The sequence below is a fragment of the Lynx rufus genome, unplaced genomic scaffold, assembly GCF_022079265.1.
Source record: "Lynx rufus isolate CCGP_SWC_20201006 ecotype Redwood Valley unplaced genomic scaffold, mLynRuf1.p SCAF_3, whole genome shotgun sequence".
Taxonomy (NCBI): domain Eukaryota; kingdom Metazoa; phylum Chordata; class Mammalia; order Carnivora; family Felidae; genus Lynx; species Lynx rufus.
In genome coordinates, this window is record NW_025814845.1 from 176784153 (window position 1) to 176855267 (window position 71115).

The 71115-nt window shown below is 46.9% G+C and overlaps 1 protein-coding gene across 3 annotated transcripts; it reads left to right on the forward strand.

Moving 5' to 3' along the window:
- Positions 1–7265: 7265 nt before the first annotated feature.
- PRAG1 (PEAK1 related, kinase-activating pseudokinase 1) lies at positions 7266–59067 on the forward strand. Of its 3 annotated transcripts, XM_047092043.1 has the most exons (7): positions 7267–7458; positions 12280–12764; positions 14980–15132; positions 15244–16799; positions 37746–37903; positions 49993–50744; positions 57761–59067. In XM_047092043.1, exons 2-7 carry the CDS (start codon positions 12435–12437, stop codon positions 58889–58891), a joined length of 4080 nt encoding a protein of 1359 aa, XP_046947999.1. In that variant the 5' UTR covers positions 7267–7458; positions 12280–12434; the 3' UTR covers positions 58892–59067. The 3 variants fall into 3 exon arrangements, with proteins under 3 accessions (XP_046947998.1, XP_046947999.1, XP_046948000.1); XM_047092042.1 differs by having other exon boundaries at positions 7266–7458; positions 14980–16799; XM_047092044.1 differs by lacking the exon at positions 14980–15132 and having other exon boundaries at positions 7269–7458.
- The last annotated feature ends 12048 nt before the right edge of the window (positions 59068–71115 follow it).

Consider the following 71115-nt stretch of genomic DNA (forward strand, 5'->3'; position numbering starts at 1 on the left):
GCAGGTGTTAGACTTTCCATCACTTTTAAGGCTCAATGATATTCCATTATTTCTCTTCTCATGAACAGCTTCATTGAGGTATAGTTTACATACCATAAAGTTCAACCATTTTAAGCATGTAATTCAACAATTTTTACTCAGTGTTTCAAGTTGTGCAATCATGATTTACAGTTTAGTTTCAGAACACTTCCGTCATTGGAGTAAGATCCCCCCATACCCATTGACAGTGATCCCTCGCGCCCATACCCCATTCCCACCCCCCACCCCAGGCAGCCGCTAGTCTACTTTGTCTCTATCAAGTTATTTCTTCTGGATATTTCATATAAATGGAATCACACAGTAAGTAATCTTTTGTCTGGCTTCTTTCAGTTAGCATAACCTTTCTGAGGTCCATCCGTGTTGCCACATGTATCAGCATTTAATTTTTTTATTACTGAATAGTATTTCACCATATGGACAGATTGCATATTTATTCATTCACCAGTTGATGGACATCTGGGTTGTTTCTACTCTTTAGCTGTTATGCAGTGTGAACATTTGTGCACCAGTTTTCGTGTGTACTGAGTTCTACTTCGAGGTAGATATCTAAGAGTGGAATTCCTGGGCCACGTGACAAATTTATGGTTAACTTTGTAGGAAACCGTTAACCTGTTTTCCATAGTAGCTGTATCATTAGGAGGTTTTAACTAAGCAGATCTTTCAAATGGGCTTGTTTTTTTCTTCGTGACCCTTCCTAATGTAGAATATTGTGCTTCTTTCTAACCCTGGCTCCAGCTCAGTCAGAAAGCCAAGCACTGGGAGTTATGAATTAGTTCCTCGAATAGTTCTCGTTTTCACACCCTTAACGCACAATCCACATTAAAACCAAACAACCCTGGGGCGCCTGGGTGGCTCAGTCGGTTAAGCATCCGACTTCGGCTCAGGTCATGATCTCGCAGTCTGTGGGTTCGAGCCCCACGTCGGGCTCTGTGCTGACAGCTCAGATCCTGGAGCCTGTTTCGGATTCGGTGTCTCCCTCTTTCTCTGACCCTTCCTGTTCATGTTCTCTCTCTCTCTCTGTCTCAAAGATAAATAAAAGTTAAAAAAAAATTCTTAAAACCAAACAACCTTGAAAGCTCAGAAGAACAGTATTATGAAATGTCTTAGGAGACCTTGGGCAAGTCATGTTAGTCATTTAGGACCTCTGTGCCTCTATTTATCCTTGAAGGATTAGACATGGATTATCTCTCCTGTCCATTAATGACATCTCTGGAAGTGTATGTGGACCCAGAACACCCCCCTGATGGGCTTTGAGGTACATCTTCATTCACACTCCCTGGGTGCAGAGGTAACGAGTTTCTTAACCATGCAAATGCCAGCTCGGGTAAGGAACTAGGACTTTCTCCTAACCATAGAACCTGAAACCGGAGAAAGAGGGAGCCATCAATGAAAGAATGACCATTCTCTTCACAGGGCAGGTTGAACGAAAGGACACTGACCTTAATACAGAGAACTGTCTGGCATTACATATGTAGCGGGCATTAATTACCATGTCTCCTGTGTGTCATGCTCTCTGGAGCTGATTTTTGAAAAATCTTTCTCTTCCGTCTGGAAGCAGTAGTGTCTCTCGTTCGTTCAGGGGAACGTTTTCATTTTGGTAACCGTATTATTTTCCTCAGGCTGTTGTAACAAAGTACCAAAAACCTGGAGGCTTAAAACAACGGAAGTTTATTGCCTAGAGGCTAGAAGTCTGAGATCAAGGTGGAGGCAAGAGCCAGTCTCTCTCTGAGGGCTCTGGGGAAAAACCTTCCCTTGTCTCTTTTAGCTTCTGTTGTATGCTGCCAGTTCTTGGCCTCCCTCAGCTTCCAGATTCATCAACGTGGTCACATGGTCTCTTCTCCCATTGTGTTTTCACACTATCTTCCTTTTTTGGGAGCCTGTCTCTTTCCTCCTTTTTGTAAGGACATCGGTTACTTTGGGTTGGGAACCACCCTAATGACCTCACTTTGACTTGGTTACCTCTTTACGGACCCTACTTCCAAATAAGGTCACATTCTGAGAAACTGGGGTTAGGACTTCAATACATCTTTTTTGGGGGTGTGGGGGAACACCGTTCAATCTGTAAGTGACATTTTGAAAAACTGAGGCTTGCAATAAGGTATCCATCAATGGATGCACATCTAACTGTATTTATGTTAAAAGAGGCAAACAATAAAGTGTTTTCCTACTTCAACACCTGACATCTGAGCTCTGTGGCACTTGGGCACAAAGGAAGATCATAACAATCTTCTTGCACCCTTGGCTCCCAGTCCCATGTGGTTTGAGATTCTGACATCCTGCAGTTATTTAAATAATAGCTTTCAATTTGGGGGGGGGGGAATCTATTCAGTGCTTGGAATATGATACTGTAAATTATTTAGAATGTTTTATCCTGTGGAGAGTTGCCTAGGACATTAGTCGGGGGAGAATGGGATGTTGGAAAAGGTTTTTTGAAAAAGCTGGGACACAAGGATGTGATGCCATAATCACAGGACAGGGGTTAACTGATAAGATTACTTGGATTTCCGCACTTGAGAGAAGAAAGAGGTTAAGTTGGGATGGCAACCCAAAGAGCTAATTGTAAGTCAGGGAGAACCAAGGGGTGGAGTGGGGTTGTGTATGCTTGCTAGACCAACCTTTGACTGGCTTGCTGAGAATATCATTTTCCAGTAGGATGGAGAGAACTCAGATGAGCTCCTCACAGCAAATTTCCAGAAGACCTTTTCCTTGCCTCCTTACCTTCCCAGTCTCCTCCGTGGTGGTTTTGGGACCCCAGATGCCACCGAGGCAGGCCCAGCATGTGCCCATGGTTCCCAGGGATTCCACCCTACCTCATCTGTGGCCACCTTCTTCCCCCCAGTCCAATGCCCTTTCCCTAGTCAACAGCCCTCTCAAGCCCACCTTTCCCATCTCATTTTCCTCCCACCCGATTTTCTCCTTCCATGGGGTCCACTGGAAACTCCTGCTGTTGTGAACAGAGTGACTAAGAGTTTAAGCTGGTCTCAGACACTCTCCAGCTCACACAATTTCCCACAACCTGAATTCCTTTCACGTCATCTCCCTGGCTGTTCTCTCCAGGAGACATCTCTTCACACTGCCCTGGGTTTAAGAAAGTCTCAAAGAGAGGGTCCTTACTCCTTTTCTCCACAGCCTCTTCTAGATTACTGTGTTTGCCCACCCTTCACCTTTTCTTTTCTTTTTTTTTTAACATTTATTCATTTTTTGAGAGACAGAGAGAGACAGAGCACGAGCAGGGGGAGGGGCAGAGAGAGAGGGAGACACAGATTCCGAAGCAGGTGCCAGGCTCCGAGCTGTCAGCACAGAGCCCGACGTGGGGCTCGAACTCACCAACTGAGGGATCGTGACCTGAGCCAAAGTCAGACGCTTAACCGACCGAGCCACCCAGGCGCCCCAGCCCTTCACCTTTTCAGATCATCTCTTCATATTCCTCCAACCTCCTTCAATTTTCCTGTGGCTGCAAACACCACAGCTGGCAGGATACCTTCTTTCACTGGATGGCTGCCACACGTGCCAGGGTCAAGAGACCGCAAACTCAATGTCCTGACTTCCCTAGCTGTCCTAGTGCTACCATTGGTCTACCAGTCTCTGGAGGCTACACTTCTGCTGCTTATCTTTGATTCCTTCCTCTCCCTTATAGCAACTCCTACCTGGGAGTTTCTGTGAGGTTTACACAAGAGAAGGCATGTAAACCATTTAGCACCCAGCGCCTGACATAGAATGAGTACTCCACAGCGTAAGCTATTATTATCAGTTAATATCTTATTATTCACAGTGAATCAATAAGTAACCCGCTCCTGTATCTCCCTCTTCATGTCTTTCAGAACTGTCCACCCCACATCCCTGCTTTCCATTCTCACTGCTGCCTCCCTTATCCAGGCCCCTTACCTCCCATCTGGACCAGAGATGGAAACTCCAAGCCAGTCTCCTCATCTCCAGCCTCTAGTCCCACTTCCTAATTTATCTGGGATAGAAGATCCAGGTAGAGCTAATGAAAAGCTAACTTGGATGATATCATTTGGTTCCTCAGAAAAGTCAGTGCTCTCCTCCTGGCTGGCTTGCAGGCCAAGCCTTCCTGCCAGCCCCACCCTGCATTTCCAGCCTTGTCTCCCATAACCGTAACCGTGCTCCAGCCAGACTGGATAGGAGATCTCTGCAAAGTCTCCCGCCTCTCCCATGACCATTCCTTGGTGGATACTATTCTCTCAGTCTGGGAAGTCCCCACTGGCCACACATGGAAATCCTGCTCATCCTCCTAAGCCCCCTTCTTCCCTGAAGCCACTTTTTTTGTTTCTGTCTTTTCCTTCTTTGAGCCCCCACCGCCCCTGCATTATCTCCCTCTCATAGACCTTGTATTTTCCTCATAGGACCTCATCCGGTGCTAAGTAGAGGGCACTCAATAAAGGTTTGTTGAACACCTTTCTCCCGTTAAGGGGAGAGACACCTCTCTGTTGTGTGGGGCCTATTCTCTGGGAGGAGAGAGATCAGGCACAGGATTACTTTGGTCCAATCTTCACACTGTCTCACCCCTTAAATTCCCCAGCTAGCATCTTCTCAGTATAATTTGACGGTGTGCACTTCCTCATTCTGCCTTTTTCCTTCTCTAATTCCAAGCGACTTTCACTTACCTACCCCAAAGCACTACCTGTCCCCGCCTTTGTCATTTCCCCAAATTTAACTGCTCTCTTGTACAGAACGGTGCTCCTGGACTAAAACCTTGAAGGGAATTGCTCTTCTTCAAGGTCTGATGTGTCTCAGGGCACACAAGCAAGCCCTGCAGTTAAAAGTGTCATGAAATGGACTGATAAGTAGCCAGAAGCAGAATGCTGTGTATACACAAATGGCCCTGCATTGCAGGATGCAGTTTGGAAGTTCGAGCAAGAATTGTTTATTAAAATGCATGAGCTTACCGCAGCTTTACCGAGGAGATAACATACTTAACAGTCACTGGTAGAGCACTGCATCAGAGAATAGGAATTTTATGTGGATCTAAGTGAGTCTTTTGAAGTATTTTTTGATTCTTTTCATTAGGCAGGATGAAGCCATCTTTAAGGCCGTGTCGCTGGCATTAAAAGATGCACATTATATGTCAGCAACTACAGTGTAATGCATTCATTTTGTGTGAGCACAGCAAAAACACTTTGGAACACAGTTTATTTTGCAGAAAGACTGAATTAACCCTTCAACTGCTGTCCCATGCCACAGAACCGCCAATCCCGTCTCACGCCGTTGCGTTTGCTTATCATTATGTTCTTCTGCCTGTTTATGTACTAAGGATAAATTAAGTAAACAGAAGAAAATAAAGTGGGAAAGTGAGTGGCTTCTATGTGCACTCAAGCCTGTGAGGTGGGTGTCCCCACCCAGGCCTTACAGAGGAAGAAGGGAAATATCTAGCCTGAATCATGGGATCCAGAAGCTTCTCAAACCCCAGGGGTGTGCCATCTCCCTCTGTAACTGAATTGCTTGGCCGGCCTTGTGCTATTTTTGTATTTCTCCAGTGCAGACCACTTTGTACCTGTCTGCTTATCAACACCCCGCCCACGTCTTAGTCAAGAGAGGCCTGGACCCTTCAGTTTTGTTGACTGCTGCTGGAGGCTAACCAGAGTTTTCCTTCCCTGTCTGTTCCAGTGGTTTCCCCTCACTTTGGGAAGAAAGAAAAATAGGGCTGGACTACCTGTACTTGGGGACAAGGAGGTAGCATGGCAGCATGGAATCGTCCATCAGCGGGGCCAGACAGCCTTTGCTTCGGCTCCCAGCATTACCACTTTTCAGCAAATGGGCCCGGGCAAGTTATGTGGTACTTCGTGGGTCGGTTTTCTTCTCTATGAAATAGCGGTGATGTCCCCGTCCTGGGGTGGCATGGTGCAGGGTAGGTACTTAACCAGTGTTGGTTCCATCCCACTACACCTTCCCCCAAATGCTATTCACACTCAGGAGAAATCCAGACATTTGAGCACGAGGAAGCGTTCCCTATATCCCTCTACCTTTCTCCTTTCCTCACCCCCGAGCCAAGCCTCACAAACGTGTCTTCTCCCTCTCTCCTCTCTGCCAACCTCCTCACCCTCTCAGGGCTAGATCTCAAGAAAGCCCAGGAATTTCCAGGGGAACCAGTCTTCCTCCTCTCATCCGGTGGAGGCTCACAGGCTCATCCCTGTGGGCTGAGGGCAGAGGACCCAACTGGAGTTACAATACATTATTACCTCTCTGGAGAGCAGGAGGGGCAGAGAGAGGAGCCCACAGGTGTTTTTCTCGGGTCTTCTCCCTATTCCATTTCACCACATTGCCCCCACCCAGGCATTCTCAAGGTGGTGACCCGGGCGCTAACGTCTTGAGGAACCACCCAGGTCAAGGTGCAGAGCCTGTCAGAGGCAGGTGGGGGAAGGGACTGACTAGGTGTGGGCTGTGTGGTACTCTTTGTTAAAAGATATTTATTTAGCCGGAGGACTATCTCGAACTCGGTCTATCTCAGTGAGTGAGTCACTTACTGGAAACTGTAAACACAGGTGTAATATTGGCCTGCGTAAGACCTGGATGTCCGAGGGAGGTGGAAGACCAGCTCTGTCCAGTTCAACCGTTCATTCTATATCCAGAACACCGAAGTTCCTAGAGGTTAAGCCATTGGCCTGAGTGAGGCTCAGTCCAGGGACCGAGGGGATCTGGAATCCGAGGTCGGGATTCCCAGCCCGGCTCCCTCGCGCCCCACCCTCCTCCCGCCCGCTACAGCGATGGACAATCCCGGTGCCCACGCAGCTTTCGGGACCGGTCTGGGATCCCGACTCATTATTCCCCTCCTGACCCCTGGCTTTCTCGGCTCCCCCTCGCCGGCTCTCGTGCCTTCCCCGCCCCCCGAGTCTCGCAGAGCCGGCTGGATGAAGGGATGCCGGACACCTATGATACCTCTACAGACATTGTAGTAAGAGCCAGGCTGCCGGCACCGAGAGTCGCCGTGGCAGAGGCGCGCACCGCGGTCTCCGGGGAGGGGGCAAGCCGGGGCCCCGCTCGCGGGTCGGACGGCGCCCAGTCCCGGGCCAGGGGCGGGGCCTCGCGGCCCGGAGCGGGCGGGCGGGTGGGCGCGGGTGGGAGGGGCGGGGCGGGGAGAGTTTGGACGACTCGGGGCTGAGAGCCTCAGCCCGCCGGCGGGGAGCCGGAGGCGCGCGGGCCCGGGTAGGGGGTGGGGGCGCGGGGAGGCGGCGGGGACTGCGGAGGTGCGGCGGGAGCCTGGGCGGGCGGCGTAACCGGAGGCGGAGGGGGCGGAGCCGCGCTCGCAGCTGCCACCCGGCCTCCGGGCCCAGGCAGAGGACACCCGCCCGCGGCCGGGCACGCACTGCGCGCGCTCACTCTCCAAACAATGCTCCGAGGAGCCCGGCCGGGCGGCTGGCTTCTCGGCGACCGACGGCGAGGCCGGGGGAGCGCGGCCCCGAGGTGAGCCCGCGACGCTTTCTCCAAATCCGGCCTCTTTTTGTCTGGCAAACGTGGCCGCAGAGGGGAGCTCCGGGGGAGCGCTGCGGTCGCCGAGAGGGCGATCCCCTGTCGGCGTCCCCCGGGGTGACAGGCGGCCGCTCGGGGAGGGTGGAGCGTCCGGACCGCGTGCGCCCGGGCTTGTGCTCCAGGTGCAGGCACGGAGCCCGGAGCACACGGGAGCCGGAGGGCTGTTTTCGATTCATTCGAGCATCGCGCTTTTTAAAACGGGGAAACTTTCCTTCGAGTTCGGGGAGGGGACACCGACTGTTGTGCTGGTCTTGCTGGTCTTGCTGTTCAGTCTGGGGCAGGGGACCCGAGCGCTTTGCGAGTTGCTAGTGGGGACACTTCATTTCCGCGGCAGCCGTATTGTCAAAGGAGCAGAGGGAGAGGCCGTTCAGGGATCCCGGGGGTGATGGTTTGGGGCCGCAGGGTAGCGGCCGCTGGCGCTGCCCCGGGTTAGATGCCAGCCTCCGAGTCTCCGGAGGGAACGAGATGATGCCTCTCTCCCGAGCCTTCTGAAAGAGGGCGTACCGTGGGCACGTTCTTAACCTTTGCGTGTGCCGCTCGTGTTCCCAGCCGGACACGCGCGCACACACACACACACGCACGCAAGCACACCAGGAGAAAATAGAACCTCTCCACCTCTCCGCTTTCAGGTCCTGTAAATGGGAATGGAGGCAGGGCCCGCTGTGTTTATTTTTCTCAGGTAAAGCTCAGCCAGCAAGGACATGGCTTTGCAGAACTGGATAGGAAAGCCCAAAGGTCTAGGGGCCAGGAATTTTGCAATGCCATCAGTGCAGAGTCAGGTTCCACGGACCTTACTGATCACTGGCCTGATCCGTGGTAGCAACCTTTTCCCGTTTTGAGAGGGACATTTGACAGGAAGCCCTGGGGAATTGTGCGGTGACTTTGCCATCCCGTTGTCCTGTGGAATTCGGCCATCCTCCTTACTGGTTTAGACTGTAGTAGGTCTAACCCATGAAAATCACATTGCTACTGCTGAGATGAGATTGCGTACGTAGCATTGGAGACGGAAAAAATAAAATGAGAAGTTGGGCGAATATCATGACTTACCCTCTGAGGGGTGGGGGAAGGAGGGTGTTAAGATTGTCACTTTGTTCTTTCTGCCTGGGCAACCCTTGCCAGTGGAGTATTGAAAACCAGACACTTTCCGTACCTACTTTTCTTTTCCACTGTTGCATTAATTTAACGGTATGTATACATTTATCAGGTGAGTGTTTTTTGGAATTCTGTCACTTTGGGGTGAGGCATGAACAGCCTTTGATGCAAGCATGAAGGGGTATTTAGAGCCAAAAGGTTTAATTTTACAGATCTGGCCGTCATTCTTCAGATTCTTTTGGAAATGGGATGGGAGTGTGTCTGACAACTTCAGTCTTGCAAATTGCAGCCACAAATCTAGTGCAGAAGTTTGCAGAGGCAAAGATGTTTTATCACGACTTGGATCAGAAAGAATGCTGGGATCTTTTTCTAATCTTGCCCTGCTACCTCCCACTGAACTGGGGGAATTTGCATAATTCTGGGGGCCGCCTCCCTTCGGAGGTAAGGAATGTGGGCAGGAAGGTACCATTCCCAGGCTGTGGAGAGTTGGCACTGGGAGGCGAAGCGACGTTCCTGGTTTGTGAGCGCCACTTGAGTTTTTCACCATCTTTCACAGAAAACAAATAGGGGATAATTCCAGGCATGGAGCTCCCCAGACAGAACTGGGAAAGCATCTTTTCTGGCTTGACAGGACGGTAAATTCTGTTTGCTATGACTGAGAAACCAGTTGTAACAGGATGCAGTGAGTCAGTGATGGTGGAAGGCTAGCACTTCATTCTGTTCCCTTCTTCAAAGACTGCCCCTAAAAACCTTTGCATCTCTGAGCAGTCGTGTCGGTGAGAGTTGTGCCCACATCAGAGAATTTCAGAGCTGGGCCTGGGAGCGAAGAGAGGGTGCGCAGGCTGTGGCCAGGGTTCTGAAGGAAGCTTCCCACTCATCAGTAATCCAGAGCCTACCCGAAGTCCCAGGGCGGTGGTGGGCCATCGGCGACAAGGAGTGGGGACCTCTGGCACCAAGCAGACATGACAAGTTTGTGCTCGCAGTTGCCTGTTGGGGAGGAAATGAAATGTGACCTCCCCGGACTGCCTCTTTGTGAATCTGTGGTAGCCCTGAGGAAGTGGTTGGACACCCACCTCCACAGTTAACTCAGCCTTATAAGGAGCTGCAGGAACGCAGAAGGGACCACAGAGAACTGGTCTTTAAGCTTTCTTCCCTACTGTCATCAGGGTGTGGGGGGGGGCGGGGCTCGGGAGCCTCTGACTGTAGTAAACGGGAGACTGTTTTTCTCTGTGGCCAGGAAGCCTGTCGGCTCCCTAAGAAAGGACCAGCTCCTCACCTTGGGGCAGGGATCTGGAGACTTGCTCTCCGAACACCACTGTGCTTCCTCCCCTTTTTCCTCCTTGCAAGATTTAGCAGCTGAGCCTAAAGCTCTCGGTGGCTCAAAATTATGGGAGGAAGAAAAATCCTTGCTATCCTCCTCTGCTTGTTGAAGCTTAGTGACCTCTTCTGGGGAACTTGGTGAGGAATGAACCTGCTACTGGGGTGTATTTAGGGGAGGAGAAGAACCTAACCCACAATCATCTTAAAGAGAGGGATGCATAGGACCCACCAACAGTTGCTGAAAGACAAATACTTGTGTATTTCAGAGTGTTCATTTAGCTTAGTGAGGCAGTGGCTTTGCGGGGAACTTTGGAGGGAAAGGAGGTGAATTTAGCGCCAGTGCTTGCTGAATAAGCACCCCTGTCTGTGAGTGCGTGTGGGACAACAGAAAGAGAGCACTTTCCAAAACGATTCAGGAGTGGGCTCCTGGCTCAGTCTACCTGGTTAGTCCTGTTGATAGTTTAAGTTTGTTTGTTTGTTTGTTTGTTTGTTTATTTATTTATTTATTTTTGAGAGAGAGAGAGAACATGCGAGAGAGCGCACAAGCAGGGGAGAGGCAGATGGAGAGGGAAACAGAATCTGAAGCAGGCTCTAGGCTCTGAGCCATCAGCCCAGAGCCTGACGCAGGGCTCAGACTCACAAAGCATGAGATCATGACCTGAGCCGAAATCAAGAGTCGGATGCTTAATCAACTGAGCCACCCAGGTGCCCCTAAAGCTTTTTTTATTAAAAAGAATTTTTTTTTTGTTTTTAATGTTTATTTATTTTTGAGTAAGAGAGACAGAGGGTGAGCAGGGAAGGGGCAGAGAGAGAGGGAGACACAGAATCCGAAGCAGGCTCCAGGCTCTGAACTGTCAGCACAGAGCCCGACGCGGGGCTTGAACCCACAAACCACGGGATCATGACCTGAGCCGAAGTCGGACACCTAACTGACTGAGCCACTCAGGCACCCCTGTCTTGGTAGTTTAGAAGGTATCAGCCTCAAAGCAAGTTCTCACTGGAGGACAATGGAGAGCAAACCCTAGGGTAAAACTCCCTATTGGATGAGAATCTGTTCACCTTCGATTTATGAGGATTATTTTCTCATGAACACCCTCCTTATGAGGAGCTCAGTTCGTTTAAGTGAGCAGAGAAGAGCAATGAGCAGCAAACAGATAATGGCCAGCAACTGTGTCTGATGAAGGACATGATGAGGTGAGGGGTTGCCCACACAGTTGGCCTCGCTTTCCGAAACCACCAAACCCCCTATGTCTATGGATGAGTCTTAGTTTATGCCATTGCCATTGTTTTTTTCCATCTGTGAGGTTTTTTTAATTAATTTATTTAAGTAATCTCTACACCCAATGTGGGGCTCGAACTCACGACCCTGAGATCAGGAGTCGAATGCTCTTCCGGCTGAGCCAGCCAGGCTCCCCTCTATCCGTAAATAGGGATAACAGCTACCTGCGGGGTGTTATTCAAGCTAATTGGTTAATATCTGCAAACTTCTGAGCTCGTCTTGAATGGGCGAATTTGCTAGGTGCTAGGGGCAAACTCTCTGTGCTCAGTTTGACCGTCAGAGACACCTCTCTCAACAAGCTGACTGCCTTACCTCCTAGGGCTATCATAGGGAAAAATAACTGTGATAATCTCTTCCCTCTGTTCTGTTCTACCAGCGACCCTTAGACCACAGGGCTGTGGTGGTCAGGCATTTCTTTTTCTGTTTTCCCCCCCTTGACCTGCAGCCCCTGCTCTGTTGACCTCACTGAGCACTGGGTTGAATAACTTATATTTAGTAAGGAGAGGAGGGCAGATTCCCCAGATGCCAGACCTCCTGACACAGTTCCCCCGAGGGGCAGGCCGGCACCACACCTCTCCCCTTTCTCCTGCATTTAGTCTCCACCTGCCCAGAAGCACCATTAGAGCACTGGTCTCCGGGCGCAGGCCTGCCTGCTTGCTCAGTCCTTGGTGACAGATTGTGGCCTGTCCTCCGGAAGCCACCGTTTTTACTTGCAGAATTACTTTGTAGTTCTTGTCCCAAGCTCTAGACACCCCAGCAGCAGGGAATGCATGGAAGACAGGGCAGTTCCTCATCTAAAACCCTATGTGATTTCTTCCTGCCACAGTCCCCAAACCTCAGCGCTCGGGACGTCAGGGGACTGAAATGTCCACTATGCTCTGTGCTCCTGTATCAGAGTTGCATTTAGTTTTTACAGCTTCTGATAAGGCCGCACCACTGCAGAGTGACTATGAGCCTTAGGACAAATAGGTGAGGGTCTCAGAAGAAACGGAATGCTAATCTTGACCTTTTCTTCTCCCTTTTTCCTCTTCCCTCCCCTTCCTACTCCCCATTCAAATAATTAGACTCTAGGGTAATGCAGCCATCCTCTGGCCGCGTGGATCTCTGATCAGGCAGATCCCTGCCATTCCCGGGAGCCGCTCTGTGCCCCCCATCTGCCTCCCATAAGACCACGCCAGAGAGCTGGGCACAAGATGAGCCAGCACACTGTCTGCTCAAGATGCACCAGACCGTCCGACTGAGCCCCGCGAGCCCAAAAATGTCTGCGTGCAGTGACTTTGTGGAGCACATCTGGAAGCCCGGGTCCTGCAAGAACTGCTTCTGCCTGAGGAGTGACCACCAGCTGGCACCCGGCCATCCCCAGCCGCGAGCAGGCAGCCTGCCCCCTCCACCTCGCCTGCCCCCCAGGGCGGAGACCTGCCGCCAGGAAGATGACGCTGTGAACAGCTCCCCCTACTCCAAGCCCACCATCGCCGTGAAGCCCACCATGATGAGCTCAGACACCTCTGACGTGTGGACAGAGGCGAACCTGAGCGCCGAAGTCTCGCAGGTGAGGCTGACGAACCCGTGTGGTATTTTTACAGGGGCCGCTCTTGTTGTAACGCTTGGTGACTGGCTGGCAGCCAGGGAGGGCTGTTGGAGCAAGACTTCTGCAGGACAGGATGGCTTCCCGTCAGCTCGCCCCATGACTGCCCTGTCCTGGCTGCTGCCCTCCTTTCCAGCTGTCCCTTTAGGCCAAGACCCATCAATCCAGTCCCTCAAGTTTAAATGCGGACTGGGTTAATTATTTATCTGGGGACACACCAAAATGAAGCTCTTTTTTTTTTTTTAAGTTAAAAAATGTTTTAATTGATAATTAAAAATATATACGCAAGGGGCGCCTGGGTGGCGCAGTCGGTTAAGCGTCCGGCTTCAGCCAGGTCACGATCTCGCGGTCCGTGAGTTCGAGCCCCGCGTCAGGCTCTGGGCTGACGGCTCAGAGCCTGGAGCCTGTTTCCGATTCTGTGTCTCCCTCTCTCTCTGCCCCTCGCCCGTTCATGCTCTGTCTCTCTCTGTCCCAAAAATAAATAAACGTTGAAAAAAAAAATATATACGCAAATAGCGGTAATTGTATAACAAACGCCCTGCATCCCACTGTCCTTCACCATGAGTGTCAACAGACCAACTCATGACCCGGTCTGGTCTTGCTTCCTCTCCACCCCCACCTCCACCCTGCCTTCCCTGTGATTTTGAAGCACATCCCAGATATCACATCATTTCCGTACATGTCTTAAAAGATAAAGTCTTCTTAAAAAATAGAACTGCAATACCAAGATCGCCCTTAAAATATTAGCAGCAGTTCCTTCATATCCAGTTCCCAGCCGGCGTTCAAATTTCCAGCTGCAAACATTGGATTTTAGCAGCTTTGACCTGGGATAACTAAAGACGGTCACATCCCTAGAGATTAGACTGTTCTGCTCATCCCACAGGTCACCCTTACAAAGGTGTAGTTATTTAGAGGCCGTGCAGAGCCCGCTGCCTCTAGACGTGTCTAAGATGCTGTCAGTCAGTCTAGGACATTCTCAAACTGCTTGGGACTTGTTTGACCTTTCTGTCTAGTCTAGTTTTCCTAAACCATCATGGTGGGTGGATCAGGAAGGGTGCGCGAGCCTATGTAAAATCAGAGGTCAGTTTTATATCGGAGGTGGCTTAACTGAAGAGAGGCACTTCTGTGGTTGCACGTAGCTCCATGTCCCTGCTCTATTTGTCGTAAGCCAGTCACACCCACTCGCCAGGCTACGTTCACTACCTTCAGCCTTCACAGACGTAAGCCAAGGACTCTTTCAGTTCAGAATCATCTGGGAAAGGAAGCAAATGCAAGCCCTACTTTGAGGCTGCTTCTAAAAGTTTGGGGGCAGGGGGAGACTTTTTTTTTTAAGTTTATTTTTATTTATTTTTTTTTTGAGAAACAGGTAGAAAGCAAGCAGGGGAGGGGCAGAGAGAGAAGGAGACAGGATCCCAAGCAGGCTCCACACTGTCAGCACAGAGTCCGATGTGGGGCTTGAACTCACGAACGTGAGATCATGACCTGAGCCTTAACCGACCGAGCCACCCAGGCACCCCGGGGCAGGGGGAGACTTTAGAAGGGAAGGACAAGGGGACCGTGACTTCAGGGATGGGAATGAGCAGTCCACATCTCTGTCTCCTAGTTCAACTAGTCCGGCCACTTACGTAGGCTTGGGCCGAGGTCACTGGCAGAGCCCAGAGAGCAGCGAGGGGGCTGGGACCCAGCTCAGAAACCACCCCTCACTCTCTTGCCCCACCGCCCAGCCAAGGTATTTTAAAAAGCCTTAAGACTTCGGTTTCTTCGGGAATGTACTGTGGCATGGTTATCAAAAAACTAACAAACACGGAGCGAAAATTAAACTCAAAACTCTCTTTTCAAAGCTCTTAGGAGAACTTACCTCATCAGGCAATTGTGAAGGAGAAGGCAGAATGTTCCTTTTCAGGGTTTTTCCTTCCCCTACCTCACAGACTTAAGCCAAAAGAATGACAGCCCCCGGGGAGGGAAGCACGGCTGGGTGTCTGGGAAGGCCAGTGGCTTCGTGGGTGTGACAAGGAGGAGAGGCTGGGGGGCGATCAGAGGGGGAGGCGTGCTGGAGAGCTTCCTCGCTGCAGCACAGAAGACCGTTCACAATGTCATGGCACTTCCCTCTCACTTTTTCTCTCTTCCTTTTTTCTCTGACAAGGTCTAATGTAAGTCTTTTAACCTTGGGGCTGTGTAGGTCATCTGGAGACGAGCCCCCGGCAAGCTCCCCCTCCCGAAGCAGGACGACGTGCCGATAGTTTACCTGGGCAGCTTCCGTGGTGTCCAGAAGCCTGCCGGGCCCTCCGTCTCCGCAGATGGCCACTCTCGCTGCCCCCCTGCGTATGCCATGGTTGGTCTGCACAGCCTCGAGGCCCGGGGGGAGCGGAGCACTGCCTTCCACCCAGTGAGTTTCCCCAATGAGAAGGGGGGGCGAGAAGATAAACCCGTGTTTCCCTACCAGGAGCTGACCTCCACTCAGGAGAGCTTCCGCCAGAAAGTGGCTGCCTTTGCCGGGATGACATCTGGCTGTCACAAGGGCGCCGGGCCCTGCCCCTCTCCACAGCCGCTGCGGGAGTCCCTGGCCTCGGAGGATGACAGCGATCAAAGGTGCTCGCCTTCAGGGGACAGCGAGGGGGGGGAATACTGCTCCATCCTGGATTGTTGCCCCGGGAGCCCCACGGCCACGGCCACCTCACAGGCTGCGAGTTCTCGGTGCAGGCCTGGCGGAGGGGACTGCCCAGCAGTGTGCTGGGGGCAGGCAGTGTGTGCGGGGTCCACTGAGGAGCAGAAGCGGGTTGTGAGCTTCCCAAGGGAGTGCTGTAGCCAGGGCCCCGCGGAGAACCCTCCCCGCCTGGGTCCCAAGAAGCTGTCCCTGCCCTCAGAGGCGGCCGGTTCTTCAGACGGCCTCTCCTGTGGGAGTCCCAGCAGCGGGGCCAGCAGCCCCTTCGCCCCCCATCTTGAGAGTGATTACTGCTCCCTCATGAAGGAACCTGTGCCAGGGAAGCAGCAGGACGCTGGCTCGAACAGGTGCCTTGGACTGACTGGGGAGCCGCAGCCCCCAGCCCACCCCAGGGAGGCTGTACAGCCTGAACCCATCTATGCTGAGAGCACCAAGAGGAAGAAGGCGGTTCCAGCGCCTTCTAAGCCACAGGCCACAGCGGAACATGCAGCAGCAGCTGCTCGGGGCCAGGGCCAGGTACGGACAGCTAATGCCTGGGCTCCGAAAGCGCCATCTGGCTGGGGCCGGGACAGGGAAGGCCCAGATAAGGTTCCCCAGGTGGCAGCCACCATCACGGTGATGGCAGCCCATCCGGAAGAGGACCGCCGGACGATCTACCTGAGCAGCCCCGACTCTGCAGTGGGGGTGCAGTGGCCACGCGGGCCCCTGAGCCAGGACTCAGAGGCAGGTGAAGAGGAGACTTCAGCTGGCCAGGGGCTGAGCTCCAGAGAAAGCCACCGCCCCGACGCGAGTGAGAACACACCCAAGGGGAAGCCTGCCATTCCCCCCAAGCTGTCCAAGAGTAGCCCCGGAGGGTCCCCAGTGTCACCATCTGCCTCCCCACTCTCTGACCTCAGCGAGGGGAGCACTGGGGGTGGTCCTGGACCCCAGGCTTTAGCCGGGGGCCCCACTGACTCTGCCTCCTCCTGCCGGGCCAATGGTGTCGCCACCAATGACTCTGTCTGGTGCCACCCACCTGCCGCCACTGCCTCAGCCTTGGACCAGCGGCGGCCCCGGTACCAGACTGGGGCCTGGAGTCGTCAGTGCCGGATAGAGGAAGAGGAGGAGGTGGAGCAGGAGTTGTTGAGTCAAAGCTGGGGACGAGAGATGGAAAACGGTGCCACAGACCCCTCAAACTCCTCTGCCTGGCGCCGTCTCCGCCCCACAGACGGCTCCTCTGGGCAGAGCAGCAAAGTCGGGACCGGGATGAGCAAATCGGCCTCTTTTGCCTTTGAGTTCCCCAAGGACAGAAGTGGGATTGAAGTGTTCTCACCTCCTCCACCGCCTCCAAAGTCGAGGTGAGTATGACTGTCTGTGTGTAAGTCGGGCTCGTTCCAGAGGACTGGGGGAGGCCTCTTCTAGAAACCTGTGCTGTTGCCCCCCTACCGAAGCCCTTGGGCCCAAGCTCTGGGTCTGGCACTCTGGGCACCAAGTATCTGCCCAAAGGCCTTGTGCCTTTATGTAAATTTCTAAGTTGATGTTTGTGCTCAGCAAACAGACCTACAGGCTGTACCCTGCCTGGGACTGGCTATTTGAAATAAATCTTTGCAAGAAGCACCGCTAAGCTGTCCCTCTTTTCTGATGCTTGTAGTTTTATAAGCTGGTACTCTTTTCCTCCCCATCTCTCTGGAGTGTCTTTAGCAGACTTTTCTAGGGAAAACCCTGAGATTCTCCGTTTATTTAAACATTCAGAAGAATGCCAAAGGAGGCTATGCTGCAGAATTTGGAGAGGCAAAGAGATGGGGAGGCCCATGGGCAATGCCAAATGTGTGCTCCAGAAACAGGCCTTGGAGCCAAGAGCCAAATAGTAGGAGGCTCTGCGCGCAGTTGGTAACCTTTAGATGTGGGCTTTTATGGGGGGAAAAAAGTAGTTTCATTTTAGCGTGCTGAAACTCACAGCTTTGTCCACCGCTTTGCTGCTGTCTCCTGCCAGTTTAAAGTACCTTTCAAAGGCCTAAGGTAAATAAATGCCTTTTTAAAGGTATTGAGTTGTGCACGGAATTTAAATTCTGGAAGAAAAAAAAAAATGTCCTTCTTCGAGCAAAACTGATTCCTATCAGGGAAGGGAGAAGCCTGCTGTTTTTTAAAAAATGACAGCCTTTCCAAACAGACTTTCTCTAGCGGTGTCATTTCCAGTGATTCTGTTTCAGCTTACGTGCCTCCGGGTTGATGTCAGAAGCAGGGAAACTGACCACAGAGAGATACAGCTGTGAATACTTGACTTTGAACATCAAGGCGTCTCAGGCTATGATGCTCTCCAACATGGGCTTTTTCAATGACCACTACTTTGTTCTGGTATTGCGCTGGTCACCTGCCAGTGGTGTAGACATCCTCAGGTGATTGCAGACTCTCTTTGGCTGTAGTTTTAACTTCCTGAGTGAATAAGGGATCCAGCAGCTAAGAATAGCTCCCATTTATATGGTACTTACTATGGGCCAGGCCTGGATGTAAGGGAATTAGACATATTAACTCATTTGATCCTCAGAACAGCCCTAGGAGATAGGAATTACCATCCCCAATTTACAGATGACAAAACAGAGATAGAAGGAGCTGTAGTCACCTGCCAAAATTACACAGCTGTACCTGCTCCTAAATACATAGGGCGCTTCAGCAGGTGTAGGAAGTGAACAAGACATCTGTCTGCCTCCGGCCTGGGTTGGTTAGTGAGAAGCATGGGCTTTGAACTTGATCAGAAAATCAAGTTTATAATGCATCTGTCTCATCTATGGGCTGAGTGATCTTGAGCAAGCCACTTGCCATGACTGAGCCTCCCTAAAATTGGATGGTAATAACAATACTTTTATAACACCCTGTTGCTGAAAGACTCAAATGAGATGAACAGAATCCAGTAGAGGGTATAGTTATGTGGGCAAAAGCCACCTGGAGCTCTTGACTGTGGCAGGGACACCCACACCCTATAGGAAACTTCTGGCCCAATCCCAGGCACCCACCTGAACACCCCCTCATTCCTCAGAGAAGAAAGTAAACCTTTCTCATGTAAGAATTAAGGGCTTGGAGGAATCCAGTCACCATAGCAACATAACTCAGGGTTTGCATTAGCATCTGGGTTGAGATCTGAGGTTTTTGGCCCAGTTTATAGGATAAAACCATTGGATTATACATAGCTCAAACCAGGTGGGAATCTCAGAGGTCCTGGGTTCCAGCTCTTAAAAACAAAACAAAAAAAAAAAAAAAAAAAAAAGTTGTTAGTTTAAGGGCTTTTAGGAAAAAAAAGTCTGGGAAATAAATTTGGCTTAAGGGAGCCCAGAAAAGAGAAAAGAGCATCTGGTACTATTTAAAATAAAACAAACTCGTATATATTTTCATTTGGGGAAGATTGTTTAATCATTACTGACATGTCTTGAGTCATCACGTCTCCCTCATGAGGAGATAAGAGGACAGGCTTGGGACCATAAGCTGATTTTTAATTCTGGAACTCAGTACTTCTGAATCCTTCTGAGGAGGGTGCCAGAAACCCCCAGTCTTCAAATCTGGCAGGTCAGGGTGATGGCAAATGGGACCATTAATGAGAATACAGCCCACAGTTGATGCAGGACCAATACCAGTAGCACAGTGGTAACTATGTTAGGCTGATGTCAGTTTCCAAGATGGAAGATGTTAGAAGGTCTTTGAATGACATTCAAGGTTAACTTTCTTTCCATGGGCCATTTGCTAATAGGTCCTATTTGTAAGAATCAGCCTCACTTTCAAGCAAAGAGAACGAATCTCATGAGGTGTATTAAATACATTCGACCCTCTGGAGAAAGGGGTTGTTTCATGGAGGACAGTGTTACTTTTCACTTACGTTTACTTAGTTCCTTCTGCTTTCTTGGACTATTCTGGAAGAACACAATCATTTTCTGGTTTGCCTGTGGTCCTGTTTTACAAAATTGTGGCTTGGAGGGGAAAAAAAAAAAAAAAAAAAGATGTTGAGAATGACCTGACTTTCCTGTGGTCTTATTTTGGATGTTTGGCCGTAGCTTGTCTGTCTGTCTGAGATATTGTCCTCCGTAAACTCCCATTAGGGTTCTGGAGAAAACTCTTGCTGTAATGTCATGTAGGACTTATTTCCCACAGGTTTGTCTCCTAACCAGAAGTACCTGTCAATCTTCACCTTTGAACTCTGCCCTAAACTGGGGCACTAAATCATTCCAGAGACTCAGTGAGGTCTGTCAGTCTAAGTAGGTGAGCCTGGATGTGCATGTGGTTGCCTTGGCAACAGCAGGTACCTACGGACCCAGACTGTACCTCAACTACTGGGAGGAAAACTAGGTGCACTTCAACACCTCTAAAGGGCTCCCAGCATAGGACATGGGCATTGAGAACCTTTGTCCTACATGACATTACAGCTATTCTCATTAAACTTCTTAGTTTAAATGTCATGTTCAACACTTAAGGCAGTTTAATGAGAATAGCAGTGCCTGGGGGAAATAATTAAGATGCAGAAGAATCAAATTTATTTCTGCCTTTTATTTCTTCGCAGTTGCAAACCTGGTTTTAAATGACAAATGGCTTTTGAGTGACAAGGTCAGTTGAGGGAGGATCATCTGATTAGGGCAGACGGGAATTTCATGGAGAAACCCCAAATTAGGATGAGAGGCCTGAACTGAGAGGAGGAGTTGGAGCCCAGCAAGGGAATAAGAACTCAGACAAGGTTTATATGGTTTTAGTGTCCAAAGGTCTGGCCCTAGGTGAGACTAATTGAAAGTAAAAAATTTCTCCGAAAAAGTGAGAGACGTTTACTTTTGAAGTTGTCACTCATGCTGATTGTAATTTTAACCCACTACTTAACTGCATTCTCCCCCTCCTGTGGGGGGGTGGGTTCCAGAGAGCAGAGACGGAGTCTGTCCTCGGGCCTTTGCTCACGCTTGACTCCCCCCTCTCCCTCCCACATTCTTCTCGTCAGACAGGTGATGACAGGGTCATGGATGGAGCACTTTTCTGTCCACAGAAGTGGCCACTTGGCTAACCAGAGGGATCAAAATGACTTCATTGTGTGGTCTCTTGGTAACATGGACTCTCAGTATATGAGTACCATGGCCGGATTGGTATTTATCTCCAGACTCCATCTACAATCTGCGTAAAGCTCCAGATGCTTTATTCCTGCAATACTTTCTGCTATAGTGGATTACGGTGGGATGGCAACTATTTACTAGGAAATCCCATAGTCCTGATGGCTTTTCTGTGTGGCATTTTGAAAATCACAGTTTGTATTAGAAAACACTGTATGTGCCTTGAGAATCTTCTCTGTGTTTAGCCTTTTTGACAAAGCTGAGATAAGTCGGCTGGAGGCCAATGTGGACCAGGGAAGAATGAATACTGGGGATACTTCAGGGAGAGAAACTGCCTGCACATATACTCACCAAGTTTGGCAAACAGAACAAAGCACATCCACAATGCAAGGTTAAGGTTAGATTCTGCTCCCGACCAGGGGCAAATTAATAGTCGGCTTCTTCCCGTGAGTTTGTGGATAGAACCTAAAATCACTGGATATCTAATGATGCTGTCTGGACCGGGGACCATTAACATTGATTCCTAGATTTCTCTTCTGTAATTTAAAAAAATTACTGAGTTGAGCAGTAGTCTATATCAAATATTTTGGAGGTTTTCTCCAGTTTTAAGCATACATTCATGGCTAAGACTAGGGATTAGCGATTCTTTAATTCATCAGATATCTACTAACTGCCTACTTTCTATTATGTTCTAAGGTGCTAAAAGTCAGTCACTGGTGTTCTGCTCTTTAAGGCCCCTAAGGGTTGAGTTGGTATACATCGAATCAGTAGGTGTGTAACATGACCACCAAGGGTTCTCCCTCTTCTTTGGTTTCCTTTGATGAGACTGGTCATCATAGCAACTGGATTCTCAGCACATTCTCATTCTGTTGAGTAACACAGAGGTAAGCTCAGCTTGGCGTCCAAGAGGAATGAAAGAATAGTCCTTTCTTTAAATGTCTTTTGACTCGATCCAAGACCAAGCTTAGTACAGGTATATAGACAACCACTTATTTTTGAAAAGTCAGGGTTGGGGAAGATGCTCCTTGAAGGTCATGAGCATGCTTAGCCATCTGTAATAACACAGTATCCTGTGTGGTGCCTGGCACATAATAGATGCTCAAGAAATACTGGTTAAATTGGAGGCAGAGACCGTGCCCTGTTTATTTCAGTTTCTCCAAAAGCACTGTGCTTGAGAAAGAAGCAAGTAGCTTCAAACACTTGTATCAGTATCTTTCTGAAACCCAGGTTTCTGGATTGCCCCAGTACTCTGTTCATGCCTCTGTTTTGGTAATTAACACAGTATTGTCTTGCACTGCATTACATTGGATCCATATTTGTATCTCCTCAAGAAATTGTAAACTCCTAGGAGTGCAAACACCATGTTTCATACATTTTTCTTTGACTTTCCCATAGGCTACCTTGTAGCATAGTGCCTGGGACATAGTAGGTATTCAATAAAGGATTATCGAATTGGGGGAAAAAAGCCAGAGCGAACTACAGATCTTAGCCCGATTTTTCACTGGACAGCCCACTAGAATTCTGTGCCTAGCCTTGCTCAGTAGAACATTGTAACCTTGAGTAAAAGAAGCTGAAGTTAATAATTATTAATGCTTCAAGGTGGGCAAACACCATATAGGCACAATGCATCCTTTCATGGATTAATTTCCCTCTAATGATTATACATTTCAGTTTTGCAACTGGACTCATACTCTGCTGCCCTTTTTTTTTTTTTTTTTTTTTTTTAAAGCTGAGCAGGTGTGTGGAACCAGCCCTCTCCTCTTTCCACAAAAATATTCCTTTCAGGTAGTAATCACCTAAGGACTTTTTTCCCCAGCAGTGAGTCTCAAGAAATTCTAAGTGTGGCTTCACTTCTCTTGGGAATATATTTTTTATGCTTTCTGAGGTGGGTTGGAAAACACAAGTGTGGGGCATATGATCGAGCCCCCTTTGTCCATCAAGTGATCAGAGGGACTTTTTTGTAAATTTGCCTGCCTACTTTTTGGGTGTAGAACTCACCAGTTGGTGAGAAATGATCACGATTTGTGGTGCGAGTAATTTGTTGTTATTTTGAGATCGTTGGTCTGCTCACGAAAGGACTTCCTTTTATCAGGGTTGATAAACCAACTGCAAAGAATACTGAGTGGCCCTTTCTGCAGCTGATAACTTTCAGAGTTTAAGATCAGGCTTCATCCTCTGTACTAGAATTGCTCATTCTTGCTTTATATTGACTTTGGGACACATCCCTAAAGATGCTGGCTGTTAAGGTGCTCATGCTGTTTCCATACAACTTTGTAAAGCTGCCTGCTTTGTGTAGCTGTTGTCTAATGCCTTGGATGGCTTATTCTCTGTGCTTCTCGAACAGGCTGACTCACAGACACAGCTGTTCTCCATGGGGGCAGGGGGCAGAAGGGGAACCTCCAGATTCTAGAGTGCTTTGAAAACTCCTTCCCTTTTTACTCATCTTACTCTCCGGTGTCCATCGCTGTCAGATGATCCGCTGACTTCCTTGTTTGCTGTTTTTCAGCCACTTCATGCCCATTTATGCATCTGCTATAAAAACTTATCTGAAGTCTACAACCTAGGAGGTTAATTGGCATTGTTACCATGTATGTTTCTGGGTTGCAGAAAGCCCTTCAGAATGGGTCTTGCTCTTCAGGGAGCTCCAAATGGCAGTCAAAATGAATGACAAAATACAGCTGCCTTGGATAAATGCAAGAACAGTTGGGATAAATTGACATATCAGTAAGCAAAAGGACCTTGAAGATCTGGACAAAAGGGAGGAAGTCTTTGGAATTTTAAAACGAGTCACAGTGGGGATGCACTTAAAGATAATTCTTATTAATATGTGCAGATCAAAAGGAAGGTTTTACGAAGGAATGTTTTTGAACCATGAGGGCCATTAGGTTGCATCCTCCACACCAGTTCCAATCAATTGGAGTAGCAGCCTGGGAGCTCCACGTGGAAAACAGGGTGACCTGCGGGAAGGCTCCCCTTGATCAGTTAGTACTGTCTGCAGGTGATGCCAGTGGGGGTGTAGATGCCTGTGCTGGATATTTATCAATCCAGGTTTGGAATCTAAGATTGAGAATCTAAAATCTATAATGTAAAATCATTGGTGGTCAATAACTACTCCCTACACTAATTTAAGAGTTCCATACCTGGGAGACCATCTGTGTTCTGTACAACCCAAGCTGTCCTAAGCAGACTTTGGCAGACGGTGGCCGTCTCTTTGATTACAGCCTCAAAGTTCAGACTGTTAGTGTCAAAATGTTTTGTAGTCTCTTGATGAGCGGTTATGAATATTCCATGAATGTTAACCTTTTTGGAGATCTGTATTTGAGTAAATAAGAGTTAGCGTTATGTCTTTTACCCATTAAATAATGTGTGTTCACTTAGCCATACCCTCTTTTGTTTGTAGCAATGGTTTTCTTTTCTATGCCCTCAACAGGTGAGTGAGGGAGTAGGGGCAGGAAGTATGTCAAATCTTTTAGAGGGATAGTTTGAAAATGAAAATTTAGTGCTATAATATAAATTTAAATTTGGGAGATAAAAAACAAAACCATCGCTTTCATACACATAGAACATATAATTTTCTGAGTCTTCTTGGCTGGTGATGAGTTAGATTATCTGTTTCATAGAGATGTTCAATGTGGGGACAGAGCATGTCTCTTGAGGAGGAAGTACAAGAAAACAAGAGAACTGGGACAAGAATATTCACTGATCTGTTACGTTTACTTGGTGACCTCCCATCAAATCTCTCAAAGTGTCTTTTGTATATTCACGTCCTCTCCAAAACCTGAAACAGAAATCGCCTCTACCGGTGAATCCTAAATCCAGCCCCTTGACCCTACTTCTTTTCTACTTTCAGTGCTGGTCCAAATTTCTTATAAAAGCAGAGAAACGTAATGAAAGAGACTCCTCACCGTTCAGAGTCTGAAGTTTTCTTGGTCTTGACAGTCATTTAGTCACTAAATATTGAGGACTTGGTATAGGTGGACCTAAAATGAATTATTGAGTCAAATTAACTATACATTCCGCCCCTACAATCTTCATTCCTCAGTGTTAGGCCTCAGAGAAACGCATAGGTCAATAAGGGAACGTATATGATGAAGGTCATTACAACATCCTTCACAGTGGCAGGTGGTTGGTACAAGCCCACATATTCCTTTCTAGGAAAACAGAAGAGTAAAATGTCATGATTGTGAAATGAAATACTTAACAGCAGTCAGAAGCTGTGGGCTGGATGTATAATCAGAAACATGGATGAACCTTGAACTAGTATCGAGTGAAATAACAGAGAGGCAGAACAAGATCTGTAACACAATGTAATGAATATAAATTGAAAACATGTAAAGTAACCCCATATCTTTTTAAAACATAAATCCAAGGGTATATATCCAAGGAAACCCAGTGAGTACCTGGAAGTGGGAAATTGGGAAAGTGGAGAATTAGTGTAGAGATGGGGATGAAGGGAAAAACTAAAATAACACAGATCAATGTGAAGGTGTTTCATTAATCGAAGCATACGATGATCTCACCTCTCTACACTTGAAGTAAACAGGAACATAAGAAAGACTGAATCATGAGCGAGAGCGAGAGCGAGAGAGAGAGAGAGAGAGAGAGGACTTATTTGCCAGAGATAAGGATGGCAACAAAGAATATAAAGAAAAATGAATGTTTGGAAGAGCTTTCATAGCTGCTTTGGAGAATGGGAGGTCAAGTGCAAGGATTCCCAGGAAGCCCCCAGAGCTAGCTGAAGGCAGGGAACGTGAATCAATTGTGGCCCCAGGCTGCCCAGTTATGCGCTTTCCTGGAGAAGCAACCGACTGGTGCAGGAGTGAAGATGGCGGATGATTGTCGTTACCCAGTGTGATGTCCTGATTTGTAATAAGAAATAAGTCTTTGGTCTTCGTTCCTGTTTCTACTACAGAGCTCCTAAAACTCGCCGGACTCCGCGAGTTTCCTAGGAGCCATAAAGGTGTGTTTTATTATGTTAATGAGGTGACTTTTGGACCCACCTAAGGATGGGGGCTGGTTGCCAGGAAATCAGCCGGGTGATTACAGGGTTAGAACTTTCAGTCCCACCCCCTAGCCCCTGGGGAGGCATGAGGGGCTGGAGGTTGACTCCGTCTTCAGTGGCCAGTGATTTGATCCACCGTGCCAATGTAACGAGGCTTCCATTAGACCCCGAAAGGATGGCGTTTGGAGAGTTACAAGGTTGGTGAACCTGTGGAGATGTGGGCAGAGCAGTGCACCGGCAGAGGTCACGGAGGCTCCGCGCCCGTTTTCGATACCTTATCCTATGCGTCTCTTCTGTCTGGCTGCTCCCGGGTTACTTTCTGTTAGTGAAATGTTCCTCTGAGTTCTGTGATCTGCTCTAGCAAATGAATCGGACCCACGGAAGAGATTGTTGGAACCTCCGATCTATAGTCTGTTGGTCAGGAGCACAGGTGGCGTCATGAACCTGTGATTTTCCTGGGCGGTTTAGCGGGGCTGAGCCCTTAACCTGCAGAATCTGATGCTGTCTCCGGGTTAGCTCGTGTCAGAATTGAGTTGAATGGTAGGACACCCACCTGGTGAGAATCAGTGGGGTAGGGAAACCCAACCACCATGGTGGAATTGGGTGACCACAACCCTTACTTAGGTTGGGGAGGTGACAGCCAGGACGGAGGCCAGGGTGATGGAGCTGTTGAGAAGCAGCTAACGGGGCTGAAGAAGTGACCTGTGAGTGGGAAAGGAACCTCATCCTTTTTGGGCAACAGACTGGGCTGGAGTGGGGCGTGGAGAAGCAGATCATGTAGGGGCTTTGTTGCAAATAGTCTGACTCTCCCAAGCCAGCAGGGTAGGACCAAAGTCTAATTTAAATACACACAGAGGTCTTAAGCCAATAGTTGGGCTCAGAAACTGGGTCGACCAAGTGGATCTGGAGCATTTGCTGAGTCAAGAGAAAGAGGGAAAGAGAATTCTGAAAGCGTGGTTGCCAAAACCAGTCATCTACAAACAGGAAGATTCTGGTCAGGCACAGATCATATTGGTGGCTGGATTCCAACAGGAATAGGTCAGGAGTAGAACAGTAATTCCCAAGTGGGTGAGTAAGAATTTGCTACTACTATGGTTTACTCAACCACCAGAGTCCGCCAGTGGGGGCGGAGAGGGGCTGTGAACAAGGAAGGAATCCTGGGAGGTTCTGTTTTGCAGGTGGGAGGCAGGCTAATGTAACAAAAGAGGTTCTTGCATTGCTAAATTTGTGTATAATGGAGCTCAGCAACCTGGTCAGATGTGGGCTTTGCCAGCCCCTGAGCCTGGGGCTACACTACAAATTACCAAGGTCTTGAATACGAACATTCAGACTGAGGTCTGGTTGATAGAAAGAGAAGTTCTTCCTACTTATTTTAGAATAATGCATGCCTTCGGAGCCTCATCCTGATGGAACCACAACGAAAGTAGAGGTAACGAGAGTGACGTCCGCAACCCATCGCTGTTTTCCGCATCTCTCCAGTTAGAAACCCCCAGTTTACTGGAGACGGCGGAGTCTCCCTGTGTGTCTGTCTCTGTCTGTCTCCCCATCCCATCCATTCATCTTTCTGTATAAGTAACACCCTCTGTGTATCTGGTGCTGTTTTTACCACTTAGTAAGTATTAACTCATTGACACTTCCTAACAGCCCCATGAGATAAGTATTATTGTTACCCCCTTTGGGGTGGATGGGATAGATGAGAGGCTGAAGCACAGAGAGATCAGATGCCCTTTCCAAGGCACCCAGCCCGGAAGCAGTGGAGCCGGGATCCAAACCGGGCAGCAGAGCCCGTGTGTTCACGGTCTTAACCACCACATCGGAGGCCTTCCTAGGTGACTCTGAAACCCATCGGGGACGTTATGCAAATGCCTGTGTGGCTGCTCTTCCCAATGGCTCCTGAGGGTCCTCCCACGCTGCGCTGGCCTGTACGTGGGGCGGGCAGCGGGCGGTGCCCCTCTGTGGATTGCAGCTGCTTGGTGGTCCACTCGTTACTCATCTTTTCCTCTCTTCCTTTCTGCCCCTGTGTGAACGGATGGAAGACCGTCCTGCTTGACTTTCCAGGCCAGGACGTGAGGCCTCTGTTCTTAGATGATCATATTGGAGATGAAAGTGTAGCGCACTGGTGACGGGGTCTCTCCTAGTCTGCCCCTTAGCGGCTCCTCCTCTGCCCTTAGCCTCAGCTTCCCACGCCAGGTACCTCCAAACCTCTGCCTTCTTCACTCCTTCACCTGGCAGCCCAGAGCTTCTCTAGGAAAGTACACAAAAATTACCCCGCAGACGGGGGCTGCAGATTAAGGAAATTTTTTTTTTCCTGAGACCTGAAAGGTCATCTTTTAAAAATATTTGTATCTCTCAATGCCAAAGTATGTCTGCATATAGTCAGGGCAAATGCCTGCAAATAACCGTTTGACCAATTTAAGCATTTTTATCCTTCCCTAAAACCAACTACTGACCTAAATGTGTGTGTTCCTGTGTGTATACGTCCCTATCTTTAAAAATAAATATGGCTTTATTCCTATTTTTAAATGGTTTTTTACTGAACCAAAGGGTGTTTCAGCTTGTGGACTGTGGAAGTCACTAGTGCATTAACTGTAGATGCAAATGAACAGGCCTGCACCATGGGGAACATTGAGGTCACCTGACCGAAAATGAAACTGATTTCCTATCTTTATACACGCTAATAAATCTGTGGGGAAACATGCCCCAGAGGAGACTGGACTTATTAGCCCTTGCAGGTGGCTCATAGATACTTGGAAAATAACCCCCTTCACATCTTCATCAAAGAGAATCAATGATAAAAACAATACAAACTTTCTGGCATACTTATCTGCCTTTCTCATCCCATCGCTTGGAGAAAAAAAATTTTTTAACCACAAGATTTGTGAAAATTCAGGATATTTGGGGACTGTTGTATTTTGTAAATATGAGAAAGTTTCAGCTGTCAAATCCAGCTTTATGGAGGGGTGCTCGCACAGTGTTCCTGCCTTTTGCAAGTTTTGCTGGACAAGTGCAATTCTTTTCTAAAAGGAAACTTTTTTCCTCCCAGATGCTACCGAGTTACTGAAACAGAGGCAGATAAACTTAATCAAGAACTATTTAATAATTCCTCTGGGTTCCAGTATATTCTGACTATGATACAACTCCTCAAACAGTTTATAATTTGGGTGTGGTAACAAGCCCATTTCACATGAAACAATTAGAATAACCTAACCAGGATTATAACCTGATGCCCAGTGATGTGAATCAGATTCAGTTGGGTGTGAGGTCCAGCAGAAGCAGAAGAGCCAGAAAAGACTGCAGTGGTTTGGGAGGGATTTGTAGGTAAGTGATACTGATGCTGGGTCTTGAGGAATGTAAAGGTTTGAAAGGGAGAGACAGAGCCAGGGTGGGGAGGGGACAGTTAATGTAGAGTGCTTTGGGGACAATGGGAGACTAGCCCAATCAGAGCAAAGGATTTAGGAGGGAAAGTAGTAGTATATTAATCAAAATGGTATTTTTTTTTTCAAACAAGGAGTCCAGTCAGATGTTCTAATATATAAACAGTGTGTGTGTATGTGTGGGGGGGGGGGGAGGAATATTTGAAATTGAGATTGGCAAAGAATATCCGGGGTGTGTGTTTCAGTTACCACAGAGGACCCAAGGTCTAATGGGGTGTCCCGGGTTACGAATACTTACAAGAGCTCTGTGTAGGGCTCATCAGGGTCAGCCATCATTATGGGAGCAGTATTTTAGAAAGATTTTGAGTCAGGATGCTCAGCCCCAAGGCTGCAGATCTATTCTGAAGGTTTGGATTGAACCCCCTATATACTGTCTTAGAGGAGCTTGGTAAATATTTATCTCCCGGTTGTAGGTTTGTTGAAGCAGGGATGGCATCACCTCTACTCACTGTTGTATCTCTAACACCTAACACAGTGCTCACCATGAGTAGGCAGTCAAAATTTATTTCTTGAAAACCTTGGGAATGGTATTCAGGATAGACAGGACAGGGGGCACCCTGCGGATGATACAGGCATAAGAGAAGTAAATTCAGGTGCTCTTATTTACTGAGCAAACCCAGTGTTTCAGCTTGAATCATTCAATGATTTTGACCTTAGGATGTGGCTAAATAGTAGAGAATAAGTGGGGTGAAGCTTGCCGTGTTTCAGAGTGCATTTGAATTGCCTCAAACTTGGAGCCCAACAAGACAATTGGAGATTGAAAGCCTCAGGTCAGAGGCAGCGCCGTCCCCACTTTCCTGTGCTTTAGCAGGAAGTGCATTTTATAGAAAAGTCAGAGAGGAACTGAGGGGAAAGGAGAGCTCTGAGCGGTGAATTCACAGCAGGCTGACGAGGCGTTCTGCCACCCGCTGCCGAAGCTGGCCCTCCTCCTCAGGGCTGCTCCATGGGACCCCGCAGTCACTGGCCCAGCCTGTCCCCGGGCTCTGGGAGGCCATGCCGATGAGGACGGCACCACAGGCCAGAGTCTAGGATGGTAAGAGGTTCTCATTCTTTTATCTGGGCATGACTTGACTTATTTGCATCTAAAACTCGTCTGTTTTCACTTCTTCTTGGCAATTTAAAAAAAAATGTGTATCGAATCTTCTACCCTGTTCGTGCTTTCAGAGCTAGCTCACGGGTCTTCCCCGAGTCATCACCAGACTTAGCAGTGAATGTGACCCATCCGAGGACTTGGTGCTTGTGTACCAGGGTCTGGAGACCCGGTCTAAAACTGCACGCTGGTGTTACTTGGGTTTTCCCAGCTCCTGCCCCAGAGGTAGAGAACTCTTCCCCCAAATGCAGGTGAACTGAACACAAGTGAGGGCAGTGACAGCGAGCCTTTGCCGCAGTCACACTTTGAACTGTGCTGTCCTATGAGGAGCCTAGCGGCCATGCAGAGTTGGGGATGCAGTCTCTACTACGTTGTAAAGGGCCCGGCATCCGTTAAGGATTTCGGACGTCCTAAAAGCTCGGGGGTATTTTTAGATGAGACTGGTTCCTATGAATGAGGAAGTCTGGCAGATGGCTCTTCCGCCCGGATGATTTTTTTTTTCCAGCTTTCTACCAATACGGTACGGAGAAAACCCTGGCAGGGCTGGATTCTCTGAGGACAATGGGGGGAAAAGCCATTCTGAAAACACCGGGCAGCAGCTGCAGGGCTCATTCTCTAAGGACACTGTGCCACTGGCCGTGTATTTCATCCGACTCTCCTGTGACTGTGTCTAATCAACGGGAGGCAGGAAAGGAAGTCTGAGCAAGAACAAATCGTTTATCACACTGCGCGAGCAAAGACATCTGTGCGGACCGCGCTCGCCCTGCAGCTGATAAGAATGTTATTTACCACCCAGAGAGGAAAGACTGGAGTGTGTGGTTTCGGCCCGTTGAAGCCACTTCCTTAAATCACATGACATCAGATTTCATCTTATAGGTGGTTTGCACCCGTTTTCTGAAAGACAAACTATCATTAACGAGGGGAAAGTGCCTTTAAAAACAATCAGTAGAGTCTTGCTGTGCGTTGTTGACTGTGGTCATTTGGCCTTATGTCTGATAGACCAATCCAGTAGGGCTCAGAATAGTCACCTTCAGAATATTAAGCCTTTTCCAGGGATCCTTGAGAAATCTGTTGCATACATAGGACACACAGAAACAACTTGATTGCCAGTCTCCTCTTTGATGGCAAGCCTCCCTTTCATTTTGAAATCTGATGTAGTTTTGCTTATTCCCTCACTGAAGTGGCAATTCTTTTAAGAAGGCAGATGACACAGGCTTCCAGGATGTTTTGATGCAATTCATAGAAATGAGTCATCAGTCCCAAGATTTCGCTAGTAAGAGAAAGGGTTACCCCTTTCCTTCCCCATTTACACCAGAGCATTTCAAATGCCTGCTGAGTGTTTGTGACCTGGAGGGAGCCTGTGCTTCTTAAGCCTTTTTAGTAGAGAAACAGTAGTAATATTCCCAGAAGCCATTCCCAGAAACCTGAAAATTCCACTTGTGCTTAGATATTTAGATTTACCGAGGTCTACTTTTGGAAGCTCCCACTTCTCTACACACACACACACACACACGTGCACACTGCAGAAGGTTTACCCTGCAACCAAAGAATAATCTTATTTCGTCTGCCTTTACTTGGTGAGTTCAAGACTGTGACTTCCCCCTCACTGTGACTAGATTTGGAAGTACTAATTTCTGAAGTCTCAGAAGAATGGTTCAGTCTGAGAAGTAACTTTTTCCACCTGTAAGGCTATTCTGGGGTACAACTAACCTTCACTGAATCTGCCTGTCCCGCTGTGGGGCCTGCTGGGTCATCCTTCCTGTTCCTTGCCTTTTCAGACAGTCAGCAACAGGTGAACAAGAAAGCTGACCTGGGCTCATGCAGGTCCTAGGGACTTCCTTTCCTCCTAGAAATGCTCATTTTCAATTTATCGAATATTTCAAGCACACAGTGAAGTTCAAACAAGAACTTTCCTATGTGTCCTCCAAAGATTTTTCAAGCATTATTAACATTTTGCCATTTTAGAAAAATAAAACATCACAGGCACAGCGGAAGATCACTTTGTATCCAGTTTTTGTTTCAGTCTCCCGTTGTTACCCAGAGTGTTCACTTTCTTGAACTCTACATTTTACTCTCTATATATGATTAAAAAAAATTATAGTATCATTATGTACTTTTAAAATGTATTTAAATGGCATCACGTTGTACCCGAGGCCTTTTGCAAGCTACTTTTGTTTTTTGTTTTTTGCAGAAATTTCTTTCATTGAAGCATAATTGACATACAATATTACATTAGTTTTAGGTTTATAAACATAGCGATTCAACAATTACGTACATTATGAAATGCTCACCATGTGTAGTTACCGTCTGTCACCATACAAAGTTATTACAATATGATCAACCATATTCCCTATGCTGTACTTTTCATCCCTGTGACGTATTTATTTTATAACTGGAAGTTTGAACCTCTTGATCCCCTTCACCTCTTTCAACTGTCTACCCCCCACCCCCTCACTACTTCCTTCCCTTCTGGCAATCACTTTTTTTGTTCCCTGCATTTATGAGTCTATTTCTTTTGTTTGTTTGTTTACGTTGCTCTTTAGATCCCACATATAAGTGGACTCATATGGTATTTGTCTTTCTCTGTCTAATTTCACTTAGCATAATACCCCCCTGGGTACATCCATGTTGTTACAGAAGGCAAGTTATCATTCTTTTTTATGACAGAGTAATATTCTATGGTGTGTATATACACCTGTTCCTTATTCCTTTATCTGCTCATCTATCGGTGGACGCTTGGATTGCTTCCATATGTTGGCTATTGTAAATATGCTGCAGTAAACATAGGGGTGCTTGTATCTTTTCAAATTAGTATTCTTTTTTTAGGTAGATACCCAGAAATTGCTGGGTCATATGGTTTTCCTATTTTTAATTTTTTGAGGAACCTCCATACTGGTTTCCACAGTGGCTACACCAGTTAGCATTCCTACCAACAGTGCAAGATGGTTCCTTTCTCTACACAGCCTTGCTGACAGTTGTTATTTCTTGTCTTTTTGATGCTGGCCATTCTGACTGGTGTGAGATGACCATCTCATTGTGGTTTTGCTTTGCAGCAAGCTACTTTTAACATTAACATTTAAGGATCACTTCAATATCAGTACCTCAAAATCAAGTTCATTTATTTTTGAATGCTTTCTCATCTTCCATCTTAAGACTGTACCACAATGTATCCATTCCTTTATTGATGGACACCCAACGGTTTATGATTCTGTTCTTGCTGTTAGGAACACTGAGGATAACCTTGTCCGTGTGTGAGAATTTCTCTAGATCAGCAATGTACAGTACAGTAGCCAATAGCTTAAAAAGCAGCTAGTCTAAATTGCACTGTGCTGTAAGTGTAAAATACACACCAGATTTTGAAGACTTAGACTGAAAAAAAAAGAGTAAAATATCTCATTAATGATTTTTATCCTCATTGCATATTAAGATGACAATATTTTTTACATATCTTGTTAAATAAATATATCGTTAAGATAATTTCACCTATAATTTGGCTACTGAAAAGTTTAAAATTATATATATGACTTGCGTTATAATTTCATTGGACAAGACTGGTCTAGATCAGGAGTTAGGAATCTACCATCCATAGTGTGGTCATCTGTGTCTGTGAATAAATTTTATTGGAAAGCATGCCCATTTACTTACACGAAGTCTATGACTGCTTTCCTGCTTCAACAGCAGAGTTGAGTAGTTGTAACAGAGATCGTATGATCTATAAGCCTAAAATATCTACCATCTGGCCCTTTAAGGAAATGTTTGTTGACTCCTTTTCTAGAGCAATGGTTTTTAGCCTTTATCATGATCCAACAAGCACACACCTGAAACAAAAGTTTCACAAAACATTTCAAAAATCCTTACTATAACATGTTCATATTTTCTGGTCACATAGCATATTTCGTTAAAATAAACTGCTGGTAAGGTGCCGTGACTCACTAAATTGACTTAGCCATTCATTCACTACTAGTGATTTAAATAACATTGTTCAAAGATATATATCCAAAGTGTGTGTGTGTGTGTGTGTGTGTGTGTGTGTGTACACACCAATCTACAGTCCCACACAGTGCGAGAAAGTTCTCATTTTCCCACATCCTTGACAAAACCTGATATTGCCAGACTGATCAGATAGATGTGAAATAGAATCTCATTTTATGTATTTATAATCTGATTACAGTTGATCATCTTTTCATATGTCAATTGATCTTTCATATTTTTTCTTTTGTGAATTACCTGTTCATACCCATTGCCCTTTTTTTAATAGCATCATTTGTCTGTTGATTTTTTTCTAACATTCTGAATACCAATACTTTATTAGTTATATGGATTGCAAATGTGTGTACATTTGGTTACAAATGGGTACCAGTCCCAGGTTTGGCTTTTTTCCTTTTATGGTGTCTTTATTTTATCAGAGAGGATTAATTATTTCTCTTGAGAGAGGGGGAGAGGGGCCGAGAGAGGGAGAGAGAATCGCAAGCAGCCTCCATGCTCAGCACAAAGCCCTATCTGGGGCTTGATCCCACAACTATGAGATTATGACCTGAGCCAAAATCAAGATTAGGATGCTTACCCTACTGAGCCACCCAGGCTCTCCAGGAGCTGTACATTTTTTTTTTTAATCTTTAAAAAAAATTTTTTTTAATGTTTATTTATTTTTGAGAGAGACAGAGAGCGTGAGAGGCAGAGGGGCAGAGAGAGAAGGAGACACAGAATCTGAAGCAGGCTCCAGGCTCCGAGCTGTCACCACAGAATCTGACGTGGGGCTTGAACTCACAGTGCAAGATCTTGACCTGAGCCGAAGTCAGCGGCTTAACCAACTGAGCCACCCAGGAGCCCCAGGAGCTTTACATTTTAAAGAATCAAGTTGATCTATCTTTTCCTTTATGGTTTCTACTTTTTAAAAAGTTTCATTTAACAGATCCTTCCTATCCCAAGGTCATAAACTTTTTCTTCTAACAGATTTTAAATCGTGGGTTTTGGCCTGTTACAAATAGCTAGTGTGTAAGTACCATGAACTGACATGTTTGTTCTTCAATCACTGATACAACACTACATTTGCACACAGCAAGTTCCTGTACATGGATCTGCTTCTTGGATCTCTGTCCTCAAAACATAATTGCAAGTTTATCAGAAACACATATGTACTGACCCACTTAGAGTGCAACCAGGTCTAGATGGTTTTACAGGCAAGTTTCAGTAATCTTTCAAGGAGCACACAATCCCTGTCTTCTATAAACTAAGCAAGGTGATTGAGAAAAAGAAACAGTTACCCAATTCATGTTATGATTCTAAGCTAACCTTTATACTTTTGTACTAGTTATGAACAGTATAGGAAAGAAAAATTATGAGCTAACCTCACATTTGAATGTAAGTGTAAAAATCCTAAGTGAAATATTTGTAAAAAGAATCCAGCAATGTGTACTAAAATAAGTTTATACAAAGTGTGCAAGCGTGGGTTCATTTAAGAAGAGCTGTTAATGTAAATCATCACATTAACAGAATAAAGGAGGAAACAGTTTGCCTTTTTTATACATGTAGAAAAAGCATTTGCTAAAATCTGATAACTGTAAATGATTTAGAATATAAAACTTTAGATAACTTGGAAGAGAAATACACTTCCTTAACCTCATAAAGAGCATCTTCCAGAACCTACAGCAAACGCACTTTGTTGAAGTATCCCTTGCACTGTTCTGGTATTGAGTTCCCTCTTTGATCTGGCACCCCAGCATTTTTCTTCCTCTCGGTGCTTTGCTATAAATAACTGTGTGTGTGTGTGTGTGTGTGTGTGTGTGTGTGTGTGTGTACTCACACATTTATGTATTTTTTAGTTTTATCTCTTTATATACATTTCATTCAGTGTTTTTCTAAGTTTGTAGAATGGGGAGCTTTGCCAGCTCAGCAGCTCTGGTGCTGGAATTTCTCCCTTGGCAATTCTCTGGGCCTGAGAACCGAGGGACTCCAGAGGCCATTTTGGAGGGGGGCAGGGTAGTTGTGTTGCCGCCTACTTGGCTTCACTCTTAGACCGAGGAGTTGTCATTACTCACAACTTTGTATCTAGGCATCATCTGCAAAAGTCATTACTGAGATTTGATGAGAATAGAAATAATTTACAAAACTTTTCTATGATTTTATTTTGCCAGAGGGTAAAATAAAGATAATCTACTGGCACAGCACTTCCTAAAGATCTGATATTTCCCAGATCCCTACAGTGACATTAAAATGTAAACAATATTATTAGTTGCAACCTTTGCCATCACTGTCACAGCTACACTTGACAGGGGCGCCTGGGTGACTCAGTTGGTTAAGCGTCTGACTTCGGCCCAGGTCATGATCTCGTGGTTTGTGGGTTTGAGCTCCACGTCAGGCTTTGTGCTGACAGCTCGGAGCCTGGAGCCTGCTTCCGATTCTGGGTCTCCCTCTCTCTCTTCTCCTCCCCAGCTCATGCTCTGTTTCTCTGTCTCTCTGTATCTCAAAAATAAACACTAAAAAAACCCACAAAAGCAAAACAACTACACTTGACAGCTTTAAAAAGGTTTTTACTGTGGCTCTAAGAATTGGAGGTGTGGAGAAGGACATGTTCCTGGCGAGTATTTTCATGGTGGCTAACAGACTTTCTCTAAACTTTCTGGTAATAAGCAAGGGATCCCAGTGACTGTGAAGACTAATTCAGGGCCTGGAGATGTTGAGCACAAAGAACAATCAATAAATTCTTGACTGTAAGGTCATGTGCATGAAATAAGGCAGTTCTGATGCCAAATCAATACTGCATTGTATATTTCCTGCAGCAGATATCGAGATATAGATCTGCCGGAGTGGGAACAGGAATGTCATCAGGAAATACCAGTTCAGACAAATCTGGGTTACCACCTACAGGGAAAGAGCCGGATTGATTGTGGCCTGCCTCACTTTGTGGCGAAAATGTCAGGTCAGAGTGAATATTCATGTAGTCCTTGGAAAAGGGGGAAGGAGAAATCAATAAGGTACACCGCTCTATCTGATAATGGCAGTGTTTTCTCCGAGGCAAGTAATTTTTTTCTTGGACTTGGTGTTCCTGTCCCTGATTTGTTGGTCACGGTGTCTTTAGAGATGCAACAAAAGATTTCATAGAAAGCCTAAGGGCAGATTCTGTACTTCAGGAAGAAAGGTTATGTTAACATATTTCTGAGGATCGCACTAGAGGTCTGGTTACATTGATATAAAGTTTTCCTTGATTCCAAGGAACAAACTAGACCCTTTGAAGCTATGTCAGGAGAGCACCAGGCAGAAAGAAATCCCACGTCATTAATCCCAATTTGCAATTCGCTTATCCTGTGATCTTGCACAAACTATCCAATCTCAGTATATCTCCAGACATTGATTTGTGTGATCGTGTTCGGTTTTTTCTCTGTAGAGATGTTATACACCGTACAGTAGGTGACATAAATGTTTTGGTAGACGGGGTCAAGAATACGATGGCAGTTCCTCCCAAATCATGATTTTGGCATTTGTCTCAATTTCATAGACTCACTCCTCTAACTACACTGGAGAAATCTCCTACCATTCATGCACATAAAGTTCCAAAAGGGTCCGTGTTCTCCCTTCCCAGAATCATTTTTTCAAAGCTTGCTGGTATTATCAGGCTTCAGGAACATAGTAGGCTCATGATCCATCGGCCTGGTTTTTGAACAGAAACCAAACTAATTGCTTTTACTGTGTGTTCTTGCCTCTTCCAGGCATCTTTTAAAGATGAACAAGAGTAGCTCTGATTTGGAAAAAGTGAGCCAGGGCTCCGCAGAGAGCCTCAGCCCTCCCTGCAGAGGCGTCCACGTCGGCTTCACCACGGGTTCCACGGACAGCCTGGCCTCAGACTCCAGGACCTGCAGCGATGGAGGTAACAGACTCGACCTTGCTGGGGAGGCTTAGATTCTCCCAAGTCTGGAAGGCTAGCCCTCAGCTTGCTGCCAGGATTTGGAATGGCTGAACTAGACCCACTGTCTCGGTCCTGTTTTCCCCACGAGGTAGACTCCACCGAGGAGCAGTGGGCATTAATTCTCTCTTGAATACAGGACAAGGTGCCTCGTCCCGTGCTGCCCTTTCTACTTACATACATTGCGTCCCTGTGGAACGAGGCGGAGGAAGCTCAAGGTGAAAGCATATTGAAAGACTCCTGATTCCTTGGGTGATAAGCCATTTATATATAGTTCTGCTCTCCATTTCTGTCCTCGGGATTGCTTCTCAGGGGATTAGGTACATGCCAACCGCAAGTTTTCACCCTCTGTGCTTCTCTCTCTCTCTGTCCTTCTTTCTCCCCCTCCCGCAGCTCGTTTGCCCTTTTACGTGCATGATTGCACACACACATGCACACGCTTACTTGGACACAGCAGGTGCTTGCATAAATGTTTGTTGTATTAAAGCACGGAGGCTTCATTAGTCTACTGTCCATCCCACTCCCTGGATAAAGCTCTTAGGCATAGTAATGTGGGTATGTCCCGATTGGGCATATTCCTCAGAAGGAAGTCTTGTGTTTCTGTAGTTGGGACAGGTAATAGTAAAACCTCTCATTATTTCGACATTGTGTGTGTGTGTGTGTGTGTGTGTGTGTGTGTGTCCCCGTCCTCTGCTTCATTTCTCTTAAACTCCCTTTAGCGTGTGACGTTTCGACATGTGCTAACACGACGGCCTTTCTCGCTCCTGTGGACACATTTCTTCCCAGTAGGCAATTTTGGAGTCGAGGTTTCCGTCATGAATTCACGATCACTAACAATTTTCCGTCTGAGAGATGAGTACTGCTAACACTGAAGCATGTGTCATAAGTCAGCCTGTGGTGTGTTCTTATGGGAAACTTCTGAAAGCTCAGACTTAAAAACAGGAAATATCTTAATCTTGATTAGGTGGGACATAGCAAAAGAGGCTTTCCTTTTTCTGCAGATTTTCCTGGGATTTCATCTTTTCCCTTTTCCCATCCCATTGTGCAAAAATTCTACGAGGTGGATTATTCCACAGAGGGCTGGGTGGGGCACGTGAACCATTGGACCCTGTGCCCTGACGTGCTTTCTGGGGGACGATGGGTGATTCTGAGGGAGCAGTGTACGTTGGAGCCCCCCGCTGGCCATCAGCCAGCTCGCCTTGATGTGAACTCTCCCAAACTACCTGGGTATGTGGCTTCTCAGAACCAGCAAATCATGACTCTTGCTCTCAGGACTCTGAAGGTCTAGCTAGGGAGACAAGACTAAAACACATGACACATGGGTGGCTTGTCTAAGCTAGGAGATTGGGCTTCCCAGAACATGAATGCTATCAAGGCTTCCAGAAGAGAAAGGAGTCAGTGAGGGTTGAGGAAGCGTTCAGGGAAGTTGCTTGGAGAAGATGGCACTTGAACTCATGTCTCAAGTGCGATTAGAACTGACGAGGGAGAGGGAGGAAAGAGCTTTGTAGGTTAAGGAAGAAGTGGGAAATACGGAGCCATTGGGGATTAGGAATACAGTGGCAACACCTAACTCGGGCATTTTCTAATCCAAATGAATGTATTTTCTTGGTTCTTCTTTTATCATGAACCTGTTCTGCAATGGAAATGCACTTCAAAACTTGGATTCCTAGATCAACGAAAAGTATATACCTTGTTACCAGACTCTGGGTCCTTAGAGTGAACCATTTCTATTTGCTGCTCCTGCTGATGGCTCTGTACCCCAGACCATGCTTTGCAGCTGGCAAGAGACCAACACCTTCTCTCTCTATTCTTTCTCTCTCTCTCTTCTTTCTGTGTCTCTCTGTCTCTCTGGCCATGAAATGTAAGAAGCTCTCAGTCTGCTTCTCCTCATTAACCAAGGCGGCTTGCTGTAGATCTGTTCCTGGACAGTCATCTTTCAGTCCCATGAATTCTTACTCACTTTTACCTTATAAAACTAATATTGAAATATTTACCCATCACGCCTTTTGTGACTAATATTGCAGCTGAAAGAGGGGAGCTGAATAAGAGAGGTAGAGTTCGTTCAACCTGAAGTTCCTGGAGACCAGAATGTAGTGTCTACTTCTCTAATATTATATATGAAGTCAAAAGATATCATTAGACTATTTGGTTTGTCAGGAAGAATTCGCTAATGAAAAAGATGCATTCCGCAGGCTATTTATATCTGCAGTAAAGTGAGTTGAGGACAAAGTCATTCCAGAGCGTATCCTAACAGTTTATGTAAATTTCTCAGAAGCTTATCAGAGTTAGTGGTTAAAGTTAGTTTTCGACTATTTGGGTTTTGTGGCAAATAATGATAATAGATTTTATAAGAAGAGCAAACATAGCTGGAATCTATAACTTTGTTGCATTTTGGAAACCAGTTTGTCTAAATTGTATATTTTTTTTTTTAAAAAATTTTTTTTTTCAACGTTTATTTATTTTTGGGACAGAGAGAGACAGAGCATGAACGGGGGAGGGGCAGAGAGAGAGGGAGACACAGAATCTGAAACAGGCTCCAGGCTCCGAGCCATCAGCCCAGAGCCTGACGCGGGGCTCGAACTCACAGACCGCGAGATCGTGACCTGGCTGAAGTCGGACGCTTAGCCGACTGCGCCACCCAGGCGCCCCTAAATTGTATATTTTTATATCAAGATTCATTTCACCTCTTTGTGCTTCTGAGGCATCTCATACTCCTCAAAGCACATCTGTTATCCCATTTGTCCATATGGGCAATTCAGTTGAACAGTGAGTCAACTCAGTGGCAGGAAAAATCCATCTAAGCAGTTGTTTGGTTTATGCTCAGTTTGGGAGGGACAAACTGCATGTGTCAGGACAGATCCATGGATGTTGCCAAGAGGTCATCTGTAGTGAATAGATGGGAGGCAAAATGCTCAGCTAGACAGTCATCACAAATGGTCATCAGAAAGTGAAAGAAAGAAAGAAAGAAAGAAAGAAAGAAAGAAAGAAAGAAAGAAAGAAAGATAAAAGAAGAGAGAAAGAAAGAAAGTCATTGGAAGACTCTTGGGCTTTAAATGATTCCTGTTAATTTTTTTTTAATGTTTATTTAGTTTTGAGAGAGACAGACAGAGCACAAATGGGGGGGGGAGTGAGGGGCAGAGAGAGAGGGAGACACAGAATCTGAAGCAGGCTCCAGGCTCCGAGCTGTCAGCACAGAGCCCAACGCAGGGCTCAAACCCCTGAACCATGAGATCATGACCTGAGCTGAAGTCGGACACTTAACCGACTGAGCCACCCAGGTGCCCCCAAATGCTCCCTTTTAAATAGACAAACCCAATGGCACATTAAGATTATTTAACTTTTTGATTTAGGATAACATTATAATTCGGTTGCACAGTTTAAGAGGCATCACGGAGGCCAGGTCCCCACAGTACGGGAGATTAGAGAGTGCTCTCTTGGATTGAAACTGTTGGCACAAGCAATAGATAAGAGGTCTAACTACAGCGAATATAGGTGTAAATTCACATGAAGATATGTGCCAGGTCAGTGTTGGTATTTTTATAACTGGCAAACCAGAGATACAGCCAAGTTAACGAAATACAGGAAAGCCTTGGATTGTGGGTAACTTGTTCTGCAAGACGAGCAAACATTTCGAAAAATTTTTAACTTGATAGACAAGTGATGTCTTGCAATACAAGTAGTACGGGACGCCGAACGTCACATGATCACAAGGGAGCCAGTGGTTCTTGAGATCCGCTTTGATATCCGAGTGCTTTGGATTGTAAGCACGTTTTCCGAACAAATTACGCTTGCAAACCAAGGTTTTACTATAATCTTGACAGTAGTCAGCTTGTTTTTCTTAGTAATGATGCAAGAGGATTTTTTAAATATACCCATTAATCGCGTCCTTGATTTGGTAGATATTTGTCAAATCCAAGGCTTGTGCTGCTGGGCACAGCTTTAGATGTTGAACATACCGCAGTCACCAAACCTGCCCAGTTCTTTCTGTCACATTCCAGTGGGGAGAGATGGACAATGAGGAAGATAAAGGGCTACAGTAGCTGGCGTGTCAGATGGCAGGAAGTGCTGTGCGGAAAAATCAAGCCGGGGAAGTGGGCGGGGAGGGGAGGGCGGATCTGTCAGGAGGAGAGGCAGTAAGTCCACAAAGATCAGACATCAGTCAGAAGGAGTGACAGCCTGACCTTCACCGAGCATTTGCTCCCCTACTCAGGCTGTTACCTGAGTCTCTGTAAGAAGAAAAAAGCAGCCCTGAAAAGGCATCTAAAGCTCCCCAGCTGAAAAGCGTGTCTTCTGGCTATTATTGTTTCTGGCTGCCAGAACACTGGATCCTAAACTGGTGGGTTCGGTCTGATATATTACATTTGGTGTTTTGCCCTCACACGGGTAGGCCCTCCTCATCCCCCACGCCCCTGGAGACAGACTGAGTCACGGGTTCTGTTCAGGGACATTTGTTAGTGAAGGATGAAGAAGCTATCCCAAAGGAAAAGATCCTCCGTTTTTAAGATTGTCTGTGGCCTGAGCCCATACAATCTCACGAAAGTGAAGCTTTGTTTTAGTTTAAACTATTTCTTGTAAACGGAATTAAAAAAAAATTTTTTTTAGTGCTTATTTATTTATTTTGAGAGAGAGCTAGAGAGCCAGTAGAGGAGGGGCTGAGAGAGAGGGAGCGAGAGGGAGAGAGAGAACCCCAAGCAGGCTCTGCGATGTCAGCTCATTGATCCCGTGAATCATGAGATCATGACCTGAGGCAAAATTAAGAGTCGGACTCTTAACCGACTGAGCCACCCAGGTGCCCCAAACTGAATTTTAAAATATATATTATTTTGTCACTAAAGTCAGTATGTGTCTATGATAAAAATTCACACGCCAGGGAAAGATATGACAGGCAAAGTCAAAGTCATCAGATGCCTCCTATCCCAGCTCCCACCTTTGACATGCTTTGAGCATATTTTTCTATGTCCTCTCAGAAATTTTTATCCGTATTTTTAAAATATCATAAACTTCAATTTGACACATTGTTATACTTAATGTATCTTGAAGTCTTTCCAATCAGAACCTCTAAATTTACCTCATTTTTTAAAAATGCTGTATATTTTGTCCTTGTGTGAATTCGTTAAGCCCCTCTCTTAACAATGCATATTTAGGTGATTTTCATTACCAGTCTCCAGTAAGATCCCGTAACATACTTTGGTGAGATAATTTGGTGAACATATCTGAAAGATAAATTCTTAGAAGAAGAAGGGGCATCTGGGTGGCTCAGTTGGTGAAGGGTCTGACTCTTGATTTCAGCTCAGGTCCTGATCTCAGGGTCATGGGATCGAGTCCCACACTGGATTCGGTGCTGAGTGTGGAGTCTCCTTGGGATTCTCTCTCTCCCCGTCTTTATGCCCCTCCCCCACTTGCACATGCATGCACACGCGCACTCTCTCTCACACACAAAATAAATAAATAAGCTTTAAAAAAAAAAGAAGTGGAACTGATAAGTCAAAACCTATATGCATTTTAAATAGATGTTCCCAAATTATCCCGTAAAATGTCAATTTACGCTTCCATCAACAGCATGTGAAAGTGGTTTGAACTAACTTCTAATTTTACTGTTAATTTGGAAGACAACCCCAAATGATTGTGTTCTCACAGGAGACCTGAAGGCAGGGTTCTGGAGCCACGCTTGGGCTGTTGGCACGGAACATTTTCCATGGGCCCGTTTTCCAAGCTGAGAGACAGTGCTTCTCCTGTTTTACGTGTAAATCGCATTCACATCTTGATTATTGTTTCTCGGGATGATCAAGTGTTCCGGAGAGGCTCCTCACCAATGCCACGTTTTCCTTCCAGTTGTGGAATGTTGAGAATCTGTTTCCATTTTCAGGCCACGTTTACCTTCTTGAGAGAGCCAGGGTTCCTTCTGAAGGAATACTTTGCTGCCTTTTTTTTTTTTTTTTTTTTAACATTTAATGTTGAGCCTGTCTGATTATGTGATCAAACAAGAGTTTGCACAGTTTTTCTTTGGAGGAAAAAGCTACATGTGAGGCTAGAACATCCCCTCTGCCACCCACCTCATGTCTCCTGGGGTAAGAAGAGGGGGTTTGGCAGAAACCTGAAAGGGTGCCACTTCCTGGGCACCAGTGGCAAGGTGTCCACATAGATGGCTTTCTTTGAACAAGGCCACGGGCTGTAGGAGAGGTTTTTTCCATCTGCTTTATTCCCTATGCCTTGCAGTTAGTAGGTGCTCAGGAAATATTGACTGACTGAATGGATAACTCTGTACAGCCATTTCCAGCCAATAATCTATATCCTCATTTAAAAAAAAAAAAAAAGAGGGGCGCCTGGGTGGCGCAGTCGGTTAAGCGTCCGACTTCAGCCAGGTCACGATCTCACGGTCCGTGAGTTCGAGCCCCGCGTCAGGCTCTGGGCTGATGGCTCAGAGCCTGGAGCCTGTTTCCGATTCTGTGTCTCCCTCTCTCTCTGCCCCTCCCCCGTTCATGCTCTGTCTCTCTCTGTCCCAAAAATAAATAAATGTTGAAAAAAAAAAAAATTAAAAAAAAAAAAAAAGATCCATAGAACACTCCATGTTTTTCAAACAAAAGAAAATTCCATTTGCTTTACCTTACCCGCAGTGGGAGAAGAGCCAGACCCAAAAGCTAAGAATTTGGAGCTCGGTGGGGTATCTGCCCTCCGCGCCACATTTGCTCTGGCCGGCTGCTGTCAGAAGGCAGAGCTGTGCACTAAGGGAGCCAAACAGCCTCATTCACACAGCTCAAAACTGGACTGACCACTTCCTCCATAAGCTTACCTCTCATTTTGGCCGTGGAGAACAATGAAAGTGCCTATTAAAAGCCAGCAAAAAGAGAGGACTCTATAATAAAGAAAACGTCACAGTGCTACATTTGAACTTCTGGCCTGCGTTTCTGCCTGGGCTGTTTATCCTGACCATTGAAATCCTGATTTCTTCTCTGCTTTCTAAATATAATGGCAGCAAACTAGTATACTTTCTCCTCGGTCTTTTTAAGATCCCACCCAGTGTACCATATGCGATGTGTAGTTTCCCCCAGAAACGCTTTCTCTTCTCTGAAACACACACTGAAGAGAGACAGAGGTGTTCTGCTCTATGATGGGCTCCGGGCTTTATATGCAGAATTGGCAATTGGAAGAAAAACTTAGGAACTGGGGTTTGGAGCTCTCTGGCCCTATTAGCACGAAAAGTCATTTAAAAACCTACCAATGATGTAACTACGATGGAGGCAAACTTCCCAGAAAAGTATTTTCCATTCTCACCCTTTTTTACACTCTTAATTGTAAGCCAGAATTTGGAAACAGGGTGATCTAACACCAGCATAAAACCAGGATATATTTGAATTCTTCTCACTGCTGTTGAATCTAAGTCCTGAGAATATGGGCTGTTGGCCAGAGTTTTTCAGCATTTTCTTTAGGCACATTTTTCTGAACCAGTGGTTTGCCTGTGGATTTTGCAACTATTTTAGGTGTCAAGACATATTTTTTCCCTCTTCTTTCTGGCTCTTCTTCTAAATGCGGAGTGTGGCGGCTGCTACAAATACAGTTGACCCTGGGAAAATCAGAGGGGTTGGGTCACCAGCCCCCTCCGCACAGTCAACAATCCACGGCTTTAGTAGTTTCTATTAGAAACGTAACTGATGGGGCGCCTGGGTGGCTCAGTCGGTTAAGCGTCTGACTTCGGCTCAGGTGGTGATCTCGCGATCCGTGAGTTTGAGCCCCGCGTTCGGCTCTGTGCTGACAGCTCAGAACCGCCTGTTTCAGATTCTGTGTCTCCCTCTCTCTGACCCTCCCCCATTCGTGCTCTGTCTCTCTCTGTCTCAAAAATAAATAAAGGTTAAAAAAAAAATTAAAGAAACGTAACTGCTAATAGTTGACCAGAAGCCTGATAACATAGGCTGATTTTGTACTCTGTGCGTATTATATACTGCGTTCTTACCACAAGGTGAGCTAGAGAAAAGAAAATCATAAGGAAGAGAAAATACACTTACAGTACTGTATTTACCAGAAAAAAAAACAAAACACAAAAACCACCTATAAGCGGACCTACACATTTTGAGCCCATGTTCAAGGGTCAACTGTAGTGAGAATCTGGCTGCTGTGTTACCTCCAGCCATGTTTTGGAGGAAGTGCTCCATGTAAGAGTAAAGAAAACGGTAGAATCAGAGTGGGGCTTTAGGGGTGCCCTCTGGTCCCATAGAAAGGAGGTACCTCTTGTCCCATGGTGGAGAAATCATAGTTTCATTGACAAGGGCCACACGTTGACCCCTTTCAGGGTAGCCCTAAGAATGTGACGGGCTGAGCTGTTACGTGATCCTGAGGTGCCCAGAGGCTATCAGAGTGAAGTATGGTCTCCTCACCAGCTGTGGTTCCGAATTGAAAGAAACATTTTAAGAAACTAAGTTAAAAAGGACGCCTCAGGTCGGAAGGAGGTGTGCCCGTTACAGAACTAGGCATTTTTTTTTTTTTTTAACCTCAGAATCACTATGTGTACATAAGGCCCAATTATATGCGTAAAGTGCACATTTGAGGTGAGCCTCACTTCCCTGGGTGAGGTTTGGGTAACTGTAGCCCTTCCTGCTGGGGACGGGTGGGGTGGGGGAGCCCTCTCAGGCCCTGCTGTCCTCTAATTAGGACGGGCTTTGTGCAGTGATTGTTGGGTGACCAAACACACAGCAGCTAAGAAATAAAGAAGGAACCACACTCCACCTAATACCCAGAACTCCTTGCCAGATTTACCTATAGATCTGATCAAAGCCGCTGACTAACGCAGTTCCCACAAGAAAGCAAGAGAACACCCATTGGATAAAGGAGAAAATCACTTCCTTCCAACTGCCTGAACACACACACAAGTTATTTTTGGTGTGAGAGCAGAACCTCCTGATTCCCTCTGGTGATCTAGGGAATAAGAAGTGTTACAGATTTTTTTTTTTTTTTTAATTCCTGCTACCCTTATAGGTTGGAAAGTTAACCAGGGGCAGCTGAGGGAGCTAGAGCGAGAGAAGCAGGAGAGCTATCTGCCTAGAGGCATTTTTATTTGAGGGGCAGCTTTGAGACAAAATGCCTGCTGGAAGAAGTTGAAAATGGAGAGAGTAGCTGAAATTGTAGACTATTCATGCTGGAAGGGACCTTCACTGTGGTACGATCTGGTCAATTTTTAAATGAGGAAACTCAGCCCAGTGAGGGCAACAGCTAGTTAGGGGTTCATCCCGCTGTCCACCCCTAGGTCACAGGTAGAGGCAGAAAAGGACATGTTGCAGGCGTCATGGAGAGCCATACAGGGAAGGCAGACCAATAAGAATGGGGAAGTAAGCGCAAGGCTTAAAGAGGCGACTAGCCAAAAAACTGATTTGTCAGAAACTACCCGGGGACTGGGGACTGGAAGGAGTCCTCACTGTAGGCAGGCTGTCCCTGTCACTGGAGGCACTGATTAAAGCATTGACCAGAATGGTGCCTGGGTGGCTCAGTCAGCTGAGTGTCCAACTCTTGTTTCGGCTCAGCTCATGATCTCACATTTTATGAGTTCAAGCCCTGCATCGGGCTCTGTGCTGACAGGAGCCTTCTCTCTCTCTCTGCCCCTCCCCTGCGTGTTCTCTCTCTCTCTCTCTCTCTCTCTCTCTCTCTCTCTCTCTCTCATGCAATAAATAAATAAAGTTAGAAATAGAAGGAGCATTGACCAGAGACTCTGATCACACTCCCCTGCCTCCCCTCGTCTTCCATCTTCTGCCTGTTGATAACAAATGGAGAATCAGATTGATGGTCGCAGACTTCTGCCGTCCAAAATGCAGAAAGGTCGGGAAATGGACCTGTTTCCACTCAGTCACCCTCTTGCTCATCCCCTGGGAACTTGGTGGCTGAGGCTTAGTGTCCTTTGAGAGCCCCGTATACAAGGGGTCTTATTCCTCCGTTTTGCAGTCCAGCAGCTGGTCACCGGTGCTCCCCGTTCTCTCAGCCTCTGCTAAAGGGAGGATGGAGACGAAGTGACTGTGCAGCCCTAGCCTTCATCCGCCCCCCCTGCTGACTGCACCCTTGGGAGCAGAAAAGCCTCTTGGGGAGAATGGGGGGGAACCCATAGACCCCAGGAATCCAGAACCTGCTGCGATCAGGGTCTCCCGTCCTCCGGCTGGCTGGCTCTCGCCGGTCCCCTTTCAGACCGTGAGGGGAAAATACACGGGTGTGTAAAGTTGCCTGGCCCGACTGTGCCGCTGCTGCTTGGTTTATAATCAGTCTGGCCTGGAAGGGTATAAATCCCTCATTCAGCCTTGCTGGCAGGCGCCCCGCCCGTCATTAGCAATGCAGGGGTGAGGTGGGAGGGAAAACTTAACTGCGGATCTTGGAAAACCACTGGGAAGCAAGAGAGCTTACCTCCTGCAGATGTGGGAGCGTGAGCAGCATTGTGCTTTCTCCCGGGTCCCATGAGAGCGATAGCGGAGCCAGGGGAGGGAGGTGTCGGTGTGGGGCCCGACCGCCTTGCCATGTACTAGACAGGAGGCCCCTGCGGTCACTCACAGACACTGCTCTCGTCAGTGAGGCTGGGCCTGGATGTCAGTGGGCAAGGTGAGCCCTGATGACGTGGTCTGTCACCTTGCTCGCGAGAGGGAGCCTCCTCCCTAGGGGATACCCCAAAGTAAGGAGACCCCGTATTGATCTGTGGGGCTTGGTGCCCGTGTTTGTTCCTTGGGGGTCCATTCTAGAAGTCCGCACTTTGGTTGGAGAAAGCAGAGGGCAACTCTGTGTGGGCAAAGAAAATCGTTAACTATTCAGGAGCCGCACCAGAAAGATCGTGTGCATCAACACAAAACTAACACTTTGCTTTCCTTTGGGGCCTTTTGCTCTTTGCCTGGGACCTATGTGTTTGTTGTAGCTCTTGCGTTCCAGTCATGCTGCTGAGGTGGGGAGAGGCACAGAGGGACACTGCATGCCCTGCTCTTAGGATGACATAGCTCGATGAACTCAGTGAGCAGCAGGTGTCATTAGTGCCTAGGTCCTCGAATGTCAGACCCGTAGTTCTCTCACATTTTAAGCCTTGGGATACTAGGATGCATTTTAGGACCTGTGAAGACAGTTAATGCTCCTGTTATTTCCCTAGAAGCTTTTATCAAAATAGTGGTGACATCCTCCAGTCAGTTCTCAGAATGAAAGAAATGAGTTCTATTTCAGTTCGCTGTTTTCTGTCCCCAGGGACCATGCCTTCTTCCCTGAATATTTTTACCCAAACTCTTGTTTCATTGGTTTGAAACCTCCATTTCATACGTTGATACGAAGAGTGAAGTCCAGTCATTGCCCTGTCTAGACTGGCCCTCAGCTCGCCGTCTATGACATTTCTGAATGTCCCCATGTTCTGTGCAGTTTGGGGTGGGGGGGCTGAAGCCATCCCCGTCCCTCACCCCCATCAGGTTCAGCATTCACGTGCCCCACTCTGGGAACTGGCGTCTAGGAAAGACTTGCTTTCCCTTAAGATCTGTTTCTTCATTTATAAAATCACATACCAGCCCCCCAAGGCAACCAGGGTGTTTTTATTGTTTTTATTGTGGGTCAGTTGTACTCTCTATAAACCTGACTTTTAAAAAATCCATTCAAAATACGTGTTCAAGTTTGTTGTTGCAGGCATTGTTTGCAAAATATTGGAAGCAAGCTAAGTGTCCATCAGGAGGGGACTGGTTAAATAAATCCTGATACTTGCACATGATGGTATATGATGGGATTGCTATTAAAAAGAATTAGATAGATCTGCACATCTGATGTAAAATATCTCCTTTGTGTAAACGTGTGCATGTGCATTTGTCTGGGTTGTTTGGCAAATCTTCAGAAGGATCCCTGGAAATTGCCAGCGTGGCTTCCTCTGATGAGGGGGACTGGGTGCTAAGGTAGGAGGCTGACTTCAAAGGCGCCGGATACCTTTTTTGTATTTTGAATTGTGTTCATTGTGCATATGTCATCTCTTAGAAATAAACAACAAGTAAAATCAATTTCTGTGACCGCAGGGCCCTGGAACTGAGTGGCATAGGCCTCTTAGCCTGATGGTTGCTGTTTCTCAATTTCAGGCCCTTCCTCTGAGCCAGCGCACTCCCCCACCAGCAGCGGGAAGAAACTCTTTGCTCCTGTTCCATTTCCTTCGGGCTCCACTGAGGATGTGTCCCCCAGCGGCCCCCTACAGCCCCCGCCTCTCCCCCAGAAGAAGTTAGTGAGCCGAGCGGCCTCTTCGCCTGATGGCTTCTTCTGGACCCAAGGCTCCCCCAAGCCAAGAACAGCAAGTCCCAAGCTGAACCTCAGCCACTCGGAAACCAACGTCTGTACCCACGAAGAGTCCCACTTCAGCTACTCCTCGAGCCCCGGGAGCCGCCACCATCATATCTTCTCCTCTTCTGAGCCCCTGGAGAAAACTTTCAAAGGCAACGGCCACTGGGTGCCGGCACCAGGGCTGGCAGGCGGCCAGAGCGGCTTCGGGAGCCCCAGCCTCCAGTGCAAAGGGGTCCCCTCGGCCTCCCAGCTGAGCGTGTCCAGCCAGGCCTCCACCGGCAGCACCCAGCTGCAGCTCCACAGCCTCCTGGGCAGCATCAGCAGTAAGGAAGGCACCTATGCCAAGTTGGGGGGCCTCTATGCCCAGTCCCTGGTGCGCCTCGCAGCCAAGTGTGAGGACCTCTTCATGGGCGGCCAGAAAAAGGAGCTGCACTTCAACGAGAATAACTGGTCACTCTTCAAACTGACCTGTAACAGGCCCTGTTGTGACTCGGGGGACGCCATCTATTATTGCGCCACCTGCTCCGAGGACCCTGGCAGCACCTACGCGGTGAAAGTAGGTACCGCCCCGCCCCCTTGCTGTGAAAGTAGGTACTGCCCCGCCCCCTGCTGTGAAAGTAGGTATCGCCCCGCCTCCTACTGTGAACGTAGGTATCCCCCGCCCCCTGCTGTGAAGGTAGGTATTGCCCCGTCTCCTGCTGTGAACGTAGGTGTCGCCCCACCCCCTGCTCCTAGTCTGCAGTGCAACCAGCTGGTCCTGGTTGTGGCAGGACAGCCTTTGGAGCAAGTCCTTTCACCTGTCCGGGCTTCAGGCGCAGGCTTGGTGCCTGAGTTTACTGTGAGCACCCGTGCTCACCGATTTCACCCTCAGCCTGGCCCGGGACATAAGGTTCCTTATGGAGCTTATGATCCAGTCAGAGGGACGGACAATGAAGATACTGTTCTTCAAATGCTAGATAGCTGGAGAGGGAGGTGGACCTAGGCGTGATCTTGAACACAGAGTAACTGCATCGATGAAGCATTCAGTATGCAACAAGACTCTCGGGTGCGTTAACTACATGACCTCACATCCTCACAGGGCAGATAGGTTTTACAGGTGGGGAATCTGAGGCGCAAAATGATTGAGTTGCCCACAGCTGGCGGTGGCGGGTGGCTGCGATGGATCAGAATGCTGCTTTGGCTTGCCTGCTACACCTCTACTACCATCCTGTCCCTTAAGGGAAATGGAGTTCAGAGAAGTGAAGTGACTAGTTCAAGTAACACAGCTCTTTAATTTTTGCCACCAGCTCGGGGCCGTTGCTACCATCCCCCACCGCTCTCTCAAGGTGCAGCTCCCTGCAAGCTGGTCAAGCCGTCTGCACCCACATTCCGTTCCTTCCATGTGGCCGTTTTTCTCATCTTTTGGTGTCCCCTGAATACCTGGCGGTCCTGTAGCTCTTCTATAAATGCAAGCTTTTGCGGGTAGTGAGGAGGGGAACAATGAGCTCTTTTTTTTTTTTTTTTTTTTGCCATCACCTGTCCCAAGATCTTTTATTTCCAGTCAAAAAAATGCAAATACTGATCTAACATGAAATGGCCTGGGGAGGCAGGGTGGCTTCCTGCTTACCAGTGGAGTTTTTAAAAATATTATGATAATTAGGGACGCCTGGGTGACTCAGTCGGTTAAGCATCCGACTTCAGCTCAGGTCATGATCTCATGGTTTGTGAGTTCGGGCCCCGCATCGGGCTCTGCGCTGACGGCTCAGAGCCTGGAGCCTGCTTCGGGTTCTGTGTCTCCCTCTCTCTCTCTCTGCCCCTCCCCCACTCGCACTCTGTCTCTCTGTCTCTCAAAAATAAATAAAAATTTAAAAAAAAGTTTTTAATATTATGACTATTAACCAAGGAAAATTGCAATGAATTTTGTACTTTGAGATTTTTCTTTTAACAACTTGGTGATAGCACCATAAAAAATAGATTAGTAACCCCTGATTTATAGGTTCAGGGAGCCATATATAATTATTTGCTGCCTTACGATGAAAAAACTGGGGGTGAAGAGGCCAGTACGGCTATAAGAATACAATCAATTATCCAGAATCAAGGTCCCAAAAGACTAGGAGGGGTTGTGGCTAAGATGGCAAGCACCAGATGGAAGAAAATACAAACATGCTGAACTGAGAGTCTGTCGATTTCTTGAACTTCACTGTCTCTATCAAAACCCATCTTAGTAAGTGATCCTGCTCTGCCACTCCCCAAGCACAGTGAAAAACAAAAAAGAAACAATCCCAGTGTTCCCCTTCCTGTTCGGATGGTGCTGTATCCATCCAGTAGAGGGAAAGTGAGTGCACTCTCCAGTGAGCTGAACTTGAGAAGCCAGGCTTTCTGGTCGTCTTTGTTGGCCCAGATCCAGGGTGTGGACCCAAACAATGAAAGGAATGGAAATGTGAGCTCCTCGAAGCCTGAGGGCTGGAGGTGTCTTACAGGAGGTTCTTTGCTTTTGCTAGCCCCAGGGAACCTGAGGAGGTAATCAGTGAGCCAGCCTTCCCTTGCCCTCCCTGAGGTCAAGGGCATCAGCCACTGTCACCTGGCTCCTGGGGCTGGAACTGGGTTCATTCAGTGCCTCTCCATTTTGAGGAAGGAAGGACCTGGTGGAAGCAGCTTGCTCCCTCCTGCCTTGGGGTGGAAAGTGATGTCATCCTGCTCTGGGAACTAAGGAGCTAGGTGGCCACTGATCAGAACCTTGGGGTAAAGGGTTCTGGTTTTCACATATATTTTTTAGTTTATTTATTTATTTTGAGAGAGAGAGAGAGAGAGTGACAGAGCACACACGAGAGACAGAGAGCAGGGGAGGGGCAGAGGGAGAGAGAGTTCTCTGCTGTCAGCACAGAGCCCAATGCAGGGCTCGAACTCTCAAACCGTGAGACCATGACCTGAGCCCAAACCAAGAGTGGATACCTAACTGACTGAGCCACCCAGGCGCCCGTGGTTTTTATATTTTTAAGTGATTGTCATGTGCAGCTTGGATCTAGGACCTCCTGGAACAATGAAGAATTAGCCACATTCTCTGAAGAACAATGCAGAAAATCTGGCTTTCCTGGCAGAGGTTAAAAACAAGCATTGTTCCTCATTTCATTAGAAATGTAAGCTATGAGGAAGTGGGGACACGAGGCCCCAGCCCTCTAAGGAAGAGAGTCCCGGGTGTCCTATTTGACTCTGCCGGAGACATGGCAGCCCAAGGACCATCTCTGTAACATATGAAAAGGAAATCTGGAGAAGAGCATCCAGTGTTCAGAATCTGGGGAACAACAATACCGATTCGCAAGTGTGCCTGGCCCCGGTAATTGTGGGGCGGGGGCTCTCGGAGCATCGTTTCCCACGTGCAGCTGTTGTACTTCATTAGCGCTGCAGTCTAGACGGAATACAGTCATCTGGAATCCGAGGGACGGAGCGGTCTCCCCGCCCACGCCACCGCTCCGGCGCTGAGCTCATGTCATCTGTGCCTGGTAAGCGCGAGCCTTGCTCGCGAGTCCCCATTAACAAAAGCAGGCTCGCACCTGCTCGCACTAAATGCCAGGCCCTCCGTTTATGGGCTCAGAGCCTTGCAGCAGCCAGGAGATTAAAGCCAGCTCTTGTAGCCCTGCTCCGTGACTATGTGGTGGGGGGGAAAAATCATCAGCTGTGTGTGAGTTTTAGAAACTGCTTTATTCCTCGGTCAACTAGGACTCCAGTTCAGTAATTAGGGACTTGTGTTAAGCCAGCTGGGCCTTCTTTATTTAAAGAACGTGACTTAGCCCAGATTTTTAACCACGAACGAGGCTGTGGCTCCAAAGTTGAAAGTGAGACTTGGCTCAGCAAAACGTTTGAAATTTGAGCTGAACCAAAGGTTTGTGTGGTCTTGCACCAGATCCCAAGCTCAGACTCCCTGAAAATGAAATGGAGGGGGTGAGGGTGGAGAAGCCTCCCTGTCCTCCCCCCTTCCTCTACCCGCACCCACCATCCTGCACTGTGAAACGACCGCAGGGGCACCCCTACCTTTGCGCTATACTGACTCTCAGATAGGAGGCAGGGGTTCCTGACAGAGGACTAGCTCGCCGATTTTAAAATGCATCCAGCCCTGTCCCCATTTATTCTGCTCCTTCATTTACATCTCTGTGCAAACTGTCAGTGGTATTTGCTGGGCCTAGGCCTTTGACACCCTTGAGAAAAGGAATCCTTGGAAACCCTTCCCAGGCCCTGGACAGCTGCAGCCCCCAGGTTTGTACAGTAACTGGCAAGCCAGCTCTGGATTGCCTCACCACATGGCTACAGCCAGACCAGCAGAGCGGTCACCATAGCAACCTTCTCCAGCTCACTGTGGGCTAGTCACTGTGTTGAGAGCCACACCTGTGTTGTGTCCCTGGCTGCTCACAGTGGCCCTGGGAGAAAGGACCTATCGCTGCCCGGACTGCAGAGGAGAAAATAGACTGAGATAAATAAGGTGGATCCTTGCTATTTGTGGATTCCATATTTTTGAATTCACTTGTTAACATTCATTTGTAACCCCAAATCATAATTTGTGGCCCTTTTGTGGTCCCTGGAAATGCACAGAGTAGGGGGAGACTTGGGTCACCAGACATGCGAATTCCCAGCCAAGGTAGAACAAGGCAAGGCTCTGGCTTCTTGTTTCGGTTCTCCCCTGTCAACAGGTGTCCTTTTTGTGGTCTCTTCGTTGTCTCGTTCTTCACATTTTTGTGCCTTGTGTTGATGATTTCACTGTTGGAAATGACCGAGCTGAGCGCTGAAGTCCTGCCTAGTGGTCGTGAGCACAAGAAGGCTGTCATGTGCCTTTGGGGGAGTGTTAGGTGAGCTTCGTTTAGGCGTGAGTTCCAGTGCCATCTGCGGGAGTTCTGTGTTCATGAATCCACAGTATCTACTAATAAGGCGTCTTTAAACAGAAACACACACAAAGCAAGGTTATGTCTTGGCCAGTTCGTAAAAAATGTTACTAACAGATGCTTGCAAGAACTTCGCCCTATATTTCCCCTAGGAGCAGTGGTTCAGTATTCGCTCATTCCGTGTTTGTGGCTACTTAACAGAACTACTGCAAATAACAAGAATCGATTGTAACTTGCCAGGGTTTGCCGAGTTTGAGTTCGTATTTAAGCCAGGGTCTTTTTCACTTCCAAGCCCATACTTTTGACTCCTGGAGACTTCTCCCTTGTACAATCTTGGGCAAATAACTTAACCCCTCGAAGCCTCTGTTTCCTCTTCTGTAGAAGCGTCTACCTCATCCTGTCTCATCGGGTTGTCTGAGATTTAATGAGACACTGTGTGAAAAATGCTTAGTAGGCAGCGCCTCACGTGCAAGAGTTTGGTAGGTGTGTGTTGTGGTGGAGAAGCTCTCACGGGGAAGGGAGTGACCCCGACCTCAGCAATGCGTGGCCCACATAGCCACAGAGGGCACAGCAGACAGTGCCATAAACAGTGGCTGGCATCTATACGCGAGACTACATTTTGAAGCCTACACATTCCCTTTCGTTTAATAGTGTTTCAGAAGACTGCTGTGTAAAAAGCAAATACAGTTGGGTGGGCTACAGTGGGGAGTCCACAACAATGCTCTTTAGATGCGTGTTCCAGAATCATTTTTGTTAGTGTATTAGGAAGCAATGTCTGGGGGGAAATGCACTTACGTTTTTCTTCTGTTTTACCTCTGTAATGGAGAGATTACTAATGTGTTGCCTCCCTTCACCCCCTAATTATCATTTTAAAAGTTTCCTCAGAGGCTGGACTCTCTTATTTCAGGTTTCAGGCTGAGAAGAAGGTTTGTATAGCTGCAATCTAAATAAATGCCGGTGAAAAGATGCTTGCAGCAGAACTCCTGAAAACGTCACCTGTTAGCAATGTGGCGCTTTGTAAACGCTGCTGTAATCACTCGCGTGTGGCACCACGGCAGCCAGAAGGGTTATTTTGGATTGCTCGAGGGATGATATGTTCTAGGCAGATGCGAGGTGCCTTTCTTTGCAGGATTACTACACCGATCCTCACCTTCCTATAACGCATGGCTGAGGATGCACTGTATCCTTTTGAGAGGGGAGACCACAGACCATCTTCTGTCCCTTTCCTTGTAATTACGGGGAAAATGAGGCCTGACAGAGGGCCATTACGTCTGGCTTGAGCAGCTGCGTGGCAGCCAGAAGAGGATTACCACGGCTAAAGATCCTCAGTGGCTGGTGCTGTCTTAATACAAGATGTTGAAGAGGCCAGAGAGCGATGGTCGTGGGGATTCCCCAGAGGAGCTCCAACTCACCTGCTTGTTTATTCCTACAATAATAGGGTGTTCAGAGGGTGCCGTGGGTTGGCATCCCTCACCCTGGAGAGCCCTCTGTGCCAGCAACCAACATTGCACCTTTACCTGGATCTGGAAACTAGGGCAGTCTCAGGGAGTTTGGCCACAGCCTAGAAGGACCCGCTTCTGTCCCTGGGATTCCCCAAGAAGGGAGCAAAGCGCCCTAGCGGCCAAACACGTCCGCGGTCAGGTGGCCGCTGTAGGGCGCAAGGAATGCGGATTAAGGTTGACTGCCTGTGTAAACGCTTGTCTGGTTTCCTGAGAATTTCTCTAGCACACACTAGGGGCAGACAGATGTGTTCCTACTGATAGGGTGCCACGTTGTCCTGCGGGAGCCCCACTCCTGCTGGATCATGTTGTCATGTTATGTTTAACTCTTAAAGAAATTGCCAAACTGTGTTCCAAAGTGATGGCACCATTTTATACGCCACCAGCAATGTAGGAGGGCTCCCATTTCTCTGCATCCTCATGGACACTTGTTACTGTCTGTCATTCTTGTTATAGACATTCGAGTGGGCGTCAAGTGATACCTCACTGTGGCTTTGATTTGCATCTCCCCAGTGACTACTTTAAAAAAAAAAATTTTAGTTTTGAGAGAAAGAAAGCACAAGCAGGGGAGGGGCAGAGAGTGGGGGGGGTACAGAGGATCTGAGGCGGGCTCTGTGCTGAGAGCAGCGAGCCCGACTCGGGGCTCGAACTCACAAACTGATGGATCATGACCAGAGCCGAAGTCGGACGCTGAACTGAATGAGCCACCCAGGCACCCCTCCCCAGTGACTACTGTGCTTGTGGCCATTTACGTATTTCTTTGGTAAAATTCCTATTAATATAGTTTGTCCACTTTTGATTGGGTAGTTTATCATTCTCTTACTGCGTTGTAAGAGTTTTTTGTTAAATTTTACTTAAAAATTATTCATCAGATAGGTGTTTTATAAATATTTTCTCCAGCCTATGACTTGTCTTTACCTTTTCTTAATGGTATCTTAGGAATTTTGATAATTACCGACTTTTTTTTCCCCTTATGGACCATGCTTTTGGTGCTTTTGGAAATCTTTGCCCAGCCCAAAGTCTCAAACAGTCTGTCCTGGGTTTTCTTCTAAAATGTATATTCGGGGCTCTTACACCTAAGCGTGATCCACGTTGAGGCAATTTGTGTGTCTGGTGTAAGGGTTTACTTCTCCTTTTTGCAAGCGGCTATCCGAAATGTCCCAACACCGTTTGTTGAGGATGATGGATTCCACCGTTGACCTGACTTTGCCTTTCGCCCGCAGATCTGCAAGACCCCTGAGCCCAAAGCAGCCCCTTACTGCAGCCCTTCTGTGCCCGTGCACTTCAACATCCAGCAGGACTGCGGCCACTTTGTTGCCTCGGTGCCCTCCAGCATGCTCACCTCTCCTGACGCACCCAAGGACCCTCAGCCTGCACCCCCGTCACACCCGCCTGCCCAGGAGCAGGACTGCGTGGTGGTCATCACCCCCGAGGTGCCCCACCAGACGGCCTCTGACTTTGTGCGGGACTCCGCCTCCAGCCATCAGTCCGAGCCTGAGGTTTACGAGCGGCGCGTGTGCTTCCTGCTCCTGCAGCTTTGCAACGGGCTGGAGCATCTGAAGGAGCACGGGATCATCCACCGGGACCTGTGCCTGGAGAACCTGCTGCTGGTGCACTGCTCCCCCCAGGCCTCCCCCGGCGCCTCCCCCGCCGCCCCATCCCCTTCCCCGGCTGGGGCTCCCGCAGCCTGCCCCTCTGCCTCTCTCGCGGCCGCCGCCCCCGCCCCCGCCTGCCAGGGGGTGCCCAGTGAGAAGTACCTGCCGCGGCTCATCATCAGCAACTTCCTGAAGGCCAAGCAGAAGCCAGGCGGCACCACCAACCTGCAGCAGAAGAAGAGCCAGGCCCGGCTGGCCCCCGAGATCGTGTCTGCCTCGCAGTACCGCAAGTTCGATGAGTTCCAGACGGGCATCCTCATTTATGAGCTGCTCCACCAGCCCAACCCGTTCGAGGTGCGGGCGCGGCTGCGGGAACAGGACTACCGGCAGGAGGACCTGCCCCCGCTGCCCGCGCTGTCCCTCTACTCGCCCGGCCTGCAGCAGCTCGCGCACCTGCTGCTGGAGGCCGACCCCATCAAGCGCATCCGCATCGGCGAGGCCAAGCGGGTGCTGCAGTGCCTGCTGTGGGGGCCGCGGCGGGAGCTGGTGGAGCAGCCGGGCACGTCGGAGGAGGTGCTGTGCGGCACGCTGCACAACTGGATCGACATGAAGCGCGCCCTGATGATGATGAAGTTTGCCGAGCGGGCGGCGGACCGCAGGCGCGGGGTGGAGCTGGAGGACTGGCTGTGCTGCCAGTATCTGGCGGCGGCCGAGCCGGGGGCGCTCCTCCAGTCCCTGAAGCTCCTGCAGCTTCTGTGAGCGCGGCCCCCCAGCCCCGCCCTTCAGCCGCCCGCTCCCCTGCCCGCGCCTCCCCCCTCCCCCAACCCGCCCCTTGCACCCTGCCTGGCCTTGGGAACATCTGTCTCCCCTGGGAAATGGTACAAACGACTGTCATACTTGGATGTAATATATATATAAAATATCTAAATAAGAAAGACTGCGGCTGTCATTGCCCACGCCGTCCCCCCGCCCCCCGTCCTCCTCAAGTCCTCCAGGTTTCTTCCTGCAGTCAGTACACTCCTGGCCCCGCGCCCCGGCCTGGGGACAGTTCTGCGGATGCAGTGAAGTCTGGACTCCGACTTCGCTACGTCACCATGGGATCACTTTACCCCTTTGTCAAATGGCTGTTAAAAAAAATCCAGCAGACCTTCACTCAATATTTTTTGGTTTTAAAGTTTATTTTGAAAGAGAGAGCATGAGCGGGGGAGGGGCAGAGAGGAAGAGAGAGAGAGAGAGAGAGAGAGAATGAGAATCTCAAGCAGGCTCCACTCTGTGAACACAGAGCAGATGTGGGGCTTAAACTCAGGAACTGTGAGACCATGACCTGAGGGGAAACCAAGAGTCGAGGCTTTGCCGACCTAGCCACCCAGGTGCCCCAACAGACCTTCATTTTAAAAAAAATGGGGGTTGAGCTCTTTTATCCCCAAGTGTTCACATGTGTTAATATGTTTGGTGGTTAAATTGAATATAAGCCTCTGAGCAGTAGCTCCAAGACCACTTGAGGTGTCCTTGACCTTACTGCTGGTGAGCTAGAGCAGCGAGCCACTAGGCCCCGGGGCCTGTGGGCATCACTTAACCTCCCCACGCAGCAGTGTCTTAGAATCCGGACTCAACTCCGAGGCCAGCAGAGGTTCAGAATTCAACCCCACTGCTCCAAATCCATTTCCAGGTGGCTAAAGCTGGCTGCCATTTGTGTCCGTCAGAGGCCTGGCTGAAATGGAATCCACCCCAGATGGTTCAGACGAAGAAACTGTAAGGGTCCCACTTAGGGGTGGTGGAAAGGGTCAAGAGAAAACAGGAGGGACGATGAGGCAAAAGCAGGAGCTGAGGTGCACGAACTAACCATCCACCTTCCATTTCCCACCTGCCATCCCCAGGCCGAGCCCACGGGGCGGGGGGGGGGGGGGGGGTGGCTTTGGTGATGCAGTTAACGGGTTCGGCCTCCTGGGGCAGGGAATGGGGAAGGGTGGAGGTGGTGGCCGGTGGCCTGCTGTCACCTGCCTCCACTGTGCTAGGGATCGGCAGCGGCAGGAGGAAACAAGGGTGTTCCTGCTCCCAGACCGGCAATCTCCCTGCCGTCCTAAGCTCCTTCCAGTTTCTGTTTGTAAAACTCATTCATTTAACATGTTTGCTGTCACCTGGTACCCACTGCGGTCGATATTTGTCACCATACCTTTCAAGTGCACAGAATTAGGTAGCACCAGACCTTTCCTCCTCAAACTAGACACACCAAATGTTACTAATTACTCATGCGAAAGGAGACAGCCCCAAGACCCTTGTATTTCTACCTAAAGCGTGATCTCCCAACTTGTGACCTAACTTCTATAACCTTGTTAATAGTTCTGGACAGTCGTAAAACAAATGCAGAGATCTTCATGGATGTTCTAGAAATCTGGGAATGTGCTTCGTGACCAGGACGGGGAAATCTCTCAGGTCCCCTTCTGCATATTCATTTCACTGCTTTTGGACTACAGGTGAACACATCCCCATCTCCATGCGTCGGCTGTGAAGACAGTGCCTGAGCAGTGCGTTTGTCGTGTTAACTGTGATTTGAGCACCGAGGAAGGGACAGAATAAACCAGCTTCCAACTTTGTGCAAGAAAAAGAGTCTTTGAACATGGAAATCATCATCTTCCCTAGGACCTATCTGTTTTGGGGGGCAATAGCTTGTCAGTTGTTTATTCCTGGGAATTTTCCAGGCACACCCTCCGCCCTCCATTTGCTGTCTTTTGCTTTCTTTCTCACTTAAGTAAATAAGCAATGGGGAGGGAGGAAGCAGACATTCTGCCAAGGGAATGCAGTGCCACTTGGAAACACGTCTCTGGAGGCACATTTTAAATCTGTGTATTAGTGACACCTTTTATATATGCCACCCACTTTCAGGGAAAAAAAATTGAGATTGTAGAAAAGGTTTTAAAACCAAAATGAACCCCAAAGTAAAGGTGAGAAGAAATTACAGCAGTAAATTCCAATGGAGAGGAATGATAAACATGAAACTTCCTTCTCAGCGGTCCAGCAACCTAGAAAAAGTAGAACGCAGTGGGTTGCAGAATTCTTTGTGTGTAATCTTAGGGGATGGCTCAGTTCATCATGAGGAACAAGCCTTTTCCCAGTGCATGGTTCTGAAGGGAATTTGTCAAGGATTTCCTTGTTTAAAAATATTGGATAATGGCCCCAATAGTGGTGTTATTGTTTTTTGTTGTTTTTTTTTGTTTGTTTGTTTGTTTGTTTTTTTTTTTTTTTTAAGACATTTTCCTAGACAGGGCAGTTTCTTATGTTCACCATGGGTGAAATCCAATTGATAACATTCAAGCCTATTTTCATCAGGGTGGTTTTACAGGGTATTTGCTACCCATTCATCTCGATGGGTTGTTGGCCTTTTCCGTCAATGGTAAGTGACTACATACCATTCCGTAAATGCCCATGACTACATATAGTAGGTTGGGCAAACAACTTTAGCCTCTCTAAATTCAAGGGCTCAATATAACTAGTTGTTTGTTTGTTGCCTCAAAATACACCTGCAATGCACAGCTTTATCTCACAGAAAGCTCAAGCACTAAAAAGATGAAGTCCAGAAACAATAGTTTGGACTGAGGTTCAGAAACAAACCGGGGCTTTTGTAGGATGCCAGGCTCCTAACATTTGTTTATTCAATACAGGTTTATTCAATACTGGTTTATTCAATCCAGGCATCCGTGGATTCATCTTTTTGCTTGGCTTTAGACCCAATTACTGGTATTTACATCTCCAGATCTTTTTTCTCTCCAGCTCTGAGTCAGGTCGCCCCCGTATACTTTTTGCATTGGTAATCTTGGTTATTAATGGGACCTTTCCCTTTTTCATCCCAAGACGTGGAATCTTTTCTTCTCCTAAACTCTTTCCTGTAGGCGTTATGGAGCCGTACATCTAAATTGTCATATCCTTGCCAGAAGCAAGACAACATACTTCAGGGGATTATTTACTTATCATAACACATGGCTCAGATCTCAAAAGACGGGGCCCTGGGGAGCTGTGGTTACCACTCTGTGTAACACTTCCTGGTTTGCAAGAGCTTGGGGCTGGAGAAAGCTCTTTTGTGATGTGCACATGCACACAAACAATTATAAAGATTCTGAAGAGGGAAGACACATGTCACTTTAATGACTTCTCTGAAATCCATTCTTTAAATATATACAGCCAATAAATGAGGCAGGCCTTTCCCACTTTGCTGAATAGCTATAAATCTTTGAAGATCTAAGGATAAGCTTATTAATCTCATTAAAAGTAGGAGATTTGTAACATAAAATCTGCTTGGCATTTAATAGAGGGTGGTGTGAATGGAATGATTCATTAGAAACCAAAATGTAGCCCAACTGATGTCATTGCTAAAAATAGAAGACAAGTATAAAATGTCTGGGGCAAATTCCATGGGGTGAATATCTTAACAAAATACGCTTCTCTTTTCCGATGCTAATTAATGCAGAGTTAAGGGACAGCCAAGGAGACCTTCTCCAGACTTAAAGATGTCCTGGGAGGACTTATGCCCTGGGAGGTTAGTTAGAAGGTAGCCAGAGGGGTTGTAGGGCTCCAAGAAAGGAGTCTAAATTAGCCCAGGAATGGTATCATTTATTTGGAAAGAATTGGGGCTGAACCAGAATTTCCATGATGAATTATAACCTTACTGAGCCCTGGATACTCAGTCTTCTCCGATCCACATCTTTCCTCCTAGGGCTTGACTACATCCATTCCTGGAATGGGGGAAGCAAAGTCAAGTTTACTTAGGAGTCTTCTGCATGCCAACAAGCTAGCTTAGTGTTGAACTATACCAGTGAGAATTTGAACATACACTTTTATCCTATGTTATAAATGCTGGGTTCGAATCTTTATAGATCTTTTACCAGAAGTGAGTACAGCTATTTCAAAAACAAACAAACAACAACAGAAACAATAAAAACCACGGTCCTGAACACTGGATGTGCTGAGACCATGAAAAGTTTGTGTTCTGTATTAGGACTTCCTAAAGGTTATTCTTCAGACTTCTGACTTACTGCCTCATCGGAGATAATCGGGCATGGAGATAGATTGAGAGAACCAAGCATGGAGATCTAAGGAGGGCAGAGAAGAGAGGAAATGAGAAAGCAAGATTCAGAGACAAATCACCTGCTTTACTACCTGCCTGGAACGAGCCCCAATAACTTCCCACAACCCCAGAAGGGCATTCATGAATCTTAGTCTGCTCAGGCTGCTACAAAAAAAAAATGGCATAGACTGGGTAGCTTGTAAATAATGGAAATTTATTTCTCATAGTTCTGGAAGCTAGGAAGAACGAGATCAAGGTGCCAATGGATTTGATTCTGATGAGGATCCACTTCCTAGTCATAGATGGCCATGTTCTTGTGTCCTCACATGGTGAAAAGGGCAAAGGAGCTTCTTGGGATCCCTTTATTAAGGGCACTAGTCCAACTGTGTGAGGCTTCCACACTAATGACATAAGCACCTCCCAAAGACCCCACCACCTAATCCATCACCTTGAGAATTAGACATCAATGTATGAATTTGGGGGGAACAAACTCATTCAGTCTAGGTATCCCTCTTACCAGCCCTTTCCTGGAATCATACAGACATTTGTATGTCTATTCTATTCTTACAGATCTCCAGGGATGTGGAACTTTTATAGAATTCTAGGTGGTATAGAGTTCAATTTCAGAGTTTGTAACAGATTCCATAACAAGTCAGAAAGACTTTAATAATTGTGCCTTTTATATATGCCCTTTCTTTACTGACCATTCCCATAACCATGATGATGGAGACAATTTTCCATTTTCCTAAGGGAGTAACCAATTCCCTCTCCCCCTACCCCTCAATCTTACTGGCTTTATTTATTTTGAGTATGCAAAACTTGACATGGCACTGAAAGCTAAAACTATTCGACAAGATCTGTTCAGAGAAGTGTCCCTCCCCCAACCCTGTCCCCGTCTTTCCATTCTCTCCACCAATCCACCGTAGTAACCAAGCTCGCTAATTTCTTATCTTCTTTGTGGGTTTTTTTGCCCAAATGAGCCGATATAAGACTCTTCTCTTTTACATGCGTGTTAGTATATCAGAACTGCCAGAGCACTTTGCTTTCCTCTCTTAGCAGTGTGTCGGCAAAAACTTTTCTAAAGCAAGGAGGTGACTGGACCTCTCCCTTGATCCAGAGAATTAACCCAGTCCATCATCCTCCACCGAGGTGGTGAAAGAGTCATTTGCACTGCTTGGGGAGCATTAATTCACCAAACTTTGAATGATCCCTCTCTGGTATTGCCCCTTGGTTCTTAGGACAACCCATATTATTTTCTCTGGGGACTATGGACTGCTTTTCCTCTTACACAGAAACCGTGAGACTCACCCCCAACCGCAGTCAGCGTCGACAGCAGATGCCCGAGTTAAATGGTGAGATTTGTTCTCAGGTGCTTCCTCCTCTCTGGAGTGACTCTGCTCTTCCTTGCCCTTGGAACCTAACACTTCTTTGATAAACTTCTCATTGATCCCTTGCAGCAACCCCCACCTGAAGACTATGACCAGGTCTTCGAGGAAAATCCTTCCCAGAAAGAGTGTCTAGGGAAGAAAGAGATTGTGCAACTCTCTGTGGCTCAGCTTTTCTGTGGCTCCAGTGTGGTGTTCACCTCTTTCCCTGAGTCCTGAGCGCTGCAATGGAAGCAACGAGGTTCCGCTCATTGAAGTCCTTTGTGGAACTGAGACTTAACTCTTACACAAAAGAGGCCTGATGATGTTGGTCTTAGCAGAGCCCAACATGAGTCATGCGCTGTTTCAAGTACCTGATTAACGATGGATAGAATGAAGGAGCTTGCTGGGCATTTTGTCCCATGGACCGGTTTCTTGGGAAGGCAGGGGTTGGGGGAGGGTCATTGGGGGGGGGCTGGGTAGGAGCTGTGCTTCTGGTGCAGAAGGCACCCAGGGGCGCAGGGCAGGGAGCGCCTTCTTGGCCAGTGCTCGCTGTACCCCTGTTGCTGGGCTTGGCAGCTTCCTCCAGCCATGAATCACACATTTGACAGCTGCCCTCCTCCTGCAGACAGCCCTGGCCTGTGTCAGCTGCCCGGCCCTGGCTCATCGCTGGACAGCCCCCTTCATTTCAACTCTGAAAGGCAACGGCCCACTGGATAAAGCACCGGAACGAAGAAAACCAAGGGCATTGGGGATTGCCGTTCTGGTAGGATAACCATTTCTAAGCAGCGCCCAGCCCCACGAAGGCTCCTGAAAAGGATTTTCACGAGGGTGCACGAGGGTGTCTGGGAGCTGCTCTCCTGGAGCAGTCAGTTTGCCAGAGGGCTGGGATTATCACCTTCCAAGGGGCAGGCCCTGTAAAAAAGTCTGGAGTTTCTCCTTTGTGGCACCTCTAAAGTTACCCTGAAGGGAAAGAAAGGAGGTAGGAGAGAGACACTTAATATTCCTGGGGTGATGTTATTAAGAGCACACCACAGGCCCCAAGAATGACCACAGCTTGGCTTTGCTGTGTGTCTGTAAATGGACACCACGATGTTTAGCGGACAGAAACTGGCCACGTGATCCACATCCTTTGTCTAGTTGGACTCCCATACCCCTGAGCTCTGAGCACCAAGAAAGGAATGCCTTAATGGGAAACTCTTTCTTTCTTTCTTTCTTTATTTCTTTCTTTCTTTCTTTCTTTCTTTCTTTCTTTTTACTTTCAGGAGTAGAATTTAGTGATTCATCACTTACCTACGACACCCGGGGCTCATCACAGCAAGTTCCCTCCTTGATGTCCATCAGCCATCTAGCCCATCCCCCTGCCTACCTCCCTTCCGGTAACCCTCAGTTTGTTCTCTATAGGTAAGAGTCTGTTTTCTGGCTTGCCTCTTTTTTCCCTGTGTTCACCTGTTTTGTTTCTTAAATTCTACGTATGAGTGAAATCAAATGGTATTTGTCTTTCTCTGACTGATTTCGCTTAGCATGATACTGTGTAGCTCCATCCACGTCATTGCAAATGGCAAGATTTCATTCTTTTTTATGGCTGAGTAACAGTCCAATATATAAATATATAAACCACATCTTTGCTATCCATTCATCAGTTGATAGACACTTGGGCTCTTTCCATAATTTGCCTCTTGTTGATAAAGCTGCTATAAACATTGGGGTGCATGTGCCCCTTTAAATCAGCACTCCTGTATCCTTTGGGTAAATACCTAGTAGTGCATTTGCTGGATCATAGGGTAGTTCTATTTTCAGGTTTTTGAGGAACGTCCATACCGTTTTCCAGAGTGGCTGCACTGGTTTGTGTTCCCACTAGCATCGCAAAAGAAATCCTTTTTCTCTGCATCATTGCCAACATCTGTTGTTGCCTGAGTTGTTCATGTGAACTGTTCGGACAGGTGTGAGGTGGTATCTCATTCTGGTTTTGATTTGTATTTCCCTGATGATGAGTGATGTTGAGCATCTTTTCGTGTATCTGTTAGGCATCTGGATGTTTTCTTTGGAAAAATGTCTATTCATGTCTTCCGCCCAGTAGTTCATTTTTGCTTTTGTTTCCCTTGCCTCCGGAGACATACCTAGAAAGAAGTTGCTGTGGCTGATGTCAGAGGTTAGCGCCTGTGTTCTCCTCTAAGATTTTGATGGTTTCCTTTCTCACATTTAGGTCTTTCATCCATTTTGAATTTATTTTTGTGGATGGTATAAGAAAGGTGGTCCAGTTTCATACTTTTGCAAGTAGCTGTCCAATGTTTCCAACACCATTTGTTGAAAAGACTTTTTTTTCCCCCATTGGAAATATGTTCTTTCCTTCTTTGTTGAAGATTAGTTGACCATATAGTTCTGGATTCGTTTCTGGATTTTCTATTCTGTTCCATTGATCAGGAAATTGACACATAGGTGTCTGTTTTTCTGCCAGTACCATACTGTCTGGATCACTACAGCTTTGTAATATATCTTGAAGTCCAGAATTGTGATGCCTCCAGCTTTGCTTCCCACCCCTGCCCCCAGATTGCTTTGGCTATTTGGAGCCCTTTGTGGTTCCATACAAATTTTAGGATTGTTTATTCTAGTTCTGTGAAAAATACTGGTGGTATTTTGATAGGGATTGCATTAAATGTGTAGATTGCTTTGGGTAGTATCGACATTCTAACCATATTTGTTCTTCCAATCCATGGACATGGAATGTTTTTCCATTTCTTTGTGTCATCTTTGATTTCTTTCATTAATGTTTTATAGTTTTCAGCATACAACTCTTTTACCTCTTTGGTTTATTCCTAGCTATCTTATAGTTTTTGGTGCATTTGTAAATAGGATCAATTCCTTGGTTTCTCTTTCTGCTGCTTCGTTCTTGAGTTATAGAAATGCAACAGATTTCTGTGTGTTGATTTTGTATCCTGTGACTTTATTCGGTATACCAGTTCTAGCAATTTTTTGGTGGAGTCTTTTGGGTTTTCTATATAGACTATCATGTCATCTGCAAATAGTGAAAGTTTGCCTTTTTTCTTGCTTATTTGGATTCCATTTGTTTCTTCTTATTGTCTGATTGCTGAGGCTAGGACTTCCCGTGGTGAGAGTGGACATCCCTGTCTTGTTCCTGACCACAGAGGAAAAGCTCTCAGTATTTCCCTGTTGAAGATTATATTAGCTGTTGGTCTTTTGCATATGGCCTTTACAATGTTGAGGTATGTTCCCTCTATCCCTACTTTGTTGAGGGTTTTTGTCATGAATGGATATTGTACTTTGTTGGATGATTTTTATGCATCTATTAAGAAGATCATATGGTTATTATCCTTTCTCTTATTAGTGTAGTGTATCATGCTGATTTATTTGTGAATATTGAACCACTCTTGCAGCCCAGGAATAATCCCACTTGATCGTGATGAATGATTATTTTAATGTGCTATTAGATTCAGTTTGCTAGTACTTTGTTGAGAATTCTTGCATCTATGTTCATCAGGGATATTGGTCTGTAGTTCTTTTTTTTAGTGGAGTCTTTATCTGGTTTTGGAATCAGGGTAATGCTGGCCTCATAGAATGAGTTTGGAAGTTTTCCTTCCATTTTTATTTTTTGGAATAGTTTGAGAAGAATACATATTAACATTTCTTTAAATGTTTGGTAGAATACCCCTGGGAAGCCATCTGGCTTTTGTTTATTGGAGATTTTTGATTACTGATTCAATTTCTTTGCTGGTTATCAGTCTGTTCAAATTTTCTATTTCTTCCTGTTTTAGTTTTGGTAGCTTATATGTTTCTAGGAAGAAATTTATCCATTTCTTCCAGAATGTCAGATTTGTTGGCATATAATTTTTCATAATATTCTAATTGTTTGTATTTCTGTGGTGTTCACTATTATTTCTCCTCTCTCATTTGTGATTTTATTTATTTGGATCCTTCCTCTTTTCTTTGTTTATCAATTTCATTAATTTTTTCAAAGAACCAGCTCCTGGTTACATTGATCTGTTCTACTGTTTTGTTTTTGTTTTTTTTAGTTTCTATATCATTTACTTGTGCTCTAATCTTTAATATTTCCCTTCTTCTGATGCCTTTAGGCTTCATGTGTTCTTTTTCTAGCTCCTTTAGGTGTAAGGTTAGGTGGCTTATTTGAGATTTTTCCGGCTTCGTGAGGTAGACCTGTATTGCTATAAACTTCCCTCTTAGGACTGCTTTTGCTGCATCCCAAAGGTTTTAGATCGCCATATTTTAGTTTTCATTTGTTTCCATGTATTTTTTTAAATTTCTTCTTTAATTTCCTGGTTGACTCATTCATTCTTTAGTATCATGCATGTTCTCTAGCCACCATTTATTTGGGGTCTTTCCAAATTTTTTCTTGTGGTTGACTTCAAGTTTTATAGCATGTGGTCAGAAAAGATGCATGGTATGATCTCAGTCTTTTTGTACTTGTTGAGGCCTGGTTTGTGACCTAGTGTGTGATCTTATGTGCACTTGAAAAAAAATGTGTACTCTGCTGCTTTAGGAAGGAATGTTTCAAATATATCAGTTAAGTCCATCTGGTCCAACATGTCATTCAAAGTCATTGTTTCCTTGTTGATTTTCTTCTTAGATGATCTGTCCATTGATGCAAGTGGGTTGCTAAAATCCCCTACTATTATTGTTTTATTATGAATGTGTTCCTTTTTGTTTGTTGTTAATTGTTTATATAGTTGGGTGTCTCAAGTTGGGGGCATAAATGTTTACAGTTGTTAGATCTTGTTGCATCGTTCCCCTTATTGTGATATAGCGCCCTTCTTCATCTCTTGTCACATCTTTGGTTTCAAAGTTAGCTTGTCTGATATAAGTATTGCTACTCTGGATTTCTTTTGACATAATGGGCAACCTTTCATTCATAGACCCCTCGGATTGCACAAACAGAAGTTACTGGTTTGGCATCTAATGAAAACATTAGAAAACTATGAATGACATAAGAATAGTCTTTTTGTTTGCCTGACTTCTCTGTTCCAAAAGACTTAAAGTCCTGTTATTTGAAATATTACTTTACCTTCTTACAATATTTCTCTGATATATGTGGGAATCCAGATAGATGACCTACATTTAAAGAGACAATTGAGGTCTGGAAAGATGGAATTAATAAATGAAGTGTTCACCCAGAACTAGTGTCCAGGTTGCATGCCTTCCATTCTCCTCCAAGTACCATGTATCATGTCTGCAGTCCAGTGTCCACTGGGCAGCCATCAACATCCTGGCTGTCCATCAGTATTGAGCCCAAGTCTTACCCTGCCCATGAAAGCTAGTGTCCCTTTCTCCTCTGCATTCACTCACTCCTGGGTCGTTCATGACCCAGTACTCTTGACCCACTACTGACCACTTTTCAGGAGACGGGGAAATGTTGTTGTTGTTTTATCATTAAAATGAGAGTGGCAATGTAGTATATTCTTTCTCACTAAGTAGACCATGAGCTCCTTGAGGGCGGTGACTGTATCTGAAACCACTCTGTTGCACCGTTCCCTGTCTCTTTCTGTTGTACATTAGATGCTTAATAACGTGTCAATGCCATTTATGATTAGACATGGTTTACAGTTGATGACTATGCCCACTGCTGAGGAAAGATGACGCCTCACAAATCACACAGGGCTTTATGGTTGAAAAAGCACTTTCGCACAGCTTACCTCACACCACCTCTCCAGAGTCATACAATGTCCCCAAGCACAGAGCATGACAAAGAGCCTCAGAGAGACTAAAGTGACTCGCCGGAGAGTCCTGATGACTGGCAAGTAATGGGACTCAGGCTGGAACCAGATCATCTGTTTTCAAATTCAGCATTCTTTCCCCCACAACACAGCCACCCCATTGTTTCTGAAGTATGGTGCCCTTGCCTTCACACTGGGACCTCCATGGTCTCCGTCTTTTACACCAAAGCTGCTCTGTTTTTGCTACATTGAGCAGCTTCCACTGCAACAGTGACTGCATAGTTCTCCATTATTAATTTCAAAAGTTAAATTCAAAGGAACATTTTATTTATTTATTTATTTTTTAGGCATGTCATGCAAACACTGTCCATCTCTCTGAAATGCATAGTGTTGAGGTGGGTAGTAATAGATGTGCACAAGTTTTATTAGAACCATTTTCAATTGAATTACCCTAGAATGCACTCCCAAAGTATCAGTGCTCCCTGCAGTACCCCCTGAGGGAGCACATTCTCTCTTCAGTCATCCGCTCTTACCCAGGCCATTAGCTCTGCCATATTGCCAGCCACCACATCACTGAGGCTTCCTGGGGCCTATCAGATGGACACATGGGGATGTCCAAGGTGTCTGCCCAGTTCAGCCCCTGCCGAGCCCTGCACCAGACTCTGCTTCTGGCCCTGGAGGCAGCGTGCCTGCATTGAAATAGCTGTGACTCCATGGTCACCCTCTGAGGCGTCTCTGTCCCTTGGGCTTGTCAGCCTGGTGCCCAACCTCAAGCAGGACAGCTGGACATGGGAAGCATCACAGTTGGTTCGTTTGTTGGTTTTTTGGTTCTTGCCAGACTGCTATAAAACACCAATTCCGTTTTCTGCGTCA

Bases quoted from the DNA above. Each gene is read 5' to 3' on its own strand.
- PRAG1 (XM_047092042.1), top strand. From the start codon at position 12,435: ATGCACCAGACCGTCCGACTGAGCCCCGCGAGCCCAAAAATGTCTGCG. The intron at 37,904-49,992 runs GTAACAGACTCG...TCTCAATTTCAG, and splicing joins CAGGACCTGCAGCGATGGAG to GCCCTTCCTCTGAGCCAGCG. The intron at 50,745-57,760 runs GTAGGTACCGCC...TTTCGCCCGCAG, and splicing joins GCAGCACCTACGCGGTGAAA to ATCTGCAAGACCCCTGAGCC.